This window comes from Primulina tabacum, chromosome 17 (assembly GCF_025594145.1).
Source record: "Primulina tabacum isolate GXHZ01 chromosome 17, ASM2559414v2, whole genome shotgun sequence".
In the NCBI taxonomy this organism is placed as follows: Eukaryota; Viridiplantae; Streptophyta; class Magnoliopsida; order Lamiales; family Gesneriaceae; genus Primulina; species Primulina tabacum.
The window spans coordinates 10,567,554-10,639,642 of NC_134566.1; the positions used below are offsets into that span (position 1 = coordinate 10,567,554).

General features: G+C 36.2%; 1 long non-coding RNA gene across 2 annotated transcripts; it reads left to right on the forward strand.

The window, feature by feature from the left end:
* Nucleotides 1-21,851: 21,851 nt before the first annotated feature.
* Nucleotides 21,852-45,034, forward strand: LOC142531511 (uncharacterized). Of its 2 annotated transcripts, XR_012816308.1 has the most exons (4): nt 21,852-22,763; nt 22,858-22,933; nt 44,684-44,800; nt 44,885-45,034. It is a non-coding gene; the product is annotated as an uncharacterized LOC142531511 (long non-coding RNA). The 2 variants fall into 2 exon arrangements; XR_012816309.1 differs by lacking the exon at nt 44,684-44,800.
* Nucleotides 45,035-72,089: the final 27,055 nt, after the last annotated feature.

The window sequence follows — 72,089 nt, forward strand, 5'->3', positions numbered from 1 at the left end:
AACTTGTTTAATTTTTCTTTCCAACAACTAAATTTTCAAATTTTAGTGTTCATACACAACCTTTAATTTTAGTTATTTTGGTCTAATTGTTGATGTTACATAGGAAAATGCTGACGTCACATCGAAAAATGCTGATGTGTCATCGAAAATTGATTTATAACCCTATTATATTACGGCGACTAGAGAAGCTATCTGGCTGTTCTTGCCAAGACCTGGCCAAATAGGGGCATCCATTGATAGACTCCCCCCTCCATTAGGTTGAGCTTGAACAGTTCGGTTTGGATCTAATTCTTGGAATATTCATCCAAGTGTTTTTCGTCTTCTATCGTGATGTATGCTTCATTATGTAGTTGTAACTAGTTCGGAGAGATTCGAAGGGGCGATGAAAAAAGGAAGGGAGTAATTAAAAGTTGAGTATATTGTGAGATCGAACAATTGTGTTCTTAAAGGCGGAGATTAGAAGAATTTTTGGAGCTTTAATGGTGGATTCTGTTGTGGTTATGTGTGTTGAAATCTTGATCTCTTTCACAGAAATGAATGACGATGAGTGTCACAGAACATGCTATCTCCCGGGTTCCTTTGAGTATTGACCGAGAGGAATTATTAAAGAAAACTTTAGCAAACACGCACAGCAACAAGAATGAAAGACTCAACCATAAAGATAAACAACGCAAGAGTTTTACGTGGTTCGATCAACTTGATCTACATCCATGGGAGGAAATCTCATTAAGTAATAGTGATCGGTTACAAGACAAAAATGGTGAGCAGTAGCAGCCCTTGATTCCTTTACTCACAATCGTTCTTCTCCTATGGATTACAAAAGAACATGAAACACCTTCTGTTGTGCCTCTACCAGTGAGGAAGACTTGCTTCTATCGTAGTTACTCCACGCATCACTCCTCTCTTCTTTCGATTATCTCGGTTCTCCTCTTTTCAGAGCCTTCTTGGTAATATATATATATATATATATATATATATATATATATATATATATATTGCCAACTGCTTGAACCTCCTCGAAACGGAAACCAGGGGATGAATAAGAGATCAACTACCTAACTAACTGACCAGCTAGCCTTCGAAGTTTTCTTCAATTGTCTTTTTAGCTTTCCACTAATCTTTAGGACTTCAATTTATGACATTCGGTGCAACAATGTGAATGATCTCACGTATCACGGAGATGAATGGAGCGACGCCAATCTTGAAATAAATGGAGACGGAGTCCTTTATGTTTAATATTTCAAAGTTTCTATATTAAATATTTCTTGGTTAAATATATATGTCTGAAAAAATATTGGGCGAGTAATTGTTTCAGTTCACGCACTTTAATTAAAATGCTCGAACACAAAAGCACATGATCTCACAAGTATGTTTGTTTTAGATAGTTCAATTTATCTAGATAGTAGACTCTCATAATGTATTTTATTTATTAGATATTAAGTTTCAAATCACATAAGGTTTCGTGTTACATCTTATATATTTATATCTATATCTATATCTATATCTTGCTTGTATTTTCTTTGGTACTCCGTTCTTCTATGCTTTCGTTTGTTCCTCTATTCAATGAATTTAGGCTTTCATTTATCTATCTATGCACAAGTTAGTTGTAGTAATTAAATTAGTTTCCATGAGTTTTTTAACAGTGTTTTTGAATTGATTTTGTTTATGGACTTTGGCATTTCTTTTTGTGAAAACTCGATTCAAAATTTTCTTGCATTATTCCATGCATTTTGAATAAATGTGCAGAATGTTCTCTCTTAATTTAATCATCATTATTCTAAGTTGAATTGAGCAAGTTGTAACAGCGCAATAAAAGAGGATTAAATGTCATTTGACCCAATTTTAGCAGCCTTAAAATACAAGCATGCAACCTTCAAAAATTCGAAAATTTAAAATGGACATATGCAGCTGGTTTGGAGGAGTTGTAACAGCCAATTGAAGGTCCATTAACAGTCATTATTGAGTGGTAACAGCTGACTTTTCAGCCGATCATTTCACCTATAAATAGTGGTCAAAGGTTAAGAGGAATCACACCACCTGCAGCTATTTTCGAAGCCTTGCAGCAGCTTATTCTTGTTCATTTTCGAAGCCTTGCAAAAACCGATTCTTGTTCATTTTCAAAGCCTTGCAGCAGCTAAGTTAGGTTCCCAAAACGAGCAGCATTCTTTATCGCAAGATTTGCAAAGGAAGTGGGTATATTACTGTTTTAAAAAATGATATACGTATGACTTTGAAAATTCGATCGACATTATATATTCGTTTCTATTTGTTATGAAAATATTTGAACAATTTGTTGTTTGATATTAGTTATAATATTTGAAAGCATGTTCGAAACATTTGAAATGCAATGTAATTATTCGAATTAGAAATGACAAGGAATTCCGATATTTGATATGTTTTGTTTAGGCCCTAATGCGTGAGATATAATAACCGTTCATTTGGCCTCACCCCTTAGAGGAGTAACATATATGGAACTGATCAGTAAACCATGAAAATGAGATGACTTGCAGTGCTATATTTGTATTTTGTTCATATTCGATTCAATATGCTTATTATTGAAATTATGATATTAATGTCTCCGTATAATTATAACTTTGATATTTGTTATGCATGATCGACCCCCATTTACTGATTATATCTCCAAATACTTACCCCTTACATTCCCAACCCAGATAAGAGCGAAGAACAAATCGACGATAAAGAACATGAATATTTTTGGGGATGGTGATGAAGCAAATCCAATTCAAGATCAGTCTTGTTATTCTGTCTTTTAGTTATATTATCGTGTTTTACGCTTTCGCAATTCGTTTTAATTGCATTATAACGACAAATATTGATTTATGTAATGGATTGGCCTTTGGCTATTTGATGTACGTGCTACGTGACTTGTTGTTATATGATTTTAAATTGTTAAACAAAGTCGATGACACATTTCGGTTTCGGAGCGTCACACTTTTTATTGATCATATGGAATTTTTTTTATTAGAACTCGTCATTGTTAGTAGTTAATGTGTGTTCAATGAATTGTTGTTGTTACTTTTAAATGTGTTATTTATTTACTAGAGTTTCATTTAATGTTTTAAATATTCTATTTTCTTTCTATATAAAAATAGACTTTGTACTTGAAAAATGCCCTTGTGTTTCTTCGTAATTTTTACTAGTTTTATGGGTTTTTGGTCTTTTCCAATGCATTTTGGATGGTTTGTTGATCACTTCGTTCTTAGCTCACTTTTCTCAATAATTATGTAATTAATTGGTGGTAAATTGTTGTTTCCCCTAATAGTTATTATTGTTACTTGTACATGTATCTTATTTATTACTCATGGTTCCTTCTTATGTGTTAAATTGATTATATTTTTATATAAAATGGGTTTGTGATTTATGAATTTACTTGTATGTTCTCGTGTTTCTTCATAATTTTTTTGAGTTTTATGTATTACAAATAATTTTTCTTTTTATTTTTTTGAATTTGATTTTTTCATTTAGACTTATCATTTTTTGTCAGTAAAGTTTTATTAAAATTAGCCTCATATATCTTATATTCGTCTATCAGCTTGTTCTGGTTAGGTTTTCATGTTTTCCCGACCATTTGTTTTCTCTTAAATGTAAGTTTCTCTTTTCCATTTGTACTACTCGTGGATTTGTCGTTCTTCTATGATTCCACTTCTTATGCTTTTTGATTAACTAGTAGAGAAGCACGTATGTTGCCGCTACAAGAAAAAGGCCTATAACAACGGTTTTTCACCGTTGTCGTAGGTCTTTTAAAACTGTTGTTAAAGCTCATGTTGTTAAAGGGTGCGCTTAAAGACAACGATTTTTTCCGTAGATGTAGCTACAATTTGTGACGGTTTACGAGAAACCGTCGCCTACAACAGTAGCGACGGATTTACGTAAACCCGTCGCATACAAATTTAGCGACGGAAATTCTACCCGTCGCTAAATTTAGCGACCGTTATCATGCATTCTGTCGCTACTTTAGCGACGGTTGTATCATGATATCCGTCGCTAATATTTTCGATAAAATAAAAATAAAATTTCCTTTTAATTAATTAATAAATCTAAAAAAACTTACAATATTGGTATGATAACATAATTAATGATCTTAACTAACATTTAAAAATTTACCAAAAATTAAATGAAAAAATTTTACATTATATCGAAACTAAAATCATTTAAAGATGTAAATTTTAAGTGTTGTGAAGTGGTAAAATTGTGTAAGAGAGAAAAATTTTAAATGTTGTGAAGAAGGGGTAAGAAAATGAAAGGGGTGGTATTTATAGAAAATTTTGCGACGATTATTTGTTTAAACCGTCGCTATTAGTGACGGTTTCAAAATTTAAATTTTGCGACGGTAGGTCTTATGACCGTCGGTATATTTAGCAACGGTAAAGCTGTATTCGTCGCGAATATTAGCGACGGGTGTAGTAAAACCGTCGTTATGTGAAAAGATGCGAATATTAGCTACGAATTTAGTAAAACTGTCGCTAAATTTAGCGACGGTTAAAAGTGTAACCTTCGCAATGTTGAAAGAGCGACGGGTTTGAGTTAACCGTCGCTAATTATAGCGACGGCAAAAACCGTCGCTAAATATCGATTGTCCAAATAACACGCTAATAGACAACAGTTCACAGAACCGTTGTCATAAATGCTCAACAGTTCACAGACCCTAAAAACCGTTGTCTTTGACCCCCAAAAGACAACAGTTTTTATAAAACCGTTGTCTTTTGCTTAAAAAACGCTCTACGACTCAGAAAGTTTTTCAACAACGGTTTTAACTAAAACCGTTGTCGTATGTGTGTTGTTGATTTAAAAATTTCTTGTAGTGTGCACATGAGTAACGAACTTGAGTGCACTATGAATATTGGTCATAAGTTTACAAATCAATGTAGACACATAATATTTCACAAATAATCCAATACAAATATTATTTTACACTTTATCTATCATTTTAAAAAATCATGTTTTAATTTCTCCAATTTTTTCCTTTTTTGATTTTTGAATCATTCAATATATTTTTCTTTTTTTTTCCATTTCTTTGTTCGATTAAATTTCAGCAATCATATTATCATATTTGATTTTCATATTTCTTTTTCATCATCGGATTTGATGATTAATATCTTTGATACTTGTCTTGTTTTTCATATAATATTCTTATTTTGTTTATTTAAGTCGTTCACACTTCAGGTCATACTACATTTTATTTCTTCTTCTTTTTTAGAAGTCTCACTTGGTTTCTCCAAATCTTTCGCCACCAATGTTGAAAACACATCATTGTTCTTAGTAACAAATTTATCTAATTTGAAATGAAACTTGTGATGTTTCTTATTTTGTTATCTAAGGTATTCTTAATGTTTAGACATATATTTTTCATGTAAATAAACTAAACTCATACTTGAATAAGTTTTCAACTCTATCCTTTGGACACACACAAACAATTTACAATCATCAAAAAATTTCAGTTCAATATTACGCTCATACAACTCTCATTTATTTCATTTCCCAGAGTATTTATATTATAACAAGAAGCTGTTTCTAGATTATTATTCATTTACAAGACAAATGACAAATACTACAACCTCAAAACTGATCTATCTTGTTTAATATTTTAGGTTATGCATCGCTCTATGTCAAATAATAATATGTTGGATAATTATGTTTCAAAATAATTTAAATCTCAATGAATAATAAATAAATCAGAATAAATGAAACAGACGAATGAATTATTTAAATCCGATAATAGAATTTCATCTTATCATGTATAAATAAAAATAATAAAGGGTGAGAAAGCTTAATACATATCTATATAGCAAATCTAAAATATAAATTAATTTGTTTACTTGTATAGTTGCTATTTTTAAAAAATTGGTATACACTTCGACATCATAGTCCAATTATTCATAGGTATGAACTTTGATTAACAATCATGATTCAAAACTAAATGAGAGGAAAAAAAAGAATGAAGAGAATTAAGAAATAACTATATTTTTTATTTTTTGAAATATATTTTCTCAAAATTTTCATCGAATCAATGATATTAAAAAATCTATCAGTTGATAACTCAATATTCCACTCCAATGTATAATTTCTTAACAATAGTAATAAAAGATAATCATTATATATATATATATATATATATATATATATATATATATATATTCTATTTTAATGAAAATGAAAAACTCTGATTCGAAATCTAAAAAAATTTAAAACATAGATAAACCATAAGAGTCATATGTAATTTCTTTAAATAATATCAAATTAAAACAATGATAATTGAAAATAAATTAATTTTTTTTTACATATCCGACCTCGGGAAAAACTGTAACGTCCCGAAAATCAGAAAGTTCACGTGAACCACATGCATGCAAATTTTTAAATTTCTTGGTATTTTATTAAATTATTTTAAAACATAAAATGTATGTTTATTTTATTAAATTGTGTTTAATTATTTTTATGCATAATTTATGCATGATATAATTTATTTCACGAAATTTTAAAGGTTTATACATTAAAGATTTTTAAGTTTCATTTCGCGCTCGAACGAGGATCGGAGACCGGAGAATTTTCAAGAAAATTATTTTTATTACAAAATTAAGTTTTATTAATTAATATAAGATGTTTTAAAGGTATTTTTCAAGAATTGAGATTTATTGGGTATTTTTACTCGCATGATTTTAATTTTTAACGGTGCACAAATTTTATTGAATCGAAGAACTTTTTGAGGGTTCGGCTAATATTTTCAAAAAACTTTCAAACACGAAATATTTTTCGGGAGTGTGTTTGGATTTAATGAGCCAACTTTTAAGCTCTTTGATTTAAAACTCTTTTAATCTTTTAATTAAACCATTTAGATCATTAGCTATTTGATTAATAATTAATTATTTATTATATTTGCTACCCTACACCAATAATACAACCAGCCGACACCCACCTCCTCATTCAATCATTTCTTCCTCAATTTTTCAGCAGCCAACCACGGAGAAGCTTCGGTAGTCAATTGTTTTGCAAAGGGAAATTCATCCGGGTTCCCTTGTCTCGTTCTTGCACTTCAAATCACCAAGACACGCTTTGTACTTGTTCTTTTCTGCATCATACACGTTTATATGCTGTTGATTGGGTTCATGTGTGAAAATTTTCGATCTAAGCCTTTACATGAAGAATTTTCGGTTTTTACGTGTGTTCTTGCATTCCATGCTTTGCTACTCAAGTTTTCTTGTTTGTTGTTGCAAAAGGGGGCTGCTATGAGGTGTGGCTGAAGGTTTAGGGACGAAATTATTGCTGTAAGTAGGCTGGAGTCCTTGGACCGCAGGTTTTAGTGAGAGCCGAGATGAGTTCTTGGGTGTGTTAGCTTGTCAGTGAGGAGATCGAAGGATATACAAGGACCGGCGGTGCAAGGGCCTAGACGAGTCATGGATCAGACCCTGGTGGGTCTGAACCACAGCCTAGGTGGGCTCAACCATTGCTGGGAGGAGTCATGAAGTCGATCGAGCTTGGGGGCAGCAAGTTGGTCGCTAGGTGAGCTTTGGGGTGGCTGTGGGTAGGCGAACTATGCTGCGTGCATGGGAGGGTATCCGTGGAGCCTTTGCGTCCAGTAGGGTCCTAGAGTGGCCTTAGTGTGGTCGAGTCATGGCTGGTCGTAGGTGGGGCGGTCTAGGTTGGTGAATAGCTCGAGTGGGTGCACAAGCTTTAAGTTGGGTAACTTGCTGGATTTTTCCAGCAGCTTTTCCAGGAGGGTTTGGGTGTTTAAGAGCTCGGTATTAGGGTTGTTAGGATCTTTTAAGAGTTTATAAGGTGTGGTAAAAAGTTCGGAAAGTTTTGGTTAAATTTCGGTTCCATTCGGGTTAAAATCGGGACTACGGTTCAAGTTTTAAAACAATTTGGTTAAGTTATGAAATGAGTTCGAGTTTAAGTCTAAGAATACTTATAAATATGTTTTGGGATATTTTTAGGAGTTTGGTAAGTTTCGTATCAAAATAATAAGTTTTGAAATTATCCGGGATTTAGTCACCGCACGAAACTTTAATTAAAGGATTAATTGAAACGCTTAGATTTAAGCTTAATAAAATTATGAGAAATTATATTTAAGCTCAAATAATTATTAGAAGTCTAAGTTTTTAAATTGGGAATTTTATGCTAAGGTTTGGCTTAATTCGGGATTAAAATGCATTAATATGTTATAGTTAAAAATAAATTTAAAAGTCATCGATTTAAGCCAAATAAAAATATGGAAAAATTCGTGTAGACTTAAATAATTATTTGGGACATGTTCGAGTCAATGGAATTAAGAAAATGTCAAAAAGGTGAAATTTTACGTCTAGGGGCAAAACGGTAATTTTTGGGTTTCCAGGGGCAAAATGGTCATTTTGCACCCGGGGTGAGATTTTGGTCCAGGCAGCGCCCTGAGCACATTTTATCATGATTTAAATGTTAATGCATCACGTTCAGGATTTTTATGTAATTACGATAAATACGTTGCATGCTTGGTTTAAAGGAAAAATTACGTATATGCATGATTTTATTAAGTGATGAATATGATGACACATTTTGAAGGAAGTGATTTAGTTGTGACTAATACGATGACACAATGACATGATGATATGATTGGAGATATCGTGAGGGAAAAGGCCCCAGAGGGAGCCCGTTTACGGGAGAAGGCCCCAGAGGGAGCCCGACGATCTTATTTCCATTGACATGATATGATGATATGATAGGCTCGGGCTCAGTTGACGGGTGAGAGTGTCGCTGATGTCCCCCGCCGCCGGGTACCGCGGTTACACGTAGATGGATCCATCGACTGACATGATGACACGAAAGTCACAACTAATGAACTGAATTCAATTAAAAAGAACACGTATACGTATATGATGACATGAGATGATATGTTTTGACACGATATGATTTTACACGACACGTATACGTATATGATGACATGAGATGACATGTTTTGAGACGATATGATTTTACACGACACGTATACGTATATGATGACATGAGATGACATGCTTTGGCACGATACGATTTTACACGACACGTTTACGTTATGCTTTTAAGTTCATGAAAGATATGTTGAGTATGATATTTTTCACTGCTGTGTGCTACATATATGTACTTGTTATTCCTGGTACAGGTGTGTTGAGTCTTTAGACTCACTAGGCGTGTGTGATGCAGGTGAGCTTTATGATGAGGAGAATAGTCAGACCTGGTGCGGAAACACGACCCGAGGACCACACGTTTTTCCGCATTACGATTTATGAGATTGAAAGGAGATAAACATTTTTACACGTTGATGATTTTAAGATTTTTATTTGTTTATGGTTATTTTAAACTGCACGATTTTAATGTCAAATATTTAAGATTATTTTTAAATGTTATTTCGAAAATGCGAGCTTATAATAAAAAAAAATATTCCGCATTTTTTTTAAAACTAGTATACGTTACAAAAACAATTTGAACACGTGTTATATGAAGTTTAATTGTTCGGGAAAAAATGAAAAAAACAATAATATCATTTTCAATCAATAATTTCGTTTAGATTAGCAACACTGAAATATGATTCTTGTGAGAACTCGAGATTTTACGATCCGAAGCAAATCAAGTAAGTAATACAAACTTGAAATTTTACTCAAACTAAGCTCAAAAATGTTTGTTCCAACTAAATAATTTGAATATTAACTTAGATTTTCATTAAATTTAACTCGAGGAAGTAACTTCAAAGCTCGGAAATGAGCTCAGCAGGAGGCCAAGCCACAAGTAACCGCATCCCTCGAAGTGTTGTCACGAGAGGAGTAAAACCCCAGCTCAAAGACACGATCTGTCAGCTCAAAGCAGCTCAACCAAGTTTGTCCTAACAAGACCAAAAGGGGAAATATAAGTTGAGCCAAGAGTTTAAACAAATTAAATGTTCAAGAATTAACCTTTGCGTTAACCCATGAAGGAGCTGCGGGAGGAGCTAAGGGCTAGGACATATTGATGATGCAGGAAATGACCCTTTAGAAAATCAAGGTGACAATTAAGGAGTGCATGAGATTTTGAGCCACATTCATGACTAATCTAGAACTTGAAGAATGCATGGGATTTTGGAGATTTATGAATGAAATTTTGGACCAACATTATGATTACATTCAAGCCTTTCTTGGTGACCAAGAATTCGGCCAAGGGGTGGCTAGGTGGAAGGGTTTTTGTGCCTATAAATACCAGTCATCTAGGTTGAGAGAAAGACATCCCAAAAGCAAGCAAGAAATTCGGTTTTCTCCTTTCCCCTCACCCTACAAGTTTCGGCCAAGTCAAGCAAGGGAAAAGAAGGAAAGTTCGTGCAGTCCTGTACAATAACCCCGTACCGAAGTGTTCCCCGATCGAAGACAGTATTTGTGAAGTTGCGCCGAAGTGCTGTTGAAATTTCAAGAAAGAGCTTTGTATAAAAAATCAGGTAAGTGGGCTTTTGTTACATATTTTGTTGTATTTTAAACTTTGATATCGATAATATGACATGCATGAATGTGTGTCCTAAATTTCGAAAATGTCAGTCTATCTTTTAAAATTTCGATTGATTATATGCTTCGTTTGCTTTTCGAATATCTTTGATTCCGCTGTCTGTCTAAAAATCTGAAATGTTGAACTCTGAGAAATCTGATAAGTCTGCCTGTTGTTTCTGAATTCCGTGTACACTGTTACTGCTCAATTTGATATGGGACGAGAATTGTAATTCTGTCTGACCTTCATTGGTGGGTATAAAACCATGTTCTGTCTGGCCCCCATTAGTGGGCATAAAACCATGTTCTGTTCTGGCCCCCATTGGTGGGTATAAAACCATGTTCTGGCCTCACCCCTTAGAGGACTAACATATTGGGGACAATTTGACCATGAAAATGAGATGAGTAACAGTGTTCTGTCTGTTCGGATATGTTTTGTTCTGAATTGATTTAATCTGTTTCTGAATTATTCTGAATTATCTGATGAATTCTGTCATTTATTTGATTTGTCTCTGTCCTGATAAGCTAAGAATATTAAGTTTTGAAAATCTGTTAAAAGAACATTTTAAGAAAACTAAGTTCTATATGTATCTTTGGAATCGATCGACCCCCACTTGCTGAGTGTTTCCCAAAACACTCACCCCTTACAAATTTCAGATAAAAATGAGGAGCAACTGAATGAGGAAGAGCAAGATGCTTTCTGGGGTTGGTGAACCGGAGATCAAGATCAGAACTCAATGACATCCGGCATTGCTTTCCTTTCGTTTCCGCTATTTGAAACTCTGATGTATTTCTAATTCTATTGTCAATGTAAAGACAATGTTTAATTTATGAAAAAGACTAGTTTTTGGCATTTTGATACGAGGCTTAATTGTTTTCAAGTAATTGTTAAACAATGCTGGATGTCATCGACGTTTCGGACTCGAGGCGTGACAATTCTTGTCAGTGGGTTCTCAATAAAACAATCAGTATAAACTGTGCGGAAGTAGGATTACTGAGACTGTTTGAACAAATGGCTTAATTAGAAAATTTTATTGAGTTCGACTAAAAAGTTGTAAAGTAGATGTTAGGTAGATAAACTGAAAATTAAAGGCACAATGTTTTTTCTGGATGTTCGGAGATTTCAATACTCTCACGTCACCTCTTCTTTCTTTCGTAAGGATTGCACTAAAAGACTTTGGTAGAAATTCTTAGAATGCACCAATCTAACACTTTGAGCAGTGAGACTTCTTACTCTCAGCTACACAAAATTTATAAAGGAATTATGTTGGGTACAATAATTATCACTGATTGATATAGCGATCGAACCGTGGTGCTTGAGCTGCTATGCAGTTTAAAAGATTTGAGTTTCACCATTATTATAGCTATAACTTTTGGTAAACCGCTTGCTAAAAAGTGGTATTAGAGCGAGTTTTCTTGAACTTTGATATTTTACAATCTATGACATCATTTAACAAGATTCCTATGTTTTCAAAAGAAGACTATGATGACTGGAAAATTCGCATGCAGGCACATTTAGAAGCTCAAGATGATGACATGTGATATGTCATCACTGACGGGCCTATGAAGATCTTGAAAGTTAATCCAGATGTTGTTATAACTAAAGGTGCTCCCCAGATGGTGGAAAATCATCGATCCGAATGGACCGCTGAGGACAAGAAGAAAGCGAACCTTGAAAACGTGGCCAAGGATATCCTTATAAAACTCTGGATAAGAATATGTTGGTCAAGATTAAAACTTGCTCCACCGCAAAGGAGATTTGGGAGAAACTCACACAACTGTGTGAAGGCAACGATCAAGCCAAAGAAAATAAACTAACTGTCGCAATCCAGAAGTTTGAAAACGCCAAAATGAAGCAAGGAGAAAGTCTCTCCGAATTTGATGAACGGTTTAGCAGCAATATCATTTAACTTATTTCTCTAGGTAAATAATACTTTAACCGTGAAATTTTCTTGAAGGTAATGAGAGCTCTTCCCAGAGAATGAGACGTCAAGACAATAGCGATGCAGGAATCAAAAGAAAATGATTGATGAATTTATGCATGCAACATTTGTTTCCCAGATAGAACCTAAGAAAGTTGATGATGCACTAAATGATAGTAATTGGATAGATGCGATGCAGAAAGAATTAAATCATTTGAAAGAAGCAAATTATGGCACTTAGTTCATCGACCTGCTAATATGCATGTAATTGGTACTAGATGGGTGTTTAAAAATAATATGGACAAAAACAGTTCAGTAGTCGGAAATAAAGCTAGACTAGTAGCACAAGGCTATAGACAGGAAGAAGGTATTGACTTTGATGAATCATTTGCTCTTGTTGCTAGATTAAATGTTATTAAAATATTGCTTGCATTTGCTGCATTCAAAGACTTTAAAGTGTACCAAATGGATGTCAAATCAGCACTTTTAAACGGTTTTCTTAATGAGGAAGTATATGTTGAACAACCACCTGGCTTCGTTAGTCACAATCATCCTAATCATGTCTATAAATCGGATAAAGCGTTATATGGCTTAAAACAAGCACCACGGACATAGTATGATACTTTAACCAATTTCTTACTTGATCATGATTTCTCAATTGGAACTGTTGATAAAACACTGTTTAGATTTTCAAAAGATGATCATTCACAATTTGTACAAATTTATGTCGACGATATTATATTTGGATCAACTAATCATAATTGTGTGAAAAATTCTCCAAGTTGATACAGGATCAGTTTGAAATGACCATGATGGGTAAATTAAACTTCTTTCTAGGATTGCAAGTCAAGCAGTCAAAAAATGACATTTTTATCAACCAAGCCAAATATACAAGAGACATGTTAAAGAAGTTTGGTATGGAAAATTGTTCTAAAACTGCTATCCCAATGAGCTCATCAATCAAACTTGACAAAGATGAAAGGTGAATCTCAGTAGACACAACCATGTACTGGGGATTGATTGCTTCACTGTTTTATATGAGCGCCAGGCAGCCAGACATTATGTTTACAGTTTGTTTGTGTGCACGCTTTCAAGCTAATCCTATTCAATCACACAACACTGCTGCTAAAACAAATTCTTAAATATCTTAAAAGTACTACTAATGTGGGTCTTTTGTATCCCAAAGATTCAATTTTTAATCTTGTAGGTTATTCAGACGCAGATTATGCAGGATGCAAAAACTGACCGGAAAATCACCAGCGGTTCATGTCAATTATCGGGCGACAGATTAATATCTTGGTTCAACAAGAAAGAAATATCTATTGCCACGTCAACCACTGAAGTAGAATATATTGCGGCTAGAAGTTTCTGTGCTCAAATGATATGGATGCAACAGCAGCTCAAAGACTATAGAATTCAAACCGCTGACTCTCCTATCTTCTGTGACAACACAAGTGCAATAGCCATTGCATATAATCCTATATTGCACTCTCGGATAAAGCATATTGACATTAGACATCATTTCATCCTAGAAAACATCATGAAGAAGGAGATTCACCTTGAATATGTTTCAACAGATCAGCAAGCAGCAGACATATTCACCAAACCTCTACCGGATGCTAAGTTTTCTTATTACTGAAATATACTTGGATTATTTGATTTATCTCGATCTCTTTAACATGTTAATATGTTGTTTAATTCCAGGATTAAGTGTTGGGTAGAATGAAAAAGAGAACTTGAACACAAACTACAGAATGTAGAAAATAAAATTTCATTTCATTTAAAAAAAACAGGGGTTAGTCCTAATAAGAAAGAATAATCTAAATCCTTTATGTTCGGGCTTTTACATCATTTATTTCCCTATCTACAGCATCCCTCTAGAAGGATATCCAGGCGCTTATCCCCCCGGTGTAGGTCGTCAAAAATTCATCTGAGAAGGCAATCCTTATCAGACCTTCTGCTCCTTGACGAACATCAGGAGGTAGACACTTTCACCCTTGAAGATTTCTGTAGCATGGGGGACTCCTAGACGACGTCGGTATTTCCTTTCCTGTGCCACAAGGAGTCCTCGGTGCTTGCTATGATAAACAAGCCTATGGTATCCATGTTCAGAATGATTGTTGCCTCAGACCTTCGAACATTTCTTGGATGCAGCGAACAATGCTCTGAAACCATTATGAAGGAATTCTTTGACTCTGCTTTCATGGAAAATGGGGAAATCCTCTGCGCTGCTTAGGTAAAGAACCTTCGGATTACCCAAAAGATGTTCGCTAATTTGTTTAAATTATCGGTCACTGGAATCACCGACTTTACTACTCTTCCAGATGGCAACACTGAGCTTTGGAGAAGTAAATTCTCTCTCTCTGACTCTCTTATCTCTTCTCCAACTTGACAAAAACAAGACCTGAAGAGTGAGTTCAGAATGATGGCTGATATTGTGGCGAAGGGAGTTCTAGCCAAGGCTGGTGCGTTTGATAATATCACCTTGGAAAAATTCCTTGTCATGGCCACTATCGCCTAAAATCTTAAAGTCAACTGGTCTGATCTCTTGTTCAAGACACTGAGTTTCTATGATAAAGAAAGAGAATCGGTCTCAAGGATTTGCGGTTCAAATTTGTCATCTTCTGCTACAGGAAAAAGTCCAACTGGTGTACATGATTCATGTTGGAAAAACAAGGTTGTTCAACTGGTCAGCAGTTGAAAGCTTTCAAAAGAAGAACTTTCCAACCGATGAGGAGAGTGTCTTTGTCAAAACAGAGACTGTGATCGAATTTTTTAAGAAGAAGAAGTCATCTAAACGTAAGGTGGTTATGAAATCCAGTTCTGAGGAAGAAATCTCGGGATGAAGTACTAGTTTCCCAAGTCTTTAAGAAGAAACTGTCAGAAAAGCCCAAGACTGAAAAAATTAAGATGATCAAGCATCTCTCTACACCGTTGATTCCTCCTCCAGTCCCCACCGTTATAGCAAGGAATCTCAAAGGAATTAAAATCCCTGAACCAGAAATCACATCCTCCTTCTCCAGTATTCCTCTCATTCATCCTACAGAAAAGGGGAAGAAAACTCTGTTGGAAGATCCACCCAAAAACAATAATTTCCACACTGTCATTGTATTGACAAGCGAACGAGTCAATGAGATCGTTCGACAGAAAATGGAAATGTTTGATAAATGGGTTGAATTTCGAACAGTCACAACCTTCGACTCACTTATTCAAACAGGCAAGATCAAAGCAGCTACCAAACTTGAACTCTCAATGTTGCAGTGGACAGAAGCCTCTGACATCCCAACTGCTCTACTACGAAGAGACTTTCTGGAATTACAGCTGAAGGAAAGTGTTCTCCACGCACTAATTCAACTAAAGAGGAACAATTTTGTTCCTGCTTGTCCAACCGCCAGGGATGACTCATCTATCATAGCCCAACTTGAAATGGATGCCCTTTCACTCTCAATGGTTATTAATCTTAAGCGGCAGGAACTTCAACTTCATACGGTTGGCGATATGTCCAAGTTTGATCCAGATCTACACCTTGATGAAGTGCTGACTCCTGAGACCATCAAAGACTTCTCTACTACTCAGGTACCACAATCTTCATTCTCTACTATCCTTGTCACTTCTATTGTTCCCGAGGTATCGGTTGAAACCGCTATGACCAGTGATGCGGATCACATCCTTCCAACCGCAGAAATAATCATGACAAAGGATGATCCAATCATTGAGACAGTTCCTGAACAAGATGAACCTGGTTCCATGGCAGCTCCTCAAGAGATCCACGAGAAAGATAGACCCATCCAAGAGTCTGAATCAGTTTTGCCTTCCATCTCGGCACATATCGGTATTTCAGAAGTCCCTCTTATCTCTGGCGAAGAGGTTGTGCAATCCCTTTCTGAATTTGATCAGGGCACAACTCCCATGGAAATCTCTTCTCCTTCAAAGTCTTAATCTTCTGATCTTGTTCACGACATTATCCAAAAACCCTCAGTGTCTTCACCTAGTGCACCTAAAGATGACTCTGCAGTGGTAACTTCCGTACCAATAACGCTGTTATTTCTGAGGATCTATCGACCAGTCTTGCAGCACAAGAAGTCCTCCACGAAGCAATTCCTATTTTTTCTGTTGCTCACGACAACGCGTTTGATATTCTAGCTTCCGAAATAGATGCACCACAACCTTTCAAGTCAACCAGAAAGACATATTCTTCTCAACTGGCTTCCATCAAGGCTAGAATACTTTCTTCATCAGACCTCTTCGAACCAGAGGAAGGGTTTGTGGAAGAAGACAGCCAGAAGGAGATTTTGGACCGTCTAAAAACCATGGATAACTCAATTCTTTCTCTCAACCGAAAGCAATTTGATCTCAAAGAAGTTTTTCAATCTATGAAATCTGACATCTCCAAAGAATTTCTCGTCATGAATACAAGTATTTCCCTCAAAAAAAAATAAAAAAAATAGAACAATTCCTTGCATATCAACATGTGCACCGAGCTTTGAAGGCAAATGTCTAGACTTCAAGCACATGTTGATCAGCACATGGTTGTCCAAGGAGCTAAATTGACCAAAATCATGCAATTTCTTATGCTTGGTGATGTCAAAAAATGGAAAGAAAGAGGCAGAAGAAAGCTCAGAAAGCTAAAGAAGCTATAATAAAAAAAGTTGCAAAGCGTGCCAAAGTAGATGAAGCCTTAATAAAAAAAACTTGAAGAACAGAAGAAGAGTTAAGCAGAAAAGAAAGGTTAAAACACTGGGATGAAAAGATAATGAAATTGCTTGTACTTTGTGAAGCTTCTAATTTCATCCACTCAATGAAAGACAATCTTTTCTCTTATTACGCTTTGTTAAGTATTCGTAAATTGTTGTGTAGTTCTGCAGCTGGGTTTTGTCATCACCAAAAGGAGGAACTTGTTAAGAAATTATTATTACCCTAAATTTTGGTGAATGACAAAATCTAAACAACATCTAATTGTTTCAAGATACAGCTGTTATCTATCTTGTATAACAGGAACAACTCAACCGTTTCAGAAGAAGAGTTTCAACCGTTAGAAGCTTTCCAACCGGCTGTTCAAAGACTTCAACCACTTCATTAAAGAGCTATTCATTGTTCACTTAAGGAAAGACATTCTCTGACCGGCTCAGGACATTCAATGGTTTTGCACCACTACAAGTCAATCATGTCCTGCATCAGTCTCGATAAAGATCTTCATTAATGTCACTATCCCATAATGGAAAGATCGTTCAAATATCCTAAAAATTCTGATGGAGCTAACAGTTACTACAAAAAAGATATATAACAGCAACTCTTCAGATGAACGGGATTCAAAATTGCACAAGAAAAGAGAATTTTAAATGTTTTAGTAGATGATAGTAACACATTACTTCAACACTATAGGTTTACGTTACATATCCTTTGTTGACCGTGGACTGATGGCCTATATAAATGAAGAGTTGAAGAATGCAAAATAGCCCCCTGAGTTTTGCATATGACATACAAGCTTTTCAACTGCTACATTGTCACATCTCTAAGCTTGTATATCTAAGAATTTGAGCAGATTTAAAGTTTCATTCTTTATCGCTCATTCAAGCACGCACTCATCAGAAATCTATCTGATCATTCAAGGATCAATCTCGTGCTACTCAAACATACTGTTTCTTTATATCAGTAACTTTTAATTATTTGATTTACTAAGTGGTCTGGTGAACTGGGGGTTCTTAAATATCTAGAAGTGTAAAGTGATCACTAATGGTTCCAAAACAGACAGTGTAATAAGTCCTGATTGGAGTGGGTTGTTGCAATAGTTTGTAGGGCCGAAGTCTTTTAGTGGAATCCTTCCTAAAGAGAAAAAAAAGGTTACATAGGAGTTTTATCTCCAAACATCTATAAAATCCTGTGTCATTACTTTTTGCAAACACTTATATTTTGAACAGTTTCTTGTTAACAAGTTAGCCAATCTGTTGTAGATGTCATTAGAAATTCTGAACCACCATCCTCACTTTTTAAGTGGTTCACATTTCTAATCATTCAAGAAAAGTTTCAACCTCCTAAAAATAATTGAAAACAAATTTTAAAAACGTCAATTTCATAAAGAGTTTATTCACCCACTCTCTAAACTCTTTCATGATTCTAACAGTACCACTTTTACTTTTTCTCAATTTGACCTCAATTTTGATAAGAATTTTATCTCAAGCTTTTTATCAATATTGTAGACATTGAAATCAACTTTATACAAGTTTAAGTATCATCTCATTCTCATTTTTCCATTCAAAGTTGTTTTTGTGTTTCCAAACGTGTAAAAATAACAAAATAATACAATTATACAACACATATATTTTTTTATACAAGTTATTATAAAACTTAAATATTTAATACACTTTAAACTATAAATATTATACAAAAAATTAATAAATATACATTTTTTTATATTAATCAATATTTCATAAATAAACTACTGGTTCGCATTAGGTAAAGCTAAATATTTTATTCTTCAAGTTGAACTTATCGTCGATATGCATGCGATCCAAAATACATAATTTAAGGGGAGCATTAAGCTTGATCATTATCTAACACCAGCATTGTGTACACGTTCATTATTTATTCTTTAGTTTTTGCATGTTAACAAGAGTAAAAGATAAAAGGGTCATAGCAAGCCCAAAGTTTTATTATAAAACGGTAATTATCGTTAGTGACTCAATATTTCTTTATATATTTATTTATAAAACTCCATGACCGAGAGTGGGAGAACACAACAAACTAGTCGAGATTCTTTGAATCCTGCTTGCTTTGCCAATGCATGAAATTCATTTTCTGTCCTCTCCTTCCCACCGGGACTATATGCTAGCATAATCATGTCAACTTGTAAATTACATATAAAATCTTCTCCTGGGGTTTCTGAAAGGATATGCTCCACAACGATTATTTTTCCGTTATTTGGAAGCGCTTTATGACATCTCTTCAATATTTTTAAGCAATGTGTATCGCACCAATCCTGAAGAACCCACTGTGGATATGATAAAAAAAGAATTGAAACGGTCTAATAAGAAAATAATCATAAAAATATTATTAAAAAGTTGTAAGAAACAATTGGGAACAAAAAGTTATGAAAAAACATTCTTTTTTTTTAAATCGGGCGGATAGTTAATGTGAACAATTGTTTAATTATCTGTTTTGAATAAAATACACTTTTTTTTTTATGATTTTCATGTATTCTCACATTGAAAAGAAAAAAATTAAAAGAGTTTTCGATGTTTACACTGAACTTCCAAAGTAACATCATTTAACTACTTCGTAAAGGCAATGATATATATAAAATAATTGTTGTAAAGGCTATTTTACAGTCATGCTTCCGCATACATGATCCAAGTGTGACATTTATTATTATTATTATCGAACTATTTATGAAAACAATTTTACCTTCATGAAAATGGCATCGTCTTTCGGAACACTAACGAACATGTCTCCACCTATGTGCTCCATGCCTGATCGATACAAAAAGGTCGACCAACTTCGAGTTTCACATAAACCATCTAATTAAATTAAAAGGTGGTCTCCAAACACAAATATTTCAATGGCACCACTTTAACACATCAAAAAAATTTAACTAAATTTGGTATGTTAATATGGTACAATAATTTATTTACATTAGTTTCTTCATAATGTTTATTAGTAATTTTTATTATACATCTTTCATTTTTTCTTCAACTTCTCTATAATTTATCTAAAAATTCAAATTATCTTACTAAATCTTATCTAAAAAGTTATTTATAAGTATAATATTCTAATATATATTACACCAAAATTATCAAAAAAAAATAAATTTAATATTGCATGTATCGTATGCCATGGTACACTAATTTATTATAAATTACTGACTAATGCGGTCTCCATAATTTATCTATCTTGTTTATAGGAAAAGTTTATGTAAATTTTTAAAATATTATAAAATCAGGAAATGCAAGTAAGGATACTATTTTAATAAGTGGAAATTATATTTTTCTTATCAAATTAATGGATTTGAATCTATAAAGCATACATATATTTTCCCGATATAGCATATATTTCTCAATAATACTCAATGTTAATGAATTAAATACAATAACATAAAAACCCCGATATAGCATACATTTCTCAATAATACTCGATGTTAATGAATTAAATACAATAACATAAACACCCAACTCTATTACTTCAAATGTATTTTCCACTGCAACAAATTTGTTATTCAACAACTGTCAAAGAACAACGGTTTTATTGGAAAACCGTTGTAATTTATATTTTAACATTGGTTTTAACAAAAATCGTTGTGTATTAGCGGTTTTTTCGAAGCTACGACAATGGTATGTGAGAAACTGTTTTAGTTTTGCGTGTTTTTTCGTAGTTACAACAACGGGTTTTCCGCAACCGTTGTCTTATTGTTTAAAAAACAACGGTTTTATAAACCGTTGTCTATTATCATGTTTTTTTTGGACAAACGACAACGGTTTTAGAAAACTGTTGTGGATTAGTGTGTTTTTTAGACAAACAACAACGATTTTAGTTGATTAACGTGTTGTTTTTGGAAAACAACAACGGTTTTAGCTAACCGTTGTTGATTAGTGTGTTTTTTTTAGAGAAACGACAACGTTTTTAGCGAAACATTGTTAATTAGCATGTTTTTCTGGAAAAAGACAACGATGTTATATAACCGTTGTTGATTAGCGATTTAAAATTTTGTTAGAATATATATTATTAAATACTTATTTAGTAAGAACCGTCAATTTAGATTGTGCTCGTGGAGTCAGCCCACTCCGCCACATAATTTAAGTAAGTTGGGTTAAAAAAATTTCAACCTAAAAAAAGGCGGGCCTAGGCTGGTCAACCTCCGTGGACCTGGAAAAAATATTTGTTGTCTTTTTTCATACATGATAATATAAGTGTATTTTAATGAAATTTTTGAATATTTTTGTATTAATTGCTTTGTATAAAATACACAAGTATGAAATCAATCATTAAAAATTTTACTGATAATTTTTTCCTTAAATGTTTATTTATGAAATGAAAATTTAGATATATTATAATGGTTTATTATTTTATTTTTTTAGTCTGATCTGCGGGTTGTCTCGTCTGACCCACAATTCACCTTGGGTTGGGTTGGGTTGAAGATTTCCATCCAGTCGGGATTGTGGGCCGACTCACCCTACCCCGCCAAATGACTGGTTTTTTGCTAGCTGAGCCGCCTCGTCTTGGATTGGCCTGTCTGATAGCTCTATATATAATTTTAATTAATTATCTGTTAATTTTTTGATTTTAAAATTATTACTGATATGTTAGATTAAAATTATTATTTATATCTAAAAAATTAAAAAAATATATTAAAGTGTGTATTTTATAATATCAAATATTAAAATGGTATCAAATACATTTGAAATTTAAATAATATTATGTTTTTAAATTATCAAGATCGGATTAAAAGAGAGACTTAATTAAACTCAATTATTGGTGTGAATATAAACCTACAGCTGATGTGTTCAACGAAGAAAAAGAAAAACCTAATTGTTTCATTCCCTCGTCGTTCATCTCTCTCGCCATCTCATCGCCGCGCCTCCTCTAATCGTAGCTCCGACCATCGCCTCAGCTAGACGAAGACGTCACCAACCCGAAGCAACTTTAACAGAAGGAAAACAAGCCCGGATCTAGCAAGCGCGAGCCCTCTTCGCTCGGTTGTTCCAGTGCGCGCGATTCCAACATATTTTAGGTGAGTTTGTGCTTCGATTTCTTGGGTGTTTTGTGCTTAGTTGAGGTTGTGCTTCGATGTTTTGGGTTTTTCATTGTATTAAACCTCTGTATATTTCACGAGATCGCGGCTAACTATATTGTAGAAGCTCATATCCTTTTCCCTTGTCTCTGAACCTTCACTATTAGGAACATATATCATTACTGTGTTGGTTCAGATTGTGAAGAAATAGAGACCGAAATTCCAGAAATTGGGGGCTAGCTCTGTTAAGGGTTCGTATGGTTCCAGAAGAGGGGGAACCGTTGGAAGACTAAGCAATTGGAGAAGGACTATGATGTTTTGAAGAGCCAATTTGAAGCACTGAAATCAGATAACAATGTCTTCTAGTTTCAAAACAAGAAACTTCAATTACAGGCCAATTCATTTAACCATTTACGTTTTACTTCTTCTTTAAATGTTCTTTAACTTGTCAATATTGAATTTGGTAAATAACCCCATAATGTAATCAACCATAGGATCTTTAATTGTTGACCGAGTTGATTAAACCAAGTTGGTAATTTGACTAGTTTTTACTGTTTGATTGCAGTTATTTTGACTAGTATTTACTGTGACAGACCAATTTCAATGGTGGCAAGCTATCAGGAGCAAGCTTCTTTTATGCGGATTTGAGCGGTAATTTCTTTGTTATGAATGTTTTTCAAGTGTAGTTGTGTCACGTGATGGGCCTGATGTGAATTTTTCTTGCTTTATGTGCACAAAATTGAAGGTGACAATGGGGTAGGAAATTTGCTTACTTTCAAGTTTATAGTCGGTAAAAAAGCTGCGGTGGCGGTTTCTTGCATGTATGTTTCTGCATATTTACGAATTAAATTAATGTCATTGTTGATAAAGTCATCGCCACAAAAATACAACAAATGAAGCTATGTAACACAAGAATGCAATGCCTTGCCCATGTGCGAAATGTGGTAATCTAAAGACGAAAGATATTGACACTATAAGGGCTCATTTGTGTTGTAATGGTATAGATTTAACATATCATACATGGATTTGACCTGGCGAAAGATCTAAGTTCGAGAACTCAATGAAAGATAGTGATCGAGTAGGGTAAGATGAACGCAAATATTTTATTGAGGAACCTATAAGTATGGTACATGGTGCATATTATAGTTATGCTGAGAATCCAACCCAATTCCATAAGCTACTTGAAGATGCCGAGAAACCTTTATATCCTGCATGTGTTAAATTTACAAAGTTATCTGCACTTGTGAAATTATATAACTTGAAGGCAAAATATAGTTGGAGTGATAAAAGTTTCACTGATTTACTTAGTTTGTTTGGGCAAATGCTTCCAGATGACAATGAATTGCTTTTATCTTTGTATGATGCAAAGAAAAGCTTATGTGCTTTAGGGATGTATTATGTGAAAATTCATGCTTGTCCTAATGATTGTGTCTTATACCAGAAGGAGTATGAGGATTTTACCAGCTGTCCTATTTGCAGGATGTCAAGGTGGAAGTTAGGTAAAAATTCTACGATAAATGGTGGAGTTCCTGCAAAGATCCTTTGGTACTTCCTACCTATTCTCAGATTTCAAAAATGGTTTTAGAAGATTGGCCATATCAGCAGACGACATCAATCCACATAGTTTGATGAGTTTTGCATATAGTTGTTGGCCAATTGTGATGATTACTCACAACCTTCCCCCAAGTTTGTGTATGAAGAGAAAATTTATGATGCTCACTTTGTTGATTTCTGGTCCCAAACAACCGGGAAATTATATTGATGTCTACTTAGCACCTCTAATTGATGACTTAAAATTTTTATGGGATATAGGTTTTGATACATATGATGCATATCGAAAAGAAATTTTCTCGCTCAGAGCTGTGTTACTATGGACGATCAATGATTTTCCTTCTTATGGGAACATGTCAGGTTGTATTGTGAAAGGATATCATGCATGTCCAATATGTGGTGAAGAAACATATTCGACGAGGTTGAAGCATAGTAGAAAAATTGTGTATACAGGCCATAGAAGGTTTCTTCCTACAAGTCATCCGTATCGAAGGCAAAAGAAAGCATTTAACGGGAACCAAGAGTTTAAACTCGCACAAAAACCATTAACTGGGCATGAAGTTTTAGAAAGAGTTGAAAGAAATCTACCAAAATGAGTTGGAAGCTTCAGTTGAAGGTAGGTGATGAAAAATCATATTGCAAAAAGAAATCTATATTCTTTGAACTTGAGTATTGGAAACATCTACAAGTTCGACATGTTCTTGATGTGATGCATATTGAAAAAAATGTTTGTGAAAGTCTCATCGGTACGTTACTTGATATTCCAGGAAAAACAAAAGATGGAGTTGCAGCAAGACTAGACCTCATGGAGATGAATTTGAGGATTGATTTGATACCAAAGATGGGGGAGAAAAGAACGTATTTGCCAGCAGCCTGTTATACACTAAGCAAGTATGAGAAAGAAAATTTTGCAATTCTCTGTTTGGAATAAAGGTCCCTACGGGTTACTCATCTAATATTAAAAACCTTTTGTCGATGAAGGACTTGAAACTTGTTGGCCTTAAGTCACACGACTATCAGACTTTGATGCAACAATTGCTTCTAGTGGCCAGACATGGTGTCCTGCCTAAACATGTTAGAGATACTATCACTCGGTTGTATGGGTTCTTCGATGTGTCGTACAATAAAGTGAAAGATGCCTCAAAGTTGGATGATATGCAAAGAGAGATTGTGATGATATTGTGTTACTAGAGAAATCTTTTCCCCCATATTTTTTTGATATAATGATTCATTTGACTGTTCATCTTGTGCGCGAGATAAAATTGTGTGGACCGGTTTGGTTTAGGCATATGTATCCATTTGAAAGATTCATGAAGATATTGAAAGTCTATGTGGCCTGGAGGGTGTATAGCCGAACGTTATATTGCTGAAAAGGCTGTGGAATTTTGCTCGGACTACATGTCTAGTGTAGATACAGTTGGTATCCCATCAATGCATCGTAGAGTACAACTCACTAAGCCTCTGTTTGGTTCAGTAATGTACTACACTGGTGATGATGAGTTGAATCAAGCACATCGTTATTTAGTGGAAAATGATGTTGACGTTGAGCCTTATATCGAGTAATTTCTTTGACTTAGTAATAATTTCTTGTTGTTTTTTTTACATTCAATTGGTTAACTTATCCTTAATCATTTCATCAGGGAGCACATGACATTTTTGGATGAAAAATTTCCTCATAAGGCTAAATCCAAAAGGTGGTTACAAGATGAGCATAACCGAACCTTTATTAATTGGTTATGTGATAGTGTAAGCTGTCTAAATATCACTATTATGGGGTTTTTTAAAACTCAGGGATAAATTTTAGCACTTTGTGAAATGTAGGTTGCAAGTGCAGTTGGCAATTCCACTCGTGAAATTTCAGAAAGATTGAAGTCGGTAGCGCGCAGACCTAACAAACAAGTGTTAAAGTACTCTAGTTATTTGATTGATGGGGTCACTTATCATAAAAAAGAGCGAGATGATATACGAGTTGTGAAAAATTCCGGAGTAAGCTTAGTCGCAACGACAATGCAAGTTGCTAGTGCAAATGATAAAAATCCAGTTGTGTCAGACATGATTTTTTATGGAGTTATTCAAGAAATTTGGGAACTTGATTACCAAATATTTCAAATTCCAATGTTTAAATGTAATTGGTTGAGAATATTAACGGTATTGAATTTGATGATCTCGGTTTCACGTCGGTAAACCTGAAGAGAATTGGATTCAAGTTTGACTATTTTATCTTGGGCAGTCAAGCAAAGCAGGTGTTTTACATTGAAGATCCTCAAGATCTTGCATGGCATGTTGTACTTGCAAGTCCCACCAAAGAGTACATTGAATACATTAATGGTAATGAATTGGAAAAAGGTGTAACCCACTATAAATGTTTTACACGAGGGTTTATATCAATGGATGTTGATGGAATAGATAAAAATGAACCGCCAAGCATTCGTGATGTAACGTCTACTAGTTTAAAAAAAAATGCGGAATATTTTTTTTTTTATTAATAAGCTCGCATTTTCGAAATAACATTTAAAAATAATCTTAAACATTTGACATTAAAATCGTGCAGTTTAAAATAACCATAAACACCAACATCAAACGTAAACGTAAAGGAGTAAAAATCGTAATAGAAAAATATAACATTTAAAAAAATGATATTAAATATTTGTCAGTAAAAATAGCGCATTTTAAAACAACCCAATTCGTCTAAAATCATACGTAAGAATAAACGAGTAAAAATCTTAAAATCATCAACGTATGAAAATATTCATCTCCTCTCAATCTCATAAATCGTAATGCGGAAAACATGTGGTCCTCGGGTCGTGTTTCCGCACCAGGTCTGACTACTCAGAGTTCAGCACCTACAGTCTCCTCATCATAAAGCTCACCTGCATCACACACGTCTAGTGAGTCTAAAGACTCAACACTCCTGTACCAGGAATAACAAGTACATATACATAGCACATATCATTGAAAAATATCATACTCAACATATTTTTCATGAACTTAAAAGCATAACGTAAACGTGTCGTGTAAAATCGTATCGTGCAAAAGCATGTCATCTCATGTCATCATATACGTATACATGTCGTGTAAAATCATATCATCTCAAAACATGTCATCTCATGTCATCATATAAGTATACGTGTCGTGTAAATCATATCGTGTCAAAACATATCATCTCATGTCATCATATACGTATACGTGTTCTTTTTAATTGAATTCAGTTCATTAGCTGTGACTTTCGTATCATCATGTCATCATGTCAGTCGATGGATCCATCTACGTGTAACCGCGGTAGCCGGCGGTGGGAGACATTAGCGACACTCTCACCCGTCAACTGAGCCCGAGCCTATCATGTCATCATATCATGTCAATGGAAATACGATCGTCGGGCTCCCTCTAGGGCATTCTCCCGTAAACGGGCTTCCTCTGTGGCCTTTTCCCTCACGATATCTCCAATCATATCATCGTGTCATCGTGTTACTCACAACTAAATCACTTCCTTCAAAACGTTCATCACTTAATAAAAGCATGCATATACATAATTTTTCATTTAAACCAAGCATGCAACGTATTTATCATAATTACGTAAAAATCGTAAACATGATGCATAAACATTTAAAATATCATAATTTTGTGCTCAGGGCGCTGCCAGGACCAACATCTCACCCCAGGTGCAAAATGATCATTTTGCCCCTGGAAACCCAAAAATTACCATTTTGCCCCTAGACGTAAAATTTCACGTTTTTGATATTTTCTTAATTCCATTGACTCTAACATGTCTAAAATAATTATTTAAGCCTACATGAATTATCCCATATTTTTATTTGGCTTAAATCGATGACTTTTAAATTAATCTTTAACTATAACATATTAATGCGTTTTAATCCCGAATTAAACCAAACCTTAGCATAAAATTCCCAAATTAAAAACTTAGACTTCTAATAATTATTTGAGCTTAAATATAATTTCCCATAATTTTATTAAGCTTAAATCTAGGCGTTTCAATTAATCATTTAATTAAGGTTTCGTGCGGCAATTAAATCCCGGATAAATCCAAAACTCATTATTTTGATCCGAAACTTATCAAACTCTTAAAAATGTCCCAAAACATATTTAAAAGCATCCCTAGACATAAACTCAAGCTCATTTCATAACTTAACCGAATTATTTTAAAACTTGGACCGGAGTCCCGATTTTAACCCGAATCGATTCGAAACTTAACCGAATTTTTCCTAACTTTTTGTCATATCTTACTAACATTTAAAAGTCCTGAAACCCAACAAATTCAGGCCCCTAGACTCACGCAACCCAACCCATTACAGTTGCTGAAAAAGAAATCGACAACTTCCCCTTGAGCACTCTAGTCACGTTCTTCTTGCCTACCCCAAATCCAACTGTACCACCCCCGGATCAGCCTATCCTAGACCACCCTAGGACTCCTCTAGACCCAAAGAGAACATGACTCCAGCCCCATGCAGTCTACGCACTCAACTCTCGCACTAGGACCCGAAGCACCTCAACCGCAACTCCTTTGCACTTGGTTCGTGCGCTGATGCTCCAAGGTTCAAACCAGCAGTGTTAGGACCCTCCCAGGTCCTGGTTTAGACCCATCAGAAGCATATCCACAGCCTGGAATTCCCATGTCACCAACGGTTTCCCCTTTCCCACACTCGATCACCCAAAACCGATCCCCAATAAGAAAACATCCCCTCGATCACCCCTTGCTGCGTCCAGCAACAAACCCGAGCTCCATGCCAGCATCTTGACTCTACTAACAGCCCCTAAACATTCATGACCGCAGCCCCTTGCACTCAAAATTTCAGAAAAACATGACAATTATAAAAAGAAATGCATGCCATGAACAAAACTGAAAATCCTCTATGCTCTCGGTTAGATCGAGAATAATTCATGCGTAATTCACACACATCAGATATATATTACATGAATGATGCAGCAAAGGTGATACAAAGCATGCCTGTTGATCTTTTATGTGAGAAGGTTGAAGAGAAGAGCAACGGAGAAACGCCGGTTGGAATAATCTACACGAATGATTGGAACCGAGACAAGCAGCTGTATTTCAAGAGAAGAAATGCAGCTGAACCCACCTATATAATGAAGGATTAAGGGGTTGTCGGATGGTGGGAAGGGTAATTGGTGTAGGGTAGGTTTAGGTTTAATTTAATGGTAGTTTAGGTTAATTAATATGAACCAATGGGCCTCAATTAAAAATAAAAAGGATTTTAAGCCCAATAAGCTTAAAAGTATGCCCATTAAATCCAAACACAATCCCGACAAATATTTCATTTTGGAAAGATTTTGAAAATACTAGCCGAACCCTCAAAAATTTCCCCGATTCGATAAAATTTACGTACCGTTAAAAATTAAAATTATGCGGATAAAAATACCTAATAAATCCCAATTCTTGAAAAATACCTTTAAAACATCTTATATTAATTAATAAAAATTAATCGTGTAATAAAAATAATTTTCTTGAAAATTCTCCGGTCCGGTCCATGTTCCTCGTTCGAGTGCGAAATGAAACTTAAAAATCATAGTTCATGAACTTTTAAAATTTCATGAATTAAATCGTATCATGCAATAATAATGCATAAAAATAATAAAAACAATTTAATGAAATAAACATATATTTTATGCTTTAAAAGAATTTAATAAAATATCAAAGAAATTTAATAATTTGCATGCATGTGGTTCACGTAGACTTTTCGATTTTTGGGACGTTACACGCGAAGATTGTGATGGGTATTGGGTTGACAATAATTAAGTGCAATCCTAAGTGACATGAACCAACATAATAGGTTACATTCCCTTACTGTTCTGCGTATTACAGTTTCATGTAGAAAGAAAAATAAAGAAGTGAATACTAATTTTATATGACATGCGTTGCATAGTGCTTTTTTGTGATTGCCTAACAAATTGTAAATACTTGCAGATGTCAAAGAATGAGAAGCCTAAACAGAATACTGCATATTCTGCCACTGACAATAGTTGCGGGGGAACGGTTTTGGAATCTACAGAGACCGAAACAACAAGATCATCTAGAGGTCATACACCTTTGGATATGCTTTGCCTAAATCTACAGAGACCGAAACAACAAGATCATCTAGAGGTCGTACACCTTTAGATATGCTTGTTAGGCAAAGGGTTCATGGAATTAGAAAAGATGTAAGGTTCAATAAATTAAGACAACCAATAGGAGAATTTGCAGGTGAGATGCAAAGTTATATTGGAGTTTTTGTTCGAGAATAGGTAAAGATAAGTTATCTGACTTGGAAGAAGGTTCCAAATGATGTCAAAGAATTAATATGGGAATCGGTGATGCGATCCCGCCCACGAGATCTTTGATTTGTCCCGATCTTTGAAACAAGTAATTGATAGGTGTGATAATCGCCTCTAGATCACGCGGTCTAGCAACAATTCATCAACGATAGAAACAATCTCGTACAAGAGAACCTCCAAAGAACCCGTCCTTGGCAACCCTCGTGATATTCGATTGACAAACGCCACAAAAGATAAATCTTTTGATAAGTTTGATTTGATACAACGCAAAAGTTATAACGAAACTTAAGCTTGTTTTTGAGAGAATTCTCAAAGAAAGGTTTTATAAACTCAATTAATGACTCAAAAGTTCTTTACAATGATAGATTTTCGTCTATCTATTGATACCAAATCCAAAGTTAACAAAAAGATAACTAGGTAACAAAATCTGCACCAAATCTTCGCAAATATTCGTAGCTAATCATAGGACACGGACCCCGTGTAGGCCTCCGGGTACGGGTCCGTGTACACTCGGCCAAAAATATTCTCCAGCAAACAAAGGACACGGACCCCGTGTATAGGTCCGTGCATGGGTCCGTGTAGACTCTGGAATTCTTCATCCTCGGCTGTAAAGGACACGGACCCCGTGTGCAGGTCCGTGTACACGTCCGTGTAGTCTCGGCCGTCTCTAACAATGCTTGAATGATAATCCTTTGGCTTCCGAACTCACTCCCATGCATCACGAACCTTTCGGCACTTTGCTCCTTGCCCGTGATCCCTCCTTGATTGATCATAAGTCCCTGCAACGCTACCATGATCGCATCATCCTCCCCTTCTTGAAAAGGATTTGTCCTCAATTCTTTGATACCTACACAAAAACGAAGCAAGTTAGTAATAACAAGAATTGTATGACTAATATGCTTACCTTTAAACTCAAGTTTGTAGGTGCTATCCATTGCGTGCCCCATCACTGTTTGGAATCCCAGCTCCATGGCTGCCCTCTCCATGTAATCATTAATTACACCAATCATCAAATAATAAGTGACATGAATTGATAAGGAGAATATACCATTAAGCATTATAAAAATTAAATTCCTCCCCTTCTTAGGCCTAGTTAACACACAAATGATATCCATACACGTGTACGACCTTATCTCACTAGGAATAAGACATAGTTCATGCACGATATAAGAATCTAGCCAAAATGTCAATCTCTTATATGCAATGCATGTTTCACAATTCCACTCAACATATCTCTTCATATGCAACCAACACATATAATCATGCATGTTATCAAAGATAAAAACACCACTATATGCATCACTAGTACGTAACTCATGCAATGAATATAGAATGAAGAATTTATTCTCCTTAAAATTGTACTCATTATGCACATAAAAATTCTGATATTCATTCATGCTCTTTTCAACGCCATCATCAAACAAATATGAATCATGCACATAGAACACATCAGATGTACTATCCATGTAATCGTTTAACACAACACAAGAATTTAATTCTAATGCACTCAAGTCATTGACATGCCAAAACCTCATCAATTTGACAATCTTTGAACACTCAAAATAACAAACATTTGAATTTAATTCATGCATTATATCACCATCCTCAACGCTGTGACTCCCTGACAAAATCGTCATCTCATCGTTAGACCATTTAGACATCACACTTTCAACACACCCCAAATTCTTGAGCACAACACAACATTGAACTAAGATAAGGACTAAAATCATACCTCATGCTTGTTGCGTTGGCAACTATGCTTACCTCACGGTGATTGCTCTCAACGTCAAATGGATCATCCATCCCATTGCATTTTTACACCTTCCACATTTGCTCGTCTCCTCATCACAACTTCATCATAACCCTGCAAATGAGAAATAACAATGCTCGGGATTGAACCGGCTATATCATCACAAGAATAATAAATCATTTTGTACAAAGGTACTTTAAGGGGTTTATACAAAAGTAAACAACTCTCATCCTCACTCTTTTCACTCTTTTGGGCCTTAAAATTATTTTTCTTTTCTTTTTCTTTTTCTTTTTCTTTGACCTCTTTTTCTTTTTCTTTTCTTTCTATGACCATCTCACTCTTTTGATCACTCATTCTTTCGGCCATTTTAAATTTTCTTTCACTCTCACAATTAAATTGCAGTTGATCACCAGTAATTACAATTGAAATATGTTGATCAAGAAAGGTACATGATGAATCATAACATGCGTGCATCAAATTATTACTACTTTCTTCTTTCTCCTCCATAGCACACACATTAGAAGCAAATCCACCATCTAAGAATTCACCCTCCACAGCACAACATTCTATGCTCAAGTTAGAAATCAGTGGGGTACCAACCTCCTCAATTCTCTCAACCTCCACTTTAGGTTCAACAACATTCAACTCACCAACTAGTGGAATAATGTCATCAACAACTTTATCAACCACAACCTCCACTTGAGATTCAAGCCAAACCGCAACATCAACCTCCATTTGAGATTTAAGCTCAACTGGCGATTTTACTACTGTCACCTCCTCACGTGGACATTGGGTGATATCATGCCCAACTTCTAAACACCAACAACATATAATATCACAAGTACGAGAATTTGAGTTTTTAAATGTACTTTGATATTCATGCTTCAAAACCAACTTCGGTCTAGTTATGACCTTCTTTTCTCCACTCGACCTTCGTGCGGATGTCAATAACTCCTTCCACGAGTCAATTCCCTGCCTACCACTCGATTTGCACCTCCTATCATCACGATCCAAATGCAATGCTCTATCTCCACCAAATCTACTACCTCGTCTCTTCTCATTAGCACTACCCTCAAGCCTATCCAACCTTTCATGTAAATGCTTAAGCTCCTTCTCCCATATTCTATCAATCCCCCTTAACATTGTTTGAAATTGAAGATCGTCAACCACTATACCTGCAAGAAAAAGGTTAGTATAAAACAATAAAAGAATAAAGTTTCCTCACCACAAATTCTCACTAGTCACTCCAATGAAAATTCACTCGCATTCATCTTTTTCCCTCACCACAAAACCTCACAAATCACTCCAATGAAAATTCACTCCACTCAAATATGCTCACTCAAGTGAGAATTCTCAAGGGGGCGCTTAAGTCTCGTGGCTTCCACGTATCAAACTTATGAGATCAATCCTGTGACGCTTGAAATTCGACTCACTTAGACCACACAAGAACAAGCAACTCTGGAAATTGACTAGAATGCGACTAAATGACTAGGACAAACTTAACGCTAAATATAAGCGCTAAAATTCCAACAAACACCTTTTTTTTCGAGGGAACAGTAACTCCGGCGGTTGAACAGTAATTTCGGCGTGAACAGTTTCTTGAATAAATCGGCGGATGAACAGTAACTCCGCCATATGAACAATATCTCGGCGGATGAATAGTTCCGTGAACAGTAAATCTGGCCATGAACAGTAATTCGGATATGAATAGTACTTCCGATGAACAGTAATTTCCGATATGAACAGTACTTCCGATGAACAGTAACTCCGTCGAATGAACAGTAATTCCCGATTTTTTTTTTGAATTCAACAATTCCGTAGAAATCGCTACACGAAAATCTGTATTGAAAATTCTACGAAGTATTGAATGGATACGCTTACTTGAATCAAAAACCAAAAGCTCTGATACCACCTGATGCGATCCCGCCCACGAGATCTTTGATTTGTCCCTATCTTTGAAACAAGTAATTGATAGGTGTGATAATCGCCTCTAGATCACGTGGTCTAGCAACAATTCATCAACGATAGAAACAATCTCGTACAAGAGAACCTCCAAAGAACCCGTCCTTGGCAACCCTCGTGATATTCGATTGACAAACGCCACAAAAGATAAATCTTTTGATAAGTTTGATTTGATACAACGCAAAAGTTATAACGAAACTTAAGCTTGTTTTTGAGAGAATTCTCAAAGAAAAGTTTTATAAACTCAATTAATGACTCAAAAGTTCTTTACAATGATATATTTTCGTCTATATATTGATACCAAATCCAAAGTTAACAAAAAGATAACTAGGTAACAAAATCTGCACCAAATCTTCGCAAATATTCGCAGCTAATCATAGGACACGGACCCCGTGTAGGCCTCCGGGTACGGGTCCGTGTACACTCGGCCAAAAATATTCTCCAGCAAACAAAGGACACGGACCCCGTGTATAGGTCCGTGCATAGGTCCGTGTAGACTCTGGAATTCTTCATCCTCGGCTGTAAAGGACACCGACCCCGTGTGCAGGTCCGTGTACACGTCCGTGTAGTCTCGGCCGTCTTTAACAATGCTTGAATGATAATCCTTTGGCTTCCGAACTCATTCCCATGCATCACCAACCTTTCGGCACTTTGCTCCTTGCCCGTGAGCCCTCCTTGATTGATCATAAGTCCCTGCAACGCTACCATGATCGCATCTGTAAAGGCCCGTATTTCATTTTCATAATTTTGCGGAATAATTAAAGTTTTTTCTAAATAAATAATTATCTTGTCTCATTTAATTAAAATAAACATGTAAATAATTTTTAACTTTAAAATAACAGCGGAAGCAAATATTGTTTTCAACCTACAATTTAAAAATAATTAAACGTAAACATCAACTTAAAAATAATCCAACGTATTAAAACTGAGTTAGAATAATAAAAGGTGCATAAATTAAATCATGAGGTCCTCGGGTTTACTACTGCTGTCCCAAGATCGCTCACTGGTCTCCGCCCGCGGTCTCGACCTCATCAATACCTACAACAATCAAGTCTAGTGAGTCTAAAGACTCAACATGTATATATCGTGAATAACAAGTAAATATATCATAAAATCGCATGCAACGTAAAAATAAAGTATCGTAAAGCGTACGGGGAAAATCGTATCATGAATAATTATAACTACGTGCATATCTAAAAATCATACGTAAAAGCTTTGCTCAATAGAGCTCTGTCATAACATATCAAAATTTTCTGGTAGATATAATGTTTCTAAGCAAGTGGCCCATAACATAGCGTAAGCGCCTGATCAGACTAAACCACAGTATACTGGGCGGTAGAGATCAATCACAGCCCTTGGACTGGATGTCCGTACCCATACATAATCATAAACCAGTCGTAAGTCACCGGGCGGAGAGGTCCTCGGTTGTTCCTACCGACTTCCAAACCCATAAGCATAAGGTGGCCACAAGACATATATCATATATCTCAAAAATAAACATTTTATATTTTTATGCACGTAATATAATTATAACCTTATTTTTACCGGATGAGTTGGATCGCTCCCAGGCTCGCTGCGACATAATTCTAATATGTGACACATGCAAATAATTTTAACTTGACAAAAACTTAACCACTAAACCAAAAACGAGACGATTAGGACCAACAACTTTATTTTTAATCAAGGCTTCGTACCAACCCGAACCAACATTAAACCGACGTTTAACCATGATAAAAATACCCCAAACATACTGAAAAAACGCATAAGAATTGCAAACCACGAAAATAGGTGAAAGAAATCCAAAAACATAAAACACTCTTCCGAGAGTCATTTTGGCACCTTTCACCGTAAATTCCCGTACGAACTCTAAACTTGACCAAATCACGAACGGCCAAAAGCATGACCTTCATAACTCATTGAGGTACTGTCCAATCCAAGGCCATAGGCTAAAAAAGCCAACCAATAACTCAAACCACCTCCTAAACCGCGATGCAAAGTTGCTGTAAAAAGGCAGCAATATCAGCTTGTGTCTTTTGTAGTGAAAATCCTGAATTTTATGACTATGGGCTTGTACCACTGCCCAAGGACTCTTACCAACATCCTAAGGCATGGCTTGGACCATGGTTAAGGGCTAAATGCCAACCAAAAACCGAGCCAACACCTAGGACAATGCATCATACTAGCCGAGAAATACAGCATGCTGTGTCTTGAGATGTATTAACTTGTTTTACTGTCTTGGGTCGTTCCAATGGCAATTTGATCAACCATAGCTCGACCTAGACATGATGGAGTGTTGTATAAACCATGGCTATGGGCTATAAGCCAACCATAATCCAAACAAAACACCCAAAACCGAAAGTGTGCTCATGCAGAATTTTGAAGAAACATAATGCAGCTGTATTGTTTTGATGAAATTATGATGGATCCATGAACCAAACTTGGAAAGGACTCCTTAGCCACATCCTAGACATGCTAAGGGAGGGTTCTAACCATGGCTACAGCCCCTAGGATCTCCAGGATTCGAACACATCCCTTAGACAATCAATGACAAAAATGTTTGACACAAAGCTGTAACTCCTTGAAATGTTGCTGTCAATTCTTTGTTGTGCATGTATGGACTTGAACCATTGCCTCAAAAACACCCTAACACATTCTAATTCATGCCTAGTATCAGCCATGTGAGCCTGGAACCGAGAAACATCCTGAAATCAACAAAACTTAGCAAACCCATGAAGTTGGAAACAAAAGAGTTTAGGAAAAATCTGTGCACATTTTGCTTGGTAAACCTTGCTGCAATTTCGTGATGTCTCATGATTCTTGATCATATATTGTTTTAAAATAGCTAGTATAACTTGATTGAAGAGCAAAGAAGTAATATATACATGCCTGGAATTTGTTTTGAAGAAAACAAATCAATACGACGCGACGGAACGGAGTCGAATTCTTTCCTCTTGTTTTTGCTACTGTTTTTGCTGTTGCTTTCACGATTTTTCAGCAGATGTTTTCTTCTGATATTTCTTGCATATGTGTGTAGGGTATGTAGGTAAGGAAGAGGAATGTTAATGGTGGGGTTAAAGGAGTCTAGAAGTGCATTTAGGTGAGAGTTACAAGTGATGAAGTTGGATGGAATTTGAAATACACTTTCATTCCAATTTTCTGCCGATCCCTTTCCCTTATTCTTGCTGCTAATTTATTTTATTGTTGCTGATATTTTTGAGTATATAGGATGTAGGGGTGTTATGTAAGGGAGATGAGGGTTACAAGAGTTGTTAAAGATGCCATAAAATGCATTAAGGTGGGGGTTACAAGTCAAGAATTTGAATGAGTTTGGAATTGTTTCTTATTTCCTACTGCATGCACGTTAATTTACTTAGATAATGGTTTGAGGAAAATAATGTGGACTATAGTATTTGAATTTACTACTACTTAGTGAATTAAAGTTGGGACATGAATCCTCCATGAAGTGCCATTAGGAGTGGTTTTAAATGGGGTGTTACTAACCTTTGAATTATTTTAAATGTTGGACTCAAAATTATTATTACTAATTTGTATGGTATTTTATTGTTTAAATCTTGTATTTTAATTGGTTAAAGTTTAGCACCCTCATTATATATTTTAGTGAATTTACACATTAAATTTAAGTTAGAATATTGCATGGCATTCATGACCTCAAATTTAAATATTCAAATGCTATGATTAATTTCTTGAATGTATTATACTTAGATTAATTTATCCCCATTTGTTTACATATTTTAATTTAAACTTTAATTAAATATTAACCTAAAGAACTTATTTACCAACTTAGCTCTAATTAATTTATTAAATCCCAAGGACATTCTTTTTCTTTAAATTAAATTATTCCTTGAATTAGATTAAATTTAGGGATATTTTTCTTATTATTAATCTTATTTCTAATTTTCAAACTCCGGTCCGTCCTCGCGTATTTAACTGAAAAAATAAAACTAAACTTTTGCTTTTAAAATAAATAGTTATAACTTGTCAAATATCAAAATGAATTAGACCTTCACATATATATATATATATATATAAATATATATATATATACATAAAAATCATTTTTAAATTTAAATAGTAATAATTATGCATGGCTTATACATAGTCTGATTTTTTCGGGTCGTTACAATCTTCCCCCCTTAAATTGAATTTCATCCTCGAAATTCTCTAATCCTCGATAATCCAAAAGTTTAGATTCTTAATTCTATTATCCCAACAATCCACGCTACCGCTGCGCTACTCTGATAAAAATTAAGTCATAGGCTGTCCTTACGTTTCTTCAATCCTAATTAGATTGTCTACAAAAAATCTCATTTGCGAATCGCAACTTAAAACGACTTGTGGTAACTTAGCTTTACTTTACTATGACCTAGAATTCTGACTTTTCTCATCGTTCCCAATATTAGAATTGGTGGTTCAAACTTATCATGTCTTACCTTCCTTATACTATACCCGTAATGTTCAACGACCTATTACATTAGCATTTACGCAGTTCAACTTAAAGACTCTTAGCACCAAAGGTTACTGATCAACTTCTATCCTCGGTGATACACTTAAAAGTTAAATCTTATCTCAGCTCCATAACAAAATTAGTCTAAGATCCTTGAATCGAATCTTTTTCTTACAGCCCAAACTTATATAACTTAACTATTTACGAGTATACCCCAAATATAAAATTGTTACAAATCTTAAATCTCAAATAACGTTAATCCATAAAATCCAACTATACAACATCGACCTTCTACCAATATTTTAAAACCCTTCAAGTCTCAATTATATGCTTAAACCATTTTCTTTCCAATTACAATATAGTTGAGGCCTAAGACTCTGGACTTTCTTCATTGAAACAAATGTCGCATTCTTAAGCATCATCAATGCTTAATTAAGTCTAGTGTATAAAACTTAACAAGTTATCTCATGTTAGCGATAAACTTACTCTAATAATTCAACTTCGCTCATATCACCCATAGAGTTCTAAAATTCCCATATCAAGATTTCGGATTTCTTACTCAATTAAACTCTTAATGTTAGTTCATTGGTACTCTATGTTGAACGCCTCTAATTCTCTTTTTGTTTTTGTTTCACCCAAAACTTATGTATGAACACCTATCTTATAAATCTTGAAATTCAAGCTTATGCAACCCAAATAATATTAGATAGTATAACTCCAGCCCACATATCCGCTTAGTCCCAAATTTCTTAATGACTTTCAAAATTCCTCAAGATAAGGTGTCTAATTCAATTCTTACATTCGTCTATCGAGTAACCTAACCATCCATCATACTCAACTTTCTAGAAAAATCAAATTCCCCCAAAGGTATAATTCTAACTGTTAAGATCCTGGTTAAAACTTATGACACATCAAACTTAAATTCCCAAAAAATTTCGCTAACTCAATGTTTACTCTTATAACTTAGCTAACCGATAAATTTTTTACTTTAATTTGTCGTCACTTTAAATTCTTAATTTGCCCCGACGTTATATCACCAACGCTTAAATTTTTAAGCCCAAGATTTATTCATCCTACAGTGTCCGATTGTCATTCTTATAACATTATAACTCAAATATCTAAATATTCTATATTTCCTTCGAGCCTAAATAACCGAAAATTCCTATCATTTAAACCGTTCAGTTCTCACTTACTACTAAATAAGTTCTCAAATTTCTTAAAATTGTAAAATTAATTCTTACTTTCCTTGAATATCATCCAATTTTTTTTTCTAAATCTCGAAATTCCACAATTACCCATGAGTCCTCAGTATTCCCAATTTCATTTTATAGATTTTCCGGCATCATAAGGTTCAATAGCCTTCAGTTTATTAAACCCAAAATTTCCCATAACACGTCTTACTTTTCTATAAATACTTAAACTCCCAAGTGTTCCTCAAAAGTTCGCATTTAATCCTTAAAATTTTGAAATTTGCAACCTGACCCTTACAGTTCTCCAAATTTACATTTTGGCCCTACAACTCTTCGAAATTTGCATCATTGTCCCCATAAAATTTTCCATCTTTACCTTCATAAACTTTTAGATTCTCGAACTCGAAATTTAATCCCAAAATTTGGTAAATTCGTAAATAGTCCCATAGATTTTTTTTTTGCACTTAGGTCCTCAAATTATTAGTTATTACAATTAGGTCCCTAAAATTCTCAATTCATGCAATTCCATCCTTAAATCTAACTAGGTAGAGCATGTATCCTAAATAAATTCTCATAATTAATCTTACATTTCCATAGGTACTTAAAATCCTCAAATTGTACATTTATAATCCTAAAGATTGTCGTAGTCTTCAAATCGCTATTGCTTATATGAAATCCTAAAAAATGTACTCGACTAGCAACCAAGAACCATTAATAATTTCTTAGAAATTCTACAAGTCTCAAAAGCATTCATAATTTTCAAGATTAACTTATAACCCTTAAGGAGGACATCAACTCTACTGACCTAAAAATTAATATAATCAAATCATTTTCAACCTCTCCTAAAGCCCAATATTCAAATTCTTAGACATTTCTAATTCCAAACGTACCCAACATGCATAATTCCATAATTTTTTTTTAAATAAACACTGAACAATTAAAATCTGAACGTAAAAACATTTCATGAAAACATGCTTTTAAAATAATTCATGCTTTAAATAAAATACATAAATGTAAAACTTACAGACCGAAGACGTGACTTCATGAGCTTCTCGAGAGCAGTAGTAGTACAACCCTTTACAAGATCATAGGCTCTGATACCATTTGTAAAGGCCCGTATTTCATTTTCATAATTTTGCGGAATAATTAAAATTTTTTCTAAATAAATAATTATCTTGTCTCATTTAATTAAAATAAACATGTAAATAATTTTTAACTTTAAAATAACAGCGGAAGCAAATATTATTTTCAACCTACAATTTAAAAATAATTAAACGTAAACATCAACTTAAAAATAATCCAACGTATTAAAACTGAGTTAGAATAATAAAAGGTGCATAAATTAAATCATGAGGTCCTCGGGTTTACTACTGCTGTCCCAAGATATCGCTCACTGGTCTCCGCCCGCGGTCTCGACTTCATCAATACCTACAACAATCAAGTCTAGTGAGTCTAAAGACTCAACATGTATATATCGTGAATAACAAGTAAATATATCATAAAATCGCATGCAACGTAAAAATAAAGTATCGTAAAGCGTACGGGGAAAATCGTATCATGAATAATTATAACTACGTGCATATCTAAAAATCATACGTAAAAGCTTTGCTCAATAGAGCTCTGTCATAACATATCAAAATTCTGGTAGAGATAATGTTTCTAAGCAAGTGGCCCATAACATAGCGTAAGCGCCTGATCAGACTAAACCACAGTATACTGGGCGGTAGAGATCAATCACAGCCCTTGGACCGGATGTCCGTACCCATACATAATCATAAACCGGTCGTAAGTCACCGGGCGGAGAGATCCTCGGTTGTTCCTACCGACTTCCAAACCCATAAGCATAAGGTGGCCACAAGACATATAGCATATATCTCAAAAATAAACATTTTATATTTTTATGCACGTAATATAATTATAACCTTATTTTTACCGGATGAGTTGGATCGCTCCCAGGCTCGCTGCGACATAATTCTAATATGTGACACATGCAAATAATTTTAACTTGACAAAAACTTAACCACTAAACCAAAAACGAGACGATTAGGACCAACAACTTTATTTTTAATCAAGGCTTCGTACCAACCCGAACCAACATTAAACCGACGTTTAACCATGATAAAAAATACCCCAAACATACTGAAAAAAATGCATAAGAATTGCAAACCACGAAAATAGGTGAAAGAAATCCAAAAACATAAAACACTCTTTCGAGAGTCATTTTGGCACCTTTCACCGTAAATTCCCGTACGACCTCTAAACTTGACCAAATCACAAACGGCCAAAAACATGACCTTCCTAACTCATTGAGGTACTGTCCAGTCCAAGGCCATGGGCTAAAAGCCAACCAATAACTCAAACCACCTCCTAAACCGCGACGCAAAGTTGCTGTAAAAAGGCAGCAATATCAGCTTGTGTCTTTTGTAGTGAAAATCCTGAATTTTATGACTATGGGCTTGAACCACTGCCCAAGGACTCTTACCAACATCCTAAGGCATGGCTTGGACCATGGTTAAGGGCTAAATGCCAACCAAAAACCGAGCCAAGACCTAGGACAATGCATCATACTAGCCGAGAAATACAACATGCTGTGTCTTGAGATGTATTAACTTGTTTTACTGTCTTGGGTCGTTCCAATGGAAAATTGATCAACCATGGCTCGACCTAGACATGATGGAGTGTTGTATAAACCATGGCTATGGGCTATAAGCCAACCATAATCCAAACAAAACACCCAAAACCGAAAGTGTGCTCATGCAGAATTTTATAGAAACATAATGCAGCTGTATTGTTTTGATGAAATTATGATGGATCCATGAACCAAACTTGGAAAGGCCTCCTTAGCCACATCCTAGACATGCTAAGGGAGGGTTCTAACCATGGCTACAGCCCCTAGGATCGCCAGGATTCAAACACATCCCTTAGACAATCAATGACAAAAATGTTTGACACAAAGCTGTAACTCCTTGAAATGTTGCTGTCAATTCTTTGTTGTGCGTGTATGGACTTGAACCATTGCCTCAAAAACACCCTAACACATTCTAATTCATGCCTAGTATCAGCCATGTGAGCCTGGAACCAAGAAACATCCTGAAATCAACAAAACTTAGCAAACCCATGAAGTTGGAAACAAAAGAGTTTAGGAAAAATATGTGCACATTTTGCTTGGTAAACCTTGCTGCAATTTCGTGATGTCTCATGATTCTTGATCATATATTGTTTTAAAATAGCTAGTATAACTTGATTGAAGAGCAAAGAAGTAATATATACATGCCTGGAATTTGTTTTGAAGAAAACAAATCAATACGACGCGACGGAACGGAGTCGAATTCTTTCCTCTTGTTTTTGCTACTGTTTTTGCTGTTGCTTTCACGATTTTTCAGCAGATGTTTTCTTCTGATATTTCGTGCATATGTGTGTAGGGTATGTAGGTAAGGAAGAGGAATGTTAATGGTGGGGTTAAAGGTGTCTTGAAGTGCATTTAGGGGAGAGTTACAAGTGATGAAGTTGGATGGAATTTGAAATACACTTTCATTCCAATTTCTGCCGATCCCTTTCCCTTATTCTTGCTGCTAATTTATTTTATTGTTGCTGATATTTTTGAGTATATAGGATGTAGGGGTGTTATGTAAGGGAGATGAGGGTTACAAGAGTTGTTAAAGATGCCATAAAATGCATTAAGGTGGGGTTTACAAGTCAAGAATTTGAATGGGTTTGGAATTGTTTCTTATTTCCTACTGCGTGCACGTTAATTTACTTAGATAATGGTTTGAGGAAAATAATGTGGATTATAGTATTTGAATTTACTACTACTTAGTAAATTAAAGTTGGGACATGAATCCTCCATGAAGTGCAATTAGGAGTTGTTTTAAATGGGGTGTTACTAACCTTTGAATTATTTTAAAAGTTGGACTCAAAATTATTATTACTAATTTGTATGGTATTTTATTGTTTAAATCTTGTATTTTAATTGGTTAAAGTTTAGCACCCTCATTATATATTTTAGTGAATTTACACATTAAATTTAAGTTAGAATATTGCATGGCATTCATGACCTCAAATTTAAATATTCAAATGCTATGATTAATTTCTTGAATGTATTATACTTAGATTAATTTATCCCCATTTGTTTACATATTTTAATTTAAGCTTTAATTAAATATTAACCTAAAGAACTTATTTACCAACTTAGCTCTAATTAATTTATTAAATCCCAAGGACATTCTTTTTCTTTAAATTAAATTATTCCTTGAATTAGATTAAATTTAGGGATATTTTTCTTATTATTAATCTTATTTCTAATTTTCAAACTCCGGTCCGTCCTCGCGTATTTAACTGAAAAAATAAAACTAAACTTTTGCTTTTAAAATAAATAGTTATGACTTGTCAAATATCAAAATGAATTAGACCCTTCATATATATATATATATATATATATAAAATATATATATATATATATATATATACATAAAAATCATTTTTAAATTTAAATAGTAATAATTATGCATGGCTTATACATAGTCTGATTTTCGGGTCGTTACAGCATCAATCGGTTAATGTAAGTTATAATATTTTGAGTATTTTAATTAGTTTTGGTATGGTTATGATATGTTTAATGTTATGGGTTAATATGACTTCTATAGCTGATGTACAATATTGATCAAAGCTGGAAGAAGGGATGTCTGAACTCTTTAAATAACAAGTGGCGATAAAGCTTTTCTCACTCAAAAGTTCATTCTTAGCAAGCGGGATAAAACTGAGGATTTGAAAGAGCCAACTATTGGGTTTGGTATTACACGAGATTATTGGAGTTCATTTGTAATCAGTCGCTTGTCTGATGACTTCATGATAAGATTCTTAATTTGTTATTTTCAAACAGGTAGACCATAAAAAATTATTTCTATTGAAATCTGATATGTGTGGGTAATGTTCAATTAACTAGAAAGTAAGTGATGAACAAAAGAAGAGAAGAAAGCAAAACATATACCCCCATCATATGTCTCGCAAAGGATATGCACGTTTCGCCGATGAAATAGTAATTATGATTTTAATAAATCTGCCTAAATATAAATATCACACATATTGTTTGTAGGTAGATGAGTACGTGTATGCGAAAATTGATGCAATGAAAAAAGCCATAATGTTGTTACTTAACGGTGAATCCCTACCTCAGCTGTTTATCACTATTTTTCAATATGTTATGCCTTCTGATGACCACATTGTTCAGAAACTCTTACCGTTTTACTTGGAAATTATTGAGAAAGTTTGCAGAACAAATAAGGCAGAGAAAGAGAGTTAATTCGGAAAGTTTACTGAATCCATGCTATGTGATTTATAAATTTGTTGATATCATACATATTGTTTGTAGGAAAATGAGTTATGTGACGATAATGAGATAAATCGAGCAATTATGTGGAAGAAAGGACATGTCAATAAGAAGGGTCAATATGAAGGCGATGAGTTGAAATTGACAATAGAAAAGATTGTAATCAAACAATAAATGAAAATGAAAATTTTTTATTCATTATAACTGTTTTTAGTAATTATCTTGTTCTTTTGTGCATGACAGGATGATTATGTGCAACAAAAACTCGACGGTACGTTACAATTTGAAGAGGGAAAAAATGATATCCTTACGAAAGAACTGGATTCACATGAACATGCTAGTCGTGTGAGAGGTGTTGGAGGTCATATCACTCCAAGCATTTACTTTAGTACTGGTAGAATATGGAAGAGTCCTCTTGTTGATGACCATATAATCCTTAATCAGAAAAAGGAGTTGATGGAGGCGAAGATTGTAAGATCCGATTGTTTTTTTGCCATGCAATTATAATTGTAAGGAAATTATAGGATTTGATTTTTTGTATATTAATAAGATATGAATGTGGGAAAAGAATTAATTGTTGGAGTTCTTTGTTACCAAGTCAAGAATATCTATACTAAGTCAATCATATTTTCGAATTTGGTAAGAAATAAGTGTAGATTGGGAGTACAATATTTAATTAAATAGGAATGAGTCATGCATGGACATGCATAGTTTCGAAAATTGGGAGGAAATTTAGAAGGACTAGGCATGATATTTTTAAAATTTTACTAGAGTATATGCTTAGATATTGTGATGCATGGATGCATAGAAAAGTGTAAGAAAATCATCAAACTTGTGCACAAAATCCTTGACTTGGCTACCAAATTTTCGAAAATATTGGAGGGCAAGGAATTAAGGAATAAATCTCACAAATTGGTAGAGAAATAAACTCATCATGGAAGGGTATTTTTTTAGCAAAAATCGGGTGATCTTGTATGCCAAAGGTAAGATTTTAGATGCCATGTTTAGCTCCATTCCCCTCACCTATAAATACCACACTATACCTAGCCATTCCTCACACCTAAATTTCTAAATTCTAGAGCTGAGAAACTCGAAATTTCTAGCAACTCCCCTAGCCGAAACTCTGCCCAAAAACATCCCAAAGTCGTCTGTCATGCCCCGAGTCCGAAGCGTCGATGACATCCGGCATTGTTTAACAATTACTTGAAAACAATTAAGCCTCGTATCAAAATGCTCCTCATTTTTATCTGAAATTTGTAAGGGGTGAGTGTTTTGTGAAACACTCAGCAAGTGGGGGTCGATCGATTCCAAAGATACATATAGAACTTAGTTTTCTTAAAACGTTCTTTTAACAGACTTTCAAAACTTAATATTCTTTGCTTATCAGGACAGAGACAAATCGAATAAATGAAAGAATACATCAGATGATTCAGAACAATTCAGAAACAGATTAAATCAATTCAGAACATAACATATCAGAACAGACAGAACACTGTTACTCATCTTATTTCCATGGTCAAATTGTCCCCAATATGTTAGTCCTCTAAGGGGCGAGGCCAGAACATGGTTTTATACCCACCAATGGGGGCCAGAACAGAACATGGTTTTATACCCACCAATGGGGGCCAGACAGAACATGGTTTTATACCCACCAATGGGGGCCATACAAAATTACAATTCTCGTCCCATATCAAATTGAGTCGTAAAAGTGTACACAAAATTCAGAAACAACAGACAGACTTATCAAATTTCTCAGAGTTCAACATTTTAGATTTTTAGATAGACACAGCGGAATCAAAGATATTCGAAGAGCGAACGAAGCATATAATCGATCGAAATTTTAAAACAGAACATACTGAATTTTCGAAAAAGGGGACACACATAAATGCATGTCATAACTTATATATTCAAGTTTAAAATACAACAATATATGTAACAAAAGCCCACTTACTTGAAATTTTATACAAAGCTCTTTCTTGAAATTTCGACAGCACTTCGGCGCAACTTCACAAATACTATCTTCGATCGGGGAACACTTCGGTACGGGGTTATTGTACTGGACTGCACGAACTTTCCTTCTTTTCCCTTGCTTGACATGGCCGAAACTTGTAGGGTGAGGGGAAAGGGGAGAACCGAATTTCTTGCTTGCTTTTGGGGTGCCTTTCTCTCAACCTAGATGAGTGGTATTTATAGGCACAAAAACCCTTCCACCTAGCCACTCCTTGGACGAATTCTTGGTCACCAAGAAAGGCTTGAATGTAATCATAATGTTGGTTCAAAATTTCATGCATAAATCTCCAAAATCCCATGCATTCTTCAAGTTCTAGATTTGTCATGAATGTGGCTCAAAATCTCATGCACTCCTTAATTGTCACCTTGATTTTCTAAAGGGTCATTTCCTGCATCATCAATATGTCCTAGCCCTTAGCTCCTCCCGCAGCTCCTTCATGGGTTAACGCAAAGGTTAATTCTTGCACATTTAATTTGTCCAAACTCTTGGCTCAACTTATAGCTCCCTTTTTGGTCTTGTTAGGACAAACTTGGTTGAGCTGCTTTGAGCTGACAGATCGTGTCTTTGAGCTGGGGTTTTACTCCTCTCGTGACAACACTTCAAGGGATGCGGTTACTTGTGGCTTGGCCTCCTGCTAAGCTCATTTCCGAGCTTTGAAGTTGCTTCCTCGAGTTAAATTTAATGAAAATCTAAGTTAATAGTCAAATTATTTAGTTGGAACAAACAATTTTGAGCTTAGTTTTAGTAAAATTTCAAGTTTGTATTACTTACTTGATTTGCTTCGGATCGTAAAATCTCGGGTTCTCACATCGTCCAAGAAGCCAAGCCGAAGTGCCGTCGAGTGAAGGGCAAGGAGCGATCTAAATTCCAAAGCCAAGCATCCACGTTTTCTTACATCAATAATTATCGTAAGTGGGCTGTTTTAAATGCTTAAGATTTCGGTATTATGCATATGAAGCTTTCGTTTTTTTATTTAAAAATTCGGTCGAGCTCCGTCTCCCGTCTATACGTTTTTACGAAAATTGTTACGTGTATGTGTTGACACTGTGAGGACTCTCTGAAAATGGGTGGAATTCCAACATATGGCCCTCAACGGTGGGATAGAACCATTTTATGGCCTCGCCCCCTTAGAGGATTAAAACTTAGGGACTGACGACAGTAAACCGTTAAAGGTGAAAAATCGCAGTGTTGTTATGTTACAGATACGATGTTACGTTTATGAAAAGCATGATATAATTATATGTATGTTTCGAAAATGTTATAAAATTGTTATGTGGTGTTCAATATTCCTCCATTTACTGAGTATTCCCAAAATACTCACCCCCTTACAACCCTTCCCAGATAAGCCCGAAGAGGAAATCTAGGAAGAAGAGTCCGAACAATTTTGAGGATGGTGATGTTCGAGAATTAGATTACGTTTCCGCTTTAACTATGTCGTTTTTATGAAATTTCGGTATTGTAAGACAATTGTTATTTCATGTGAAATTATGATATATAAACTGGTTCGATTATACTGTGCTACAAAAGGCTTGTTGTTTCGATTGTGTGATTGTTAAACAACGCCGGTGTAAATCCAGAGCTTCGGAGCGTGACATTTAAGTGGTATCAGAGCCGCCAGGTTTTTAATCCGGGTGGGGAAGAAATTTTTCGGGAAAAAATTTTTGGTGAGATTTTGAAAATCAGCCAATGCTATTCCCTCCGAAACGGCCCAACGAGCGATTTTCACCACTGCGTCGTGAGGTAGGGGTCGAAATCGCGAAATTCCTCCGTTTAGGCCTCCGAAACATCGTTTTTGCCGTTTTAGGAAATATTCGTAGACCCTATAACTTCTCATAGAAAATTCCGAATCCGATTCCGTCGATTTTTCTAGAATCCTCTCGACATATGCTTCGAACCCATATGTCTAATTTCAAACTTTCCATTTTTGGAAAAAATATATATATTTATGTAATTTTCGAAAATTTCATATATTTTGCATATTGTCCCTTGTTATATACTGTCTCTTTCCGATTTTGAGCATTTCCATATTTTGATTTCAGGAAATGGCTCCATCTACTCCCATTCGACCCCGCACCCGTGCCCAAGCTGCCATTCGGTTGAAGGAGCTTGCAATTCACTATCAGTCCCGTCAGATTCAGAGGCTTAGAGCCAGACTGAGTGAGAGGCGGAGGGAGGTCGAGACTTTAGCCGCTGAGAAAGAGGAGATTCGTGCGCGCCTGAACCAGTCTATCTATCAGGGTGAGCTAGTTAGAGGTGATAACATGGACCTAAGAGATGTCATAGAGCAGTGCAAGTCTCAACATGGAAGGCTACGAGAGGATGCAGAACGTTATCGTAAGGAGCTGGAGGAAGAGAAACAGCAGAATGCCAAAGGCAAGAGGAGGCTGGAGAATTCGTGTGAGGCCATGAACAGCCTCGCGTATGTAAGCCAACGTATGACTCAGCAAGTGGAAGCTCTAAAGGACCAACTCAAGTAGAAGAAACAGTATCATCTGCAGTATCAGCAGCATTGGAACGAAGATATGAAAGTGGCTGAGGCGGAGATTCAGGGACTTAAGGCACAGGTGGCACAGCTCACAGAAGAGAACGCCCAGCTCACCCACATGGTGGAGATACTTCAAGAGGAGGAGCCGGAAGAGGAGGAGCCGATAGAGATCGACGAGCCTATAGCTGCTATAGGAGATGGAGAGATAGATGATTAGAGTTTCTTAGTTACCTTTCCTTATTACTAGGAGTTTATCTTTCCATTGTTGCCATTTTATTTCAGTCATTACGATTTGTTTCTTTCAGTACTATTTGTTGCATTCAGTTGTTCATCTACATTCAAAAATTAATAAAGTTATGTTTATTTATTAATCTCAGTTGTTCCAGCATAACTTAATTATTCAATCCTGTCATTATGCACATCAAATTCTTATAAGCGTTTAAATTGTAGGAAATGGCCGGTAGACCACCAAGACAAAACCGCAACCCCCGTTATGCTAACAACAACAATGCCAACGGAGGAGATAATGGGCCACCGCCTAGGTTCAGTCTTAACCAGGCCGACCTGATGGCCATAGCCACGATCGTGGCAACAACACTGCAAGGGTTAGTGAACCCGAATGCCAATCAACCACCACCACCTCCACCGCAGCACGGAGTCAAGTACCACTATGAGTCACTGCGCAAGAACAGGTGTCCAACTTTCAGTGGCGCTGCCGACCCTGAAGTTAGCCAGAGTTGGAGAAAAAGTGTGGAGACTCAACTACGACTATTTGAAGTCCCCGAGGCACTGAAGGTGGACGTGATAGTGCCCTTCCTGGAAGATCGAGCATGCAAGTGGTGGGAAGCAATCTCGCCATCCATGACAGCTGCAGGACCAATCACGTGGCAATGTTTTAATGAAGCCTTCCTGAAGCAGTATTATCCCGCCGAGGTCAGACTGCAGAAACTGAGTGAGTTTGAAAATTTTAGTCAAGCTCCAGACATGTCAGTTGTGGAATACACCTCTCAGTTCAACGCCTTAGGATCTTATTGCCCGGCAATCATGGCGGACGAAGTTTTGAAATTGCACCGCTTTAAGAAAGGGTTGAACAGCAGGATCCAATCAGCTCTAGCAGTCTACCAACCTGCAAATTTTTCAGACCTGATGGTCGCAGCTATCCGAGCTGAAACTGATATCCAGCGCAGGGAAAAGGAATTTAAGAACAAAAGGCCTATGAGTAGTCAACTACCACGTAACGGTCAGACTTTCAAGAGGCCTAACCAGTCTGGTGGACCATCAAAAGGGCCTTAGCCTGCCTCAAACTACCAAGATATTAAGCCTTGACCAACGTGCCACTTACGACACCTAGGAGAGTGTCGTAGAGCTAGCGGTGTTTGCTTTGGATGTGGGAAATCGGGGCACAGAATTGCAGAATGTCCTACCGCCGCCAACCGACCAGCACGCCCGAACAGTGGAACTTAGCCAAATGCAGGAGCAGGCCCTAGTAAACCAAAGGAGGACAAACCAAATGCCAGGGTGTTTGCAATAACGCAAGAGGAGGCAGGCGACGCGAACGATGTCGTGTTAGGTACCATATTTATTCAGCAAGTGCCTGCTTATGTGTTATTTGACTGCGGTGCTACACATTCTTTTATGTCTAAGAGATTTACTAAGAAGTTAAGATGTAAGCCTGAGAAACTAAATGAGCCCTTTTGAATAGCCACACCTACAAGTAGGGCCATTGAAACACACGAAATCTACAGAGATTGTAAGATTAGTATCAGTATTCAGACTTTTAGCACCGACTTGATACAGTTGATCATGGTCGATTTCGACGTAATCTTAGGAATGGATTGGCTAGCAAGAAACAGTGCGATGGTAGATTGTAAGGGAAAGAGAGTCAAACTCCGAACCCCAGATCAGAAGGAAGTCGTCTTTCAGGGTAAATCCAAGGAGCAAAAGTCACTGCTTTCCTCCTCTCAAGCTTGGAGAGCCATGAAATCCGGAGAAGACATCTATCTAGCAATGGTAAGTGAAGTAAGAGAAGAAGTCGAGCGGAAACTGGAGGACATCCCGATAGTGAGAGAGTTCCCAGATGTTTTTCCAGAAGAACTCTCAGGGACAGTCCTGAATCGTAAAGTGGAGTTCGAGATCAATCTGGTTCCCGGTGCTGCACAAATCTCCAAAGCACCTTACAGAATGGCACCAGCCGAACTCAAGGAACTAAAGGAACAACTCCAAGAATTGCTAGATAAAAGGCAAATTCGACCGAGTGTGTCCCCCTGGGGAGCTCCAGTACTCTTCGTGAAGAAGAAAGACGGGAGTAATAATCTCATACAGAGAATTGAACAAGATCACAATCAAGAACAGGTACCCTCTACCTCGGATAGACGATTTGTTCGATCAGCTTAAAGGAGCCGCAGTCTTTTCTAAACTGGATATGAGAACAGGTTACCATCAGTTGAAGGTCAGGGCTGAAGATATCCCCAAAACAGCCTTTCGAACCAGATATGGGCATTATGAATTTACAGTGATGCCTTTTGGTCTGACCAACGCAACAGCAGCATTCATGGATCTGATGAACAGAGTATTCAAGCCATTCCCAGATCAGTTCATAGTGGTATTCATCGACGATATCCTCGTCTATTCTCCTGACAATACGAGCCATGAAGAGCACCTTCACCTTGCCATGCAGACCTTAAGAGAGAATAAGCTCTTTGCCAAGTTTAGCAAGTGTGAATTCTGGCTAAGGAGTGTGTCATTTCTAGGACACGTAATATCGAAAGAAGGAGTGTCAGTGGATCCAAGAAAAGTAGAGGCAATTACAGAATGGCCAAAACCGAAGAATGCCACCGACATCAGAAGCTTTCTTAGATTGGCAGGTTACTACCGAAAGTTTGTCGAAGCGTTTTCCTCGATAGCCGTGCCACTGACGAAACTCACACTGAAAAATTCTAAATTCACCTGGAGTGAGGACTGCGAGAAGAGTTTCCAGACATTGAAAGAGAAACTCGCGTCCACACCAGTGTTGATCCTGCCCGCAGAGGATAACGACATCACTATCTACAGTGACGCCTCTAAGGACGGTCTAGGATGCGTACTAATGCAAGAAGGAAGAGTGATCGCTACGCATCAAGGCAGTTGAAACAGCATGAGCAGAACTACCCTACTCATGATCTGGAACTTGAAGCGGTCGTCTTCGCCTTAAAGATTTGGAGGCACTACCTATATGGTGCTAAATGTGAAATCTTCACAGACAATAAGAGCCTCAAGTACCAGTTCACCCATAAGGAACTTAATATGAGGCAAAGGCGATGGATCGAACTTCTGAAGGATTATGACTTGACCATAAATTACCATCCGGGTAAAGCAAACAAAGTGGCTGATGCGCTAAGTCGGAAGGGCCCAGGCAAAGTGACTCTAGCTTCCCTCTCGGCCTAGCCATCTCTGCAGGAGACAGTCAAGTTAAACCAAGATCGAGACTCTTTACTGATCAAACTTAAGGATCAGGCCAGAGAAGGGAAATCTCAAGATCATCAGATCGATGACAAGGGAATCTTATGGATGAAAGGAAGACTGTGTGTGCCCGACAGTGATGACCTCTGCCAAGAGATAATGGCAGAGGCACACAAATCAAAATTTTCAGTCCATCCAGGCAGTACAAAAATGTACAAGGATCTCAAGAATAGTTTCTGGTGGAGTGGCATGAAAAGAGATGTAGCTGAATTTGTCTCCCGATGTCAGGTATGCCAGCAGGTCAAAGCAGAACACCAGCGACTTTGAGGAATACTGCAACCTCTGGAAATTCCCGAGTGGAGATGGGATCATATTTCCATGGACTTTGTGGTAGGATTGCCAAAGTCTAGGCAAAGCCACGACGGTATATGGGTGATCGTGGACAGACTCACAAAGACTGCACACTTCCTACCTGTTCGCATGAATTACAATCTCGACAAACTGGCTTCACTATACATGGAAAACATTGTGAGGCTGCATGGAGTACCAGTGAGCATCTTATCTGATAGAGACCCGAGGTTCGTCTCGCGTTTTTGGAAGAGCTTTCAAGAGGCTATGGGAACAAAAGTGACCTTAGGTACGGCCTACCATCCGCAAACCGATGGACAAACCGAGAGAACCATACAAACCTTAGAAGATATGCTGAGAGCATGCGTCCCGGAATTCAGCAGCAACTGGAGCACTCATCTACCCTTAATTGAGTTGGCTTACAACAACAGCTATCACAGCAGCAATGGAATGGCTCCATACAAAGCTTTTTATGGGAGGAAATGTCGATCACCACTTTATTGGGATGAAGTGGGAGAGAAGGCCGTGGTGGGACCCGAGCTAGCACAGATGGCAGTAGACAAGGTTAAAATTTTCCGAGAAAAGCTCAAGGCAGCTCAAGACCGACAGAAGAGTTGGGCAGATCTTAAAAGAAGGCATGTAGAGTTCAATGTGGGCAAGAAGGCTTATGTGAAAGTCTTGCCTATGAGAGGAATTGTCAGATTCAGTAAAGCTGAGAAGCTGAATCCTCGATATGTTGGACCCTTTGAAATCTTGGAAAAAGTGGGCACGCTAGCATGCAGGCTGGCACTGCCACCAAACATGTCAAGAATCAACAACGTGTTCCACGTGTCTCAACTAAGAGGTACATCCCAGACCCAAGTCATGTTTTAGAAGTAGAACCACTCTTGACCGAAGGAGACTTGGGAGAAGGACTGACATACGAAGAAGTTCCTATCAGAATCGTGGACGCCAAGGAACAAGTCCTCAGACGACGCATCATTCCCTACGTCAAAGTGCAGTGGTCTAACCATACTGAGCGAGAAGCAACTTGGGAAGTGGAAGAGAAAATGCGAAAGGATTATCCGTACCTATTTGGAGACCAATCCAACTCGAGTTTCGAGGACGAAACTTCCCATAAGGAGGGAGGGATGTAAGATCCGATTTTTTTTTTGCCATGCAATTATAATTGTAAAGAAATTATAGGATTTAATTTTTTTTATATTAATAAGATATGCATGTGGGAAAAGAATTAATTGTTGGAGTTCTTTGTTACCAAGTCAAGAATATCTACACTAAGTCAATCATATTTTCGAATTTGGTAAGAAATAAGTGTAGATTGGGAATACAATATTTAATTAAAAAGGAATGAGTCATGCATGGACATGCATAGTTTTGAAAATTGGGAGGAAATTTAAAAGGATTAGGCATGATATTTTCAAAATTTTACTAGAGTATATGCTTAGATATTGTGATGCATGGATGCATGGAAAAGTGGAAGAAAATCATCAAACTTGTTCACAAAATCCTTGACTTGGCTACCAAATTTTCGAAAATATTGGAGGGCAAGAAATTAAGGAATAAATCTCACAAATTGGTAGAGAAATAAACTCATCATGGAAGGGTTTTTTTTAGCAAAAATCGGGTGATCTTGTATGCCAAAGGTAGGATTTTAGATTCCATGTTTAGCTCCATTCCCCTCACCTATAAATACCACACTATACCTAGCCATTCCTCACACCTAAATTTCGAAATTCTAGAGCTGAGAAACTCAAAATTTCCAGCAACTCCCCTAGCCGAAACTGTGCCAAAAAACGTCCCAAAGTCGTCCAAGAAGCCAAGCCGAAGTGCCGTCGAGGGAAGGGCAAGGAGCGATCTAAATTCCAAAGCCAAGCATCCACGTTTTCTTACATCAATAATTATCGTAAGTGGGCTGTTTTAAATGCTTAAGATTTGGGTTTTATGCATACGAAGCTTTTATTTTTTTATTTAAAAATTCGGTCGAGCTCCTTCTCCTGTCTATACGTTTTTACGAAAATTGTTACGTGTATGTGTTGACACTGTGAGGACTCCCTGAAAATGGGTGGAATTCCAACATATGGCCCTCAACGGTGGGATAGAACCATTTTATGGCCTCGCCCTCTTAGAGGATTAAAACCTAGGGACTGACGTCAGTAAACCGTTAAAGGTGAAAAATCGCAGTATTGTTATGTTACGGATACGATGTTACATTTATGAAAAGCATGCTGTAATTATATGTATGTTTCAAAAATGTTATAAAATTGTTATGTGGTGTTCAATATTCCCCCATTTACTGAGTATTCCCAAAATACTCACCCCCTTACAACCCTTCCCAGATAAGCCCGAAGTGGAAATCTAGGAAGAAGAGTCCGAACAATTTTGGGGATGGTGATGTTAGAGAATTAGATTAAGTTTAAAGTTCATTATTGTTATTCAGATTTACTTTTCCGCTTTAACTCTGTCGTTTTTATGAAATTTCGGTATTGCAAGAGAATTGTTATTTCATTTGAAATTATGATATATAAAATGGTTCGGTTTATGCTGTACTACAAAAGGCTTGTTATTTCAATTGTGTGATTGTTAAACAACGCCGGTGTCAATCTCGAGCTTCGAGGCGTGACAAAGATATTAATCTCAGAACAAGATGCACCCATCACAGAACAAAATGCACACATATCAGATCAAGATGCACGCATACAGAGACTTGAAGAAATGTTCAAAAATGGTGCAAGCAACTTCTAGATTGAAGAAAAAGGTAGTTGCTCAGTGAAGTTTCATCCCACGAGTGAAGATAAAATCAAAAAGAGTGTCTGGAACTATTAAACTTCGAATGATGATGACATGAAAGCTTTGAGCAATGCTGATTTTTTGCAGGTAAATATTTAATTGTGGTTATATTACTTTGAAATATTTTATTAGGATTGAATCTGGCTAAATTTTGGTTGTATTAGCTTTGAGCAATGAAAAAGGTAGCTGATTATTGCAATTGTCCATGACTATGATTTGTATCAATTTATAACATGATTATTTGTCTTCTAGGGTAAGCCGGTTGCATTTGCATTGGAATCTAGGACCAATATTGTTGCCTATGGTACAATTGTCCATGTCAATGCGGCTGATAAATTACTTCATGGTGTTCCACTACCCATGAGTTGCATGCACGTATCCATTGATAATGCTATGGAAAAATTATCACATTTGCCATTTCCAATTCCAAATGAATGTGATACTATTGGTGAAGCTATAGGAACACATGTAGCTTGGCCAGCACACTTGGTAGTAATGCAAGATGAGGTAAATGTCATATTATATTTAAATTTAAAGTATCATAAAGAATTCAATATTGCAGCTAACATGTGTACATTTGCAATGTTTAGAAGCTTCAAAGGAAGAAAAATGTTGACCATAGAAATAAACTTGGTTTGTCTTCAAGTGTGCCAAGATCTTTACATCTATTGTATTGTTATTGAAAATGTTCTCTAGACGATGAACAAAATCTATCACTGATTTTTTATCATAATTTCTTTGACGAGGATTACGAACTACTTGTGCACCTTGAAGACATCATTACTTTATATAATTTGGATCCAATATCTACCAATTGTATAGTTGTGTACATGTGGTAAGTCTTCTTCTTTTGTTTGTTTACCACTTAAGCTATATAAACTTAATTAATTTAGCATATTCACATTATTCTGTTTGAAATTGTAGGCATCTTTATAAAAAGATGAGAAAAGATAACAAGACCGAAAATTTTAGATTTGTGAATCCACACATGATTCATACATGCCATATGTGACCAAACTTCACAAAAACGGTAAAATCGAACAGTTGAACGAAAGAGCAAGTGTTTTGCCCGAAAGACAAAGTGGTGCATCAAGAAATCAACTAGTTTTGGTGCCACATAATGTTGGGTGAGTCAAAATTACAATATCAAATTTAATTTATTTTCTCGACAGTTTATTGAATTGTATGCACTAATTATGTGTTCTGTGTGTAGTTACCATTGGATTCTCACTGTCATCGATCCTTACAAGGAGATGGTTTATTTGTTGGATTCACTTAGTCATCGAAAACGTTGCGATGACTGGAAATATGTGGTGGATATGCAAGTTAATATTTTGTTTTTATGTCAAATTTAATTTAGTGAATAAAACACTCATATGTTGACAATTGCTGATGTATGAAGGAGTGTAAGATTGTTTAATCAAACAAGGAAAGGAAAGGGAAAAAACAAGATATATGGGAAGTAATAAAGGTATGCATGTGTACTTGTCATTAATTAACGTTTATTTCAATTTGTGTATCAATCACTAACAAATTTTTTTTTAACATAGGGTCCTCGACAACAAGATGCGAAACAATTTTGTTTTTATGTTATGAGTTTATGAGAGAAATGATTGAAAAAAAATGCTACCAGTGAGAAGGACTCACGATCTTCAATTGTAATATTCGACATATTCTCAATATTCACAAATAATTGTGTATTTCTCATTTTTCAATGTCTTTATTGATTGTTTTTTACTAATATTATCACTGTGTTTGTTCACTGTTAATGAAAACAGAGTACTCTAAGGAAGAAATAGATGAAGTGCGATCCAAGTGGGCGGAATGCATAAAAAATTATATTTACGAATAGGTATACAACGTATTGATGAAGTTCTTTGTGTTACAATGACCCAAATCAATCATTTTTCTATTTTCTTCAGTAAATGATGCCCCTGAGCACATATCCTGGACATGATAGTAAATAGTCTAAATCATATGAACATTCTGTTCACGATCTTGAACTGTATATTTGGTAACAAATCTAAGTAGGTTGACGAAACAGAGCTTGACGAAACAGAGCTTGTGAATATTAGTTTTACATTATTTCTAGCTTCCTAGAACATAAATGTTATTGTACCTCAGAAACATTAATTTTATACAACTATTTTGTTTCTTCATACAGGCTGTATATCAGAAAAATAGTAATATATTTTTTTGAACAACCATTCAAAAAGCAACGACATTATCACAAAGTAAGTGTACTCTTGATAATGTCAATATTCTTTGCCTTTGCATGTAGTCTAGTGTTTCGATTGTCTTTGTTAATTATTTGAGCAGCGCAATTGGATACTGTCAAAGCTAGGCTGCAAAATATGGGTTCAGATTGATATCATTAACTAATTTGATATGTTGTATACAATGTCAAAATTCACTTAGCTTTCAAATTCCAATGTGTGGGATATATTTATTATGGAAAAACAATGTATTATCGTCTCTATGCACCATTTGTGCACTACAAGAAAAATGGTTTTCCGCAGCACATCATCAACAACGTGCATTAAAAGCACGCTGTGAATAGTACTTTTAACGACGTGCATTTAAAGCACACTGCGGAAAGTAATATCCGCAGCGTGTATTTATGTGTGTTGTAAATATTATATACTTTCCGCAGGGTGCTTTTTATGCGTGCCGTTAATAACATATACATTAAAATGCAATAATGTACGCTGTTAATACCCTATGTATGCACAGCGTGCATTAAAAGTATGCTGCGGAAAATGGCTGCGACTATCCGCAGCGTGCAATAATGTGCGCTGTAAATACACTATGCATTCACGGCGTGCATTAAAAGCACGATGCGGAAAATGGTTGCGAATTTTTAAATTAACAACGGTTATGGATAAACCGTCGCTAATTTAACATTTGCGACGGTTTATAAAACCGTTCCAATCTTTAAGGACGGTATACGATAATCGCCGACGGTTTAATAAAATACCGTCGCTGTTAGCGACAGGTTTTATTATACACAGTTGCAAATAGCAGTAAATCAGCGACGATTATATCCTAACCGTCTCTAATAGAGACGGTTTGATGGATAATCGTCGCTAATAGTCGCAAATTGTCTATAAATATTCGATTTTCTTTCCACTTTCTTCCACACAACTTCACTAACACTTAAATTTTTTCCTTCTTATACGATTTTAATTTCGATTTAGATACATTTTTTTGATTAAATTTTTGGTTTATTTTTTAAGTGTTAGTTAAGATCATCAGTCAATTTATCATATTTGTATGGTAGTTTTTTTTTTAAATTTATTAAATTATAAAATTAATTTTTTTTATATTTTTAAGCAAACTTTAGCTACGGTTTTTAAACTGTCGGGACATGTAGCGACGGGTTTGTAACCGTCGCTAAATTTAAATACGGTCGTTAATTCAGCGACGGATTAAACACCGTCACTACTTTAGGGACGGGTGTCTTTGGTTTTAAACCGTCGCAAATTACCGTCGCTAATATTTAGATGTTTTTTGACTATTAGCGACGTACATAGCACGCTGCGGATAGTAGTATTAAATGGTTTTCCGCAACACATCATCAATAGCGTGCATTAAAAGCACGCTGTGAATAGTGATTTTAAAGGCATGCATTTAAAGCACGCTGCGGAAAGTAATATCCGCAGCGTGCTTTGTATGCGCGCTGTTAATAACATATACTATAACGGCGTGCATTAAAAGCACGCTGCGGAAAGTAATATTATATACTATCCGCAGTGTGCAATAATGTGCGCTGTTAATACCCTATGTATTCACAGCGTGCATTAAAATCATTCTGCGAAAAATGGGTGCGAATTTTTATATTAGCTTCCGCAGCGTGCTTTTAATGCGCGCTGTTAATATATATGTTATTAACGGCGCGCATTAAAAGCACGCTGCGGAAAGTAATATTATATACTATTTGCAGCGTGCAATAATGTGCGTTGTTAATACATTATGCATTCACGACGTGCATTAAAAGCACGCAGCGGAAAATGGTTGCGAATTTTTAAATTAGCGATGGTTTTGGATAAACCGTCGCTAATTTAACATTTGTGACGGTTTATAAAATCGTCCCAATCTTTAAGGATGATATACGATAAACCGTCGCCGATTTCAACCGTCGCTGTTACGGTGTTTATTAAACAGTCGCTAATAGCAGTAAATTAGCGACGATTATATCCTAACCATCGCTAATAGCGACGGTTTGATGGAGAACCATCGTTAATAGTCGCAAATTGTCTATAAATATCCGATTTCCGTTCCAATTTCTTCCACACAACTTCACTAACACTTAAATTTTTTCCTTCTTATACGATTTTAATTTCGATTTAGATACATTTTTTTGTTTCAATTTTTGGTTAATTTTTTGAGTGTTAGTTAAGATCATCAGTCAATTTATCATAGTTGTATTGTAGTTTTTTTTTAAATTTATTAAATTATAAAAGTAATTTTTTTTGTTTTTAAGCAAACTTTAGCGACGGTTTTTAACTTGTCGCGACATGTAGCGACGCGTTTGTAACCGTCGCTAAATTTAAATACCGTCGTTAATTTAGCAATGGATTAAACACCGTCTCTACTTTAGCAATGGGTGTCTTCGGTTTTAAACCGTCGTCGACAAAACCGTCGCTAATATTTAGATGTTTTTTGACTATTAACAGCGTACATTGCACACTGCAGATAGTAGTATTAACGGCGTACATATGCACGCCGTTGATAATAGTATTAACAGCGTGCACTTGTACGCTGCAGATAATCTTGAACTTTCAACAGCTTGGAACTTCGCAGCGTGCAATGTGCGCCGCGGAAAGCGAATTTGCACGCTGCGAAAAGCCATTTTTGTTGTAGTGGTGTTAGCTGCATTTGCAATGCATGTCTTTGCTTGCAATCTCATATCTTACATGGGGTTTTAATGGGCTTTCTATGTGTGGATTATATGTCAGGGATGAAATGGCATGGGAAGGTTTAAAATCCTGCTAAAAGACAACGGTCTTTAAACGTTGCGATACTATTGTCATTGGTATTAAATGACAACAGTTTAAAACCGTTGCGAAACTTTTGTGGTTGGTATTAAAGTACAACGGTTTAAAATTGTTGGAAAACTGTTGTCCTTGGTACTAAAAGACAACGATTTAAAATCGTTGTCATTGAATGCACTTTCTACAACATTGTCAAGTATAATGGTTTTCTGACAGCTACGACAACGAATAATATCCGTTGTCATTTTACGTTTTTGTTGTAATGTTCTGATCTTGTCAAATGCATTATTTATATATCCATTATAAAAATATATACATATATTTATTTCTGAGACTTATTACGCATGCAATTCAAGCTTTGATCGTAGAATGTAAATCTATTCCAATACGTGTATGCTGAGGAAATCAAAGTTGACAATAGGCTGCTGAGATGCACAAATTAGACAACAAATTGAAACAAAGAAAATAATTTTCCAACTTTAATAGCGAAACACCAAGATATTTATAATTTTCCAAACGTGTATCTTTCTAGAGTTTTTTATAAATAATTTTTAAAACTAAAAGTTCTATTGAAAATAAGAGTTGTAAATATTGAAAATTAGAATGTGATGATATATGTAATGATGTAATTAGTTTTAGATTATTTTCAAAGAAATTCTATAAATAAGTCTATCAATTTGTGAAGAAAAAATACAATTGAGTGGAGAAAGTTTAATAAAGTATGTAGTTTAATATATTTTGCGAGTTTAAGATTTTTATTTTTTACCGTAATTTTTTTTAACACGTTATCAGCACGATACTCGATTTTTCCAAGCTCCAAAACACAAGAAAAAAAGTAACAATGTTCAAAAATAAGAATATTTATGTAACGCCCCGAAAATTTGAAGGTTTACGTGAACCACATGCATGCAAATTATTAAATTCTTTTGGTATTTTATTAAATTATTTTAAAGAATTAAATGCATTTTATTTTTTTAAATTGTGTTTAATTATTTTTATGCATTTTATGCATAATCATTGCATGGTAGAATTTATTTCATGAAATTTTAAGAGTTCATGCATTAAATATTTTTAAGTTTTCATTTCACGTTCGAACGAGGAACGGAGACCGGAGAATTTTCAGGAAAATTATGTTTATTACATGATTAATTTTTATTAATGAAAATAAGGTGTTTTTAAGAGTATTTTCAAAAATAAGATTTTATTGGGTATTTTTACCCGCAAGATTTTTATTTTTAATGGTACGTGAATTTTATCGAATCAAGAGACTTTTTAAGGGTTCGGCTAATTTTTTCAAAATCTTTCCCACACGAAATATTTTTCGGCAGTGCGTTTGGATTTAATGGGCCAAATTTTGGACTTATTGGGCTTATTTATTTATTTTAATTCTTAATTAAAAATAAGGGCTCATTAGCTAAATTATTATCTATTTAATTAACTCTTAATTATTCCCTAAACTCCCCACTAAACCTATTTACGTTTCAATAGCCGCCCACCTCCTCCACTCACAATTTCTCTCGTGAAGTGCTGCTGCAAACCGTCGGTGGCACCATTTCCTCCTTCAAGCAATAAGTTCCCTTCGTCCGTGGGTTTTTATCTCATCTTTTGGTTCACGAAAACATCAGGCACGCATTTGTACCATTATTTCTGCATCATCCATGCCTTATAATATCGTGTGTATGTATATGTATGAGGGTTTTTCGATCCAGCCATGCACAGGGAAGTTTTCAGTTTTTTTTTGTTCAAATACATGCATGATGGATTCACTACTCAGGTTTTCTGTGATCTGTGTTGTAAAGGGGCTGCTGGGGTAGCGTTTCAGGGTCGTTTCTGTCAAGGGTTCGAGTAGTATAGCTGCTGGAGCCTGGAGGCGTGGATGGTCGAGAGGGTGAGAAGTATATGCTGGATCGGTGAGCTTGGGATGGTATCGGGTAGATCGTGAGTTGGGGAGAGAGGCCACCGGCGTCAGTGTGATTCCAGGCGTTGTACCTGCCCCTGAGGGGTCCGAACCATGACCTGGGAGAGCCCTAACCCCTCTGGTCCGAACTCTCGAGCAAGCACGATCGAACCTAGCCTGAGGGAACTCGCGGTGATGGTGTTACTGCTCCTAGCGTGTAGGCTTGGTGTGTGGGCTGCAGTCTGCATGGGGCTGCGTTCTTGGTGCTGGTAGGCTCCTTGGAGTCTGGTCTAGGTCCACAGTATGCTGTTAAGGGCTGGTGCGTCGGGGTGAAGCGGATGGCTTGAGAATAGGGAGAAGGGGGCGCACGAGGGGTGTAGAGGGAAAGGGCCGAGAGTTTGTTGGTTCTGAAACTTTCACCGAAGGTTTAAGGGCTGGAGATTTATATTTTAGGACCCTGCTAGAGTGTATTTTAAGTATGGGTTAAGTTTGGGAAAAATTTGGTTGTGTTTCGAGTCGATTCGGATTAAAAACCGGGACCCCGGTCCAAGTTTTAAAACGGATCGATTAAATTTGGTTTTGGGCTCGAATTTACATATAGGAATATTTTTAACAATGTTTTGGGATATTTTAAGGAGTTTGGTAAGTTTCGGGTCAATTTTAAAGTTCCAGAGGTGAAACGATAATTTTTAGGTTCTAGGGGCAAAATGATCATTTTGCACCCGGGGTGAGATTTTGATCCTAGCAGCGCCCTGAGCACAAATATATGATATTTTAAATGTTTATTTATCATTTTCATGATCTTTACCCAATTATGATAAATACGTTGCATGTTTGGTTTAAAGGAAAAGTTACGTTTATGCATGTTTTTATTAAGTGATGAAAATGATGATATTTTTGAAGGATGAGAATTGGTTGTGACTGACGATGTATATGTATACGATGACATGAGATATGATGAGCTGAGGCCCGGGCTCAGTGGGCGGATAATGCTGTCGTTGATGTCCCATGCCGCCGGGTACCACGGTTTTATGGATGGATCCATCGATAGAGCTGATACGAAAGTCACAACCAATGAACTGAATTCAATTAAATGAAAATGTTTAAGTTTATGCTGATTTGATGAGCTTTTTTGACACGTACATGATGACATGATTTGACGATACGATTTCCCACGATACGTTTACGTTACGTTTTTAAAGTTCATGAAAGATATGTTGATTATGATACTTTTCACTGCTGTGTGCTACGTATAGGTATTTGTTATTTATGGTACATGTGTGTTGAGTCTTTAGACTCACTAGGCGTATGTGATGCAGGTGAGTTCGATGTCGAGGAGACTGGGAGGTGCTGGACTCTGAGTCAGTGGACCTGGTGGGCGACACGACCCGAGGACCTATGATTTTTTCGCAATATTATGATTCATATTTTGAGAGGATTCGAGTATTTTTATGCTGTTTTATCTTACTGTTGGATATAGGATTTTTCTCCTGTTTTTACCCCGTTATATTTTATTGGTAAATGCTCATGATAATTTTTAAATGATGTTTTTACGTAGGATTGCATGCATGCGATTTATTTAAATGTTTATTCCCAAAATCAGAGTTTTTTTTTAAAAAAAAATTTATTTTCCGCATTTCAAAACAAGTAGATGTTTCAGTTTTATTATTTTCCGCATTTTAAAACAAGTAGACGTTTCAATTTATTTTACTGTTTATTTTTTATTGTGTATATATATTTAATATACAATATCATGTTATTATATAAAAGGATTCTATGACACCTCTTTATAATAACGCGATATGATTATATTTTTACACTGTTTATATATTTTTATTGTGTTACTGTTTATTTATTGTATATATATTTGAATAATATCATATTATTATTGTAACGTCCCAAAAATCGAAAAGTCCACGTGAACTACATGCATGCAAATTATTAAATTTCTTTGGTATTTTATTAAATTTTTTTAAAGCATAAAATATATGTTTATTTCATTAAATTGTTTTTATTATTTTTATGCATTATTATTGCATGATAGGATTTAATTCGTGAAATTTTAAAAGTTCATGAACTATGATTTTTAAGTTTCATTTCGCACTCGAACGAGGAACATGGACCGGACCGGAGAATTTTCAAGAAAATTATTTTTATTACACGATTAATTTTTATTAATTAATATAAGATGTTTTAAAGGTATTTTTCAAGAATTGGGATTTATTAGGTATTTTTATCCGCAGAATTGTAATTTTAACGGTACGTAAATTTTATCGAATCAGGAGAATTTTTGAGGGTTCGGCTAGTATTTTCAAAATCTTTCCAAAACGAAATATTTGTCGGGATTGTGTTTGGATTTAATTGGCCTACTTTTAAGCTTAGTGGGCTTAAAACCCTTTTTATTTTTAATTGAGGCCCATTAGTGCATATTAATTAACCTAAACTACCATTAAATTAAACCTAAACCTACCCTACACCAATTACCCTTCCCACCATCCGACAACCCCTTAATCCTTCATTATATAGGTGGGTTCAGCTGCATTTTTTCTCTTGAAATACAGCTGCTTGTCTCGGTTCCAATCATTCGTGTAGATTAATCCAACCGGCGTTTCTCCGTTGCTCTTCTCTTCAACCTTCTCGCATAAAAGATCAACAGGCATGCTTTGTACCACCTTTGCTGCATCATTCATGTAATATATATCTGATGTGTGTGAATTACGCATGAATTATTCTCGATCTAACCGAGAGCATAGAGGATTTTCAGTTTTGTTCATGGCATGCATTTCTTTTAATATAATTGTCACGTTTTTCTGAAATTTTGAGTGCAAGGGGCTGCGGTCATGAATGTTTAGGGGCTGTTAGTAGAGTCAAGATGCTGGCATGTGTCGGCAAAGTCAATTGTGGCTGGCAGCAAAACATTAAATGCACAAGGCTGGCAGCAAAGTTTGAAACGGAATAGGTACGCGTTTTAAACGCGGTTTCACACTGACAGGAAGCTCTATAAATAGAGCTCCCCTCTTTATTCTGAAATCATCCCTTCTTCGAGTTTTCTCTCATCTTATAAGCATTTGAGTGCTTAGTTCTATAATATTTGCGAGGTGTTTTGTTCTCCTGTATTAAGAGAGTGTGTGTTCTCTTTGGAAACACAGTGAGTGAGTTGTACACCACAAAATATTATAGTGGAATTTTTTTCATCTTGCCCGTGGTTTTTACCCTAATAATTTTTAGGGGTTTTTCACGTAAATCTCGGTGTCCAGTTTATTCTTTATTTTCGGGTTTTATTATCTCAAATTCCGCACGTGGGACCAACAAGTGGTATCAGAGCCTTGGTTTAAAATTTCTTAAAATTCTGAGTATGCTCTGTGGTTGCAGCCTTGACTGATCTTCCACATCAGAAAAGATTTTTTTGAGATTTTTTATTTAAGGCGGGATTATGTTGTCTAGTCTACTAAAATTGTTGTAGACATAATGGCGGGAAGGTACGAGATAGCAAAGTTCAATGGAAGCAATTTTATGCTGTGGAAAATAAAGATACAAGCAGTTTTAAGAAAGAAAAATTGCTTGGCGGCTATTGGAGATAGACCGGTGGAAGTTACGGATGATGGAAAGTGGAATGAGATGAATGATAATGCTGTTGCCAATTTACACTTGGCTATAGCAGATGAAGTTTTGTCAAGTATCTCTGAGATAAAAACAGCCAAAGTTGTCTGGGATACTCTGACAAAGATGTACGAGGTCAAGTCCCTACACAACATGATTTTCCTAAAGAGAAGGCTTTATACTCTTCGGATGGCGGAATCTTCATCGATGACCGACCATATCAACACACTAAATACTCTATTTGTCCAACTCACTTCCATGGGGCATAAAATAGGGAAAAATGAACGTGCGGAGATTTTACTTCAAAGTCTACCAGATTCATATGATCAACTTATCATCAACATTACCAACAATATTCTGATGGGCTTTTTAAGATTCGACGATGTCTTAACTGCGGTTCTTGGAGAAGAAAGCCGACACAAAAATAAGGAAGATAGGTTGGTAACATCGAAGCAAGCAGAGGCTTTACCGATGATAAGAGGAAGATTTATGGACCGTGACTCCAGTGGGAGTCAAAGGCGAGGTAGATCAAAGTCAAGAAGTAAGAAGAATAATATTTACTGCTTTAAATGTGGCGGTAAAGGACACTTCAAGAGAGAGTGTACGAGTATCGATAAAAGTTCTCAATGAAATGTGGCCAGTACTTCAGGCAGTGGTGAAATATTATTCAGCGAAGCGGCAACAGTTGCAGAAGGCAGACACAAATTTTGTGACACATGGATAATGGATTCAGGTGCGACGTGGCACATGACGTCTCGGAGAGAATGGTTTGATCATTATGAACCAGTCTTAGGAGGATCTGTATTCATGGGAAATGATCATTCCTTGGAAATCGCTGGGGTCGGTATTGTCAAAATTAAAATGTTTGATGGTACCATTCGCACCATACAGGAGGTACGACATGTGAAAGGACTGACGAAGAATCTTTTGTCCTTGGGGCAATTGGATGAGATCGGGTGCAAAACTCGTATCGAGAAGGGGATCATGAAAATTGTGCAGGGCGTGCTTGTGGTTATGAAGGCGAAAAAGGTTGCTGCAAATCTGTATGTACTTTTGGGAGAAACACACAAAGAGGCAGAACTAGCTGTTGCATCAATTGGTTCAGGAGAAGAATTAACAGTGTTATGGCATAGAAAGCTCGGGCATATGTCAGAACGGGGGTTGAAAATTCTCTCAGAACGGAAGCTGCTGTCGGGACTTACAAAAGTGTCACTACCCTTTTGTGAGCACTGTGTTACCAGTAAACAACACAGATTAAAGTTTGGCACTTCTACTGCCAGGAGCAAAAGCATATTGGAGCTGATTCATTCAGATGTTTGGCAAGCACCGGTTGTATACCTAGGAGGAGCGAGATACTTGTCTCGTTTATTGATGATTTCTCTAGGAGATGTTGGGTGTATCCAATCAAGAAGAAATCAGATGTTTTCCAGATCTTCAAAGAATTCAAAGCGCGAGTTGAACTTGATTCTGAAAAGAAAATCAAGTGTTTGAGGACTGACAATGGAGGAGAATATACAAGTGACGAGTTTGATGCATATTGTCAACATAAGGGCATCAAGAGACAATTCACGACGGCTTACACACCTCAACAGAATGGAGTGGCGGAGCGAATGAACAGAACCTTGTTGGACAGAACAAGAGCTATGTTGAGGACTGCAGGTCTAGAAAAGTCATTTTGGGCAGAAGCAGTCAAAACCGCTTGTTATATTATCAATCGTTCTCCTTCAGTGGCGATTGATCTGAAGACTCCGATGGAGATGTGGACCGGGAAGCCGACAGATTATTCTCATTTGCATACATTTGGAAGTCCGGTGTACGTTCTGTACAATGAGCAAGAAAGATCAAAGTTGGATTCGAAATCCAGAAAATGTATCTTCTTGGGTTATACTGATGGAGTAAAGGGGTTTCGCTTGTGGGATCCTACTGTTCACAAGCTTGTCATCAGCAGGGATGTTATCTTCGAGGAAGATAAAGTAAAGGGAGAAAAAGGCACACTGAATTCAGAAACTACTATTTTTCAGGTGGAAAATAAGACGGACGAAGGTCAAGTTTCTTGTGAAGCAGTACCAGAGCACGAAGAACAAGAACATGTTGAGTCTGAGGTTTCCAATGTGAGGCAGTCAACTCGAGGCAGAAGACCACCAGGTTGGCTTTCAGATTATGTCACTGAAAGTAACATTGCATATTCTCTATTATCAGAGGATGGTGAGCCATCAAGTTTCCACGAGGCTACTCAAAGCTCGGATGTATCCTTGTGGATGATAGCAATGCAAGAAGAGTTGGAGGCATTAGACAGGAATAAAACTTGGGATCTTGTTACACTACCACGAGGGAGGAAAGCCATCGGCAACAGATGGGTCTATAAGATCAAGCGAGATGGCAATAACCAAGTGGAGCGGTATCGTGCTAGATTGGTGGTAAAAGGGTATGCTCAGAAAGAATGCATTGACTTCAATGAGATATTTTCTCCTATGGTTCGGCTTACAACAGTCAGAGTAGTGTAGGCATTGTGTGCGGTGTTTGACCTACATCTGGAACAGCTAGATGTGAAAACGGCGTTTCTTCATGGAGATCTTGAAGAAGAAATCTATATGCTTCAGCCAGAAGGTTTTGCGGAAAAAGGCCAAGAGAACTTGATTTGCAGGTTGAACAAATCTCTGTACGGTCTCAAACAGGCGCCGAGGTGTTGGTACAAGAGATTTGATTCCTATATCATGAGCCTTGGATACAACAGACTGAATGCAGACCCTTGTACGTATTTCAAGAGGTCTGGTGATGATTATATTATTTTGCTGTTGTATGTGGACGACATGTTGGTAGCAGGCCCCAACAAAGATCATGTCCAAGGATTGAAGGCACATTTGGCTAGGGAATTTGATATGAAGGACTTGGGACCAGCAAACAAGATTCTAGGGATGCAAGTTCACCGAGATAGAAGTAACAGAAAGATTTGGCTTTCACAGAGAAATTATTTGAAGAAAGTCTTGCAACGCTTCAACATGCAAGATAGTAAGCCAATCTCGACCCCTCTTCCTGTTAACTTCAAGTTATCCTCCGAGATGTGACCTAGCAGTGAAGCAGAGAGGATGGAGATGTCTCGAGTACCGTATGCATCAGCAGTGGGAAGTTTGATGTTTGCTATGATTTGTACAAGACCGGACATTGCTCAAGCAGTGGGAGCAGTTAGTCGGTATATGGTGAATCCTGGAAAAGAGCATTGGAGCACTGTTAAGAGGATCCTTAGATACATTAAGGGTACCTCGAATGCTGCATTATGTTATGGAGGATCGGATTTTACACTTAGGGGCTATGTCGATTCAGATTATGCAGGTGATCCTGATAAGAGAAAATCTACTACTGGTTATGTGTTTACACTTGCAGAAGGAGCAGTAAACTGGGTTTCAAAACTGCAAACAGTTGTGGCGTTATCTACGACGGAGGCAGAATATATGGCAGCTACTCGAGCTTGCAAGGAGGCAATATGGATTAAAAGGTTATTGGAGGAGATCGGGCACAAACAAGAAAATATTTCTTTGTTTTGTGACAGTCAGAGTGCCTTGCACATCGCAATAAATCCAGCCTTTCATTCCAGGACTAAACACATTGGAGTCCAATTTCACTTTGTTCGGGAAGTAGTAGAGGAAGGAAGCGTGGATATGCAGAAAATCCATACAAAAGATAACATAGCTGATTTTCTGACCAAGCCAATGAACACTGATAAGTTTGAGTGGTGTAGATCCTCAAGTGGTATAGCGGAAACATAAGCAGCAGGGAATGACAAGATTGAAAGGATGTGTGGAGATGTGTTTGATTCCCAATCAAATCTCCAAGTGGGAGAAATGTCGGCAAAGTCAATTGTGGCTGGCAGCAAAACATTAAATGCAAAAGGCTGGCAGCAAAATTTGAAACGGAATAGGTACGCGTTTTAAACGCGGTTTCACACTGACAGGAGGCTCTATAAATAGAGCTCCCCTCTTCATTCTGAAATCATCCCTTCTTCGAGTTTTCTCTCATCTTATAAGCATTTGAGTGCTTAGTTCTATAATATTTGTGAGGTGTTTTGTTCTCCTGTATTAAGAGAGTGTGTGTTCTCTTTGGAAACACAGTGAGTGAGTTGTACACCACAAAATATTATAGTGGAATTCTTTTCATCTTGTCCGTGGTTTTTACCCGAATAATTTTTAGGGGTTTTCCACGTAAATCTCGGTGTCCAGTTTATTCTTTATTTTCGGGTTTTATTATCTAAAATTACGTACGTGGGACCAACAGCATGGAGCTCGGGTTTGTTGCTGGACGCAGCAAGGGGTGATAGAGGGGATGTTTTCTTATTGGGGATCGGCTTTGGGTGATCGAGTGTGGGAAAGGGGAAATCGTTGGTGACATGGGAATTCCAGGCTGTGGATATGCTTCTGATGGGTCTAAACCAGGACCTGGGAGGGTCCTAACACTGCTGGTTTGAACCTTGGAGCATCAGCGCACGAACCAAGTGCAAAGGAGTTGCGGTTGAGGTGCTTCGGGTCCTAGTGCGAGAGTTGAGTGCGTAGACTGCATGGGGCTGGAGTCATGTTCTCTTTGGGTCTAGAGGAGTCCTAGGGTGGTCCAGGATAGGCTGATCCGGGGCTGGTACAGTTGGATTTGGGGTAGGCAAGATGAACGTGACTAGAGTGCTCAAGGGGAAGTTGTCGATTTCTTTTTCAGCAACTGTAATGGGTTGGGTTGCCTGAGTCTAAGGGCCTGAATTTGTTGGCTTTTAGGACTTTTAAGTGTTAGTAAGATATGACAAAAAGTTAGGAAAAATTCGGTTAAGTTTCGAATCGATTCGGGTTAAAATCGGGACTCCGGTCCAAGTTTTAAAATAATTCGGTTAAGTTTCGAATCGATTCGGGTTAAAATCGGGACTCCGGTCCAAGTTTTAAAATAATTCGGTTAAGTTATGAAATGAGCTTGAGTTTACGTCTAGGGATGCTTTTAAATATGTTTTGGGACATTTTTAAGAGTTTGATAAGTTCGGATCAAAATAATGAGTTTTGGATTTATCCGGGATTTAATCGCCGCACGAAACGTTAATTAAAGGATTAATTGAAACGCCTATATTTAAGCTTAATAAAAGTATGAGAAATTATATTTAAGCTCAAATAATTATTTGAAGTCTAAGTTTTTAATTTGGGAATTTTATGCTAAGGTTTGGTTTAATTCGTGATTAAAACGCATTAATATGTTATAGTTAAAGATTAATTTAAAAGTCATCGATTTAAGCCAAATAAAAATATGGGATAATTCATGTAAGCTTAAATAATTATTTTAGACATGTTAGAGTCAATGGAATTAAGAAAATGTCAAAAACTTGAAATTTTACGTCTAGGGGCAAAATGGTAATTTTTGGGTTTCCAGGGATTTTGCACCTGGGGTGAGATGTTGGTCCTGGCAGCGCCCTGAGCACAAAATTATGATATTTTAAATGTTTATGCATCATGTTTATGATTTTTACGTAATTATAATAAATACGTTGCATGCTTGGTTTAAAGGAAAAATTATGTATATGCATGCTTTTATTAAGTGATGAATATGATGACACGTTTTGAAGGAAGTGATTTAGTTGTGACTAACACGATGACACGATGATATGATTGGAGATATCGTGAGGGAAAAGGCCCAGAGGAAGCCCGTTTACGGGAGAAGGCTCCAGAGGGAGCCCGACGATCGTATTTCCATTGACATGATATGATGACATGATAGGCTCGGGCTCAGTTGACGGGTGAGAGTGTCGCTGATGTCCCCCGCCGCCGGGTACCACGGTTACACGTAGATAGATCCATCGACTGACATGATGATACGAAAGTCACAGCTAATGAACTGAATTCAATTAAAAAGAACACGTATACGTATAT